Here is a 64,972-nt window from a genome sequence, read left to right as displayed (position 1 = left end):
AGACCATTTGGTTTGACCATTCAATCAGTTCTTCCTTTTCCTCAAATATGTCCTGAATTCTTTATTGGTAAGATATATTTTCCATTTCTGATATTATCACTCTGTTTTCTAGTTCCTCACTTGTCTGAATCTGTCAGTCACTTCCTTCCTTTAGGTCCTCAATCTTTGGATTGAGATTAGAGATTTTTTTTACCATTTAAAGCCTGAACTATGAATATAAATATTAACTGACTTTCAGAGCTGTGTTGTAGAACTATTTCCCTGCAGGAGAAATACACTTCATTACTTGAGATGATGGAATATTTTGGATTATAAATCTTTGATTGATGAAAAAATTTATTATAAAGACCACCTACAAAAAAATGAAATGAATGTCCCATACTGAGCTTTAAATGATAAAAAAAATCTCTAACACCCGTCCCCAGTCTTCAGTTTGATATACTACCAAGAAAATATCAGAAGATCAGAAATAAATTCTCTCCATGTTAAAATCATTACAAGAGACTACTGCTTTAGCTCATGACTAGAAATAACACAAAGGAGATAGAAGAACAATTTTCCAATCCAATCTAAATTTACAAACCCAGAACATGACTACAAAGAAGGAACTAGCAACTCAGAAAATAGAAGGAAAACCAGAGGAAACAGATCCAGAGATTGAGGACCTAAAGGAAGGAAGTGACTGACAGAATTATTATTATTATTATTAATAATAATAATAATAATAATAATAATAATAATAATAATAATAATAATAATAATAATAATTTGGAAGGGACCTTGGAGGTCATCTAGTCCAAAAACCCCTGTTCAGGCAGGAAACCCTATACCATTTCAGACAAATGATTGTCCAGTCTCTTCTTTAAAACTTCCAGTGTTGGAGCATTCACAGCTTCTGGAGGCAGGTTGTTCCACTAATTAATTGTTCTAACTGTCAGAAAATTTGTCTTTAGTTTTAGGTTGCTTCTCTCCTTGATTAGTTTCCATCCATTGCTTCTTGTCCTGCCTTCAGGTGCTTTGCAGAATAGCTTGACTCCCTCTTCTTTGTGGTAGCCCCTGAGATATTGACACCTCTGCTCCGTGAGCTGCATTGGTTGCCAGTTGTCTTCCGGGTGAGATTCAAGGTGCTAGTAATGGTGTTCAAAGCCCTCCATGGCATGGGGCCGGAGTACCTCAGGGAACATCTGCTGCCGGCATCAAGCTCCCTGCGCCCTGTGCGTTCCCACAGAGAGGGCCTCCTCAGGGTGCCACCGGTCAGAGAATGTTGACTGGTGGCCCCCAGGGGGAGATCCTTCTCTGTGGGCGCCCCGGAGCTATGGAACCAGTTACCGGTTGAGCTCCGGACGGCGCCTGATCTGCGCTCCTTTCGCCGCGATCTGAAAACATACTTGTTCGAGCAAGCCGGCCTGGCCTGAGGGGGGATTGGTGGTGTTTTTTATCATTTTTATTGGGGTTTTTACTATGTATCAATTGTATTTTAATCGGGCATGTATTTAATTATCTTTTAGTTTTTGTAAATTTCTGTGTTTTATTCTTGCCCTGTACACCGCCCTGAGTCCTCCGGGAGAAGGGCGGTATAGAAATATTAATAAATTAAATTAAATTAAAATCATGTCACCCCTTGTCCTTCTCTTCATTAGACTCTAAAGGTAAAGGTAAAGGTTCCCCTGCACGTGCATGCTAGTCATTTCCAGCTCTAGGGGCCGGTGCTCATCTCTGTTTCAAAGCAGAAGAGCCAGCGCTTGTCCGAGGACATTATTCTAATAATAACATTATTATTATAATATATTCGGGGAGAAGGAATCATCAACTCTGTGATAAGAACACCTCAATCAGTCTTTTATAAAAGTATTGAAACTGGAGAGAACAGACACAGTGTAGACTTATATCAGCAGTGAAATATGTACAGTTTTAGAGAAAATTGAGAGTGGTGAAGTATTTGCTTTGCTGACTGACAATGGTAGTAATATGAAAGCTGCTTGGAAAGTCATAATGCACAAGTATCTGCATATTACTGCAATAGGATGCACATCTCATGGACTAAACTTACTTCTTAGTGACTTCATGAAACTGGACACCCTTCAAAGGATTTTAGAAGAGCTAAAGAAGTTATCGAATATGTAAAAGCTACTCATGTTGTCACCAGAGTCTTCAAGAAGAAGCAAGAAGAAAAAAGTGCACAGAATAAAATAGTGACACTGAAGCTCTGTAGTAAAACATGTTGGGGTGGAGTGGTGATCTCCTTTGAAAGTTTACTGAAAAACAAAGAAGCTCTTCAAGCAACAGTAATAATTGAGGATCTCAAAATTCCCAACAATATAAGGAACACTGTGCTTGATGAGGATGTGTTTTGAGTTCAGCTGCAGAACTCCCTACTGATTTTAACACCATTTTTTTCAGCAATCCATGCATCTGAATGAGACCCTGCACTTTTGTCAGAAATTTCTAACCACATGGCTATGATAAAAATATCTGTTTTTGAAAACCTAAGTGCATCTCTACTTACAACTTCTGAAAAAAGTAAAGTGAAAGATTTTATTTAAAAAAAAAACAGGAAGAATTTTGTTGCTATCCAAGACATGCTGCTGCAAATCTATTGGGTCCAAGATTCGAAGGCAGTGGTGTGAGTGATGAGAATACAGCTGCTGCATTTGACTGGATTATGAAACAAGCTGTGCACTTAGTACATGTTGTTGGAAAGGTACTTTCAAATGTTAGACCATCTTCAGGGATTTGGGCAAGGAATGCATTCTGGGATTCTGCAAAACATATCCTTCTTGCAACATGGTGGCAGGGTCTCTGCACCATACAACTTCTGACACCTCTTGCACCTCGCTTACTGCAGACTTATGCATCTTCTGCTACTAGAGACAGAATCTGGTCTATGACTGGTAATGTTCATACCAAATCAAGAAACAAACTGAACTCTGAAAGGGTAGAAAAGCTTGTTTCTGTCCGTGCAAACCTAAAGCTTTTAGAAGTCCATGAGAAAAATGACAAAGAGGAAGAAGAAACGGAAAATGACTGCAGTAGTTCAGAAAATGAGATAGAATAAACTGCATGTATATGTTGTGTCTTCTGTTTCTTTTCTTTTTTTTAAGCACCACTCAAAAGGTAAACCTTCTACAAAGCTTAAATATTGAGATTGACATTAACTTTATTTACTATTGGTGCTAAGGAGCACATCTGATTATTATTTTTTTATTTTGATAATTTCTTGCTTTTTTGTTGCTTTTGAGGGAAAGGGGGGTCGTTACTTGTTTTATTGCAAGCATAATACTTTAACATACACTCCATTTCACACAATTTGTAAAACTACTCTACACTAAAAAAAGTTTTCCAACTTTTCCAAAATGTGTATTTTTTTACAGGATTTTTTTCTTCTCATGGCTTCTAAATTTCCAGAAATTTTACATCTCTAGTATGTGTGTATCACCTTATGACCACAACTGAGCCCAAACTTTCTGTTGATAAGTGAGACATTAGTTAAATGAGCTTTGTCCCATTTTATGAACTTTTTTACTACTGTTATTAAGTGAATCACTGCAATTGTTGCATTAGTAACATGGTTGTTAAGTGAATCTGGCTTCCGCATTGACCTTGATGTCAGGTCACAAAAGGGGTTCACATGACCCTGGAACACTGCCACCATCATAAATATGAGTCAGTTTCTAAGCATCTGAATTTTGATCACGTGAACACAGAGATGCCACAATGGTTGTAAATATGAAAAACCATCATAAGTCACTTTTTCCAGTGTCATTTTAACTTTGAACAGTCATTACATAAACTGTTGTAAGTTTAGGACTCTGTGTGTGGCTCAGTGGTTTAAGATGCTGAGCTTATCACCTGGAGAGCTGACAGCCCATGTTTGAGGCCGAAGCTCCGTGCAACAGGCTGAGGTCTCAGTACTTGCCCCAGGTCCTGCCCTCTTAGCAGTTCAAAAGCATGCAAATGTAAGTAGATTAATAGGTACTGTTTTGGTGGTATACCTTTGGCGTATACCCATGCTGGCCACATGACCACCAAAATTGTCTTCAGACAATGCTGCCTCTTTCGGCCAAGAATCAGAAATGATCATTATACCTTTGAGTCAGAAATAACTGACAAGGAATTATTTACCTTTATATAAATCTAAATCATCACACATGACAGTAAATGCTACCTGTGAATAAAAGTGTTGTGAAAGAGCTTTTTAGGCATAAGTCATGAGGAAAACAGCATCAGAACATGTATTCATCTTAGCTATAATATCTGTCAGAATTTACATATTTTTAGAAAATAAAAATGAAAATCATTTTTGCAGATGAATTTTATTCATTTAATGAACACTTTGTGCTAAAATATCATTTTCAATGTTCTCTTGTCAGTGCTTTACGAAGGGCTGATGATTGGTAATTCTCATTAATCAAATGCTTTGGCTAAAAATTTATACCTTGAGGTTACATTATTGACTTCACGTACATTTTGAAAAATGTATATCACATATTATAATATTTAAAGATGGCCTATATCAATAATAAGTACTAAAATGTAGCTTTTAGAAAGTAAGCTTTTATCTTCAAGATGCATTGTGAAAAGTTGCAGACAATCCATAGTTCATGAATTTTCCAGAACACAATGAAGTTTCATGTAGGGTTATTAAAGAGAATGATTCGTGATTACTGACATCTCCATGCTGGTTAAAAAGGAATGCCATTGTAATTGTCTGAATGAATATTTTATTTTCATGCTGGTAATAAAAGATGGAAAAAAACAAGGAGAGAAGGGGAAAGTATACATACATATATTAATGCAATATGGATAGTTGCTTTTTCCATTTATGCAAGTAATTTGTTTACATAGAAATTCAACTTTATTTCCATCTCCACAATATATTTTATCCCATTCCTTCCACCTCAGCTGTTAATATTGTTGCGCCTCAAATCTTCTTCACTTGTTATTCAAGGAACTTCAAAAACTGCATAAATTGCATAAGCTAAGGACTAATATATATTGCTTTGGTCCTAAAAAATAAAAACCCTTTCATCAGCTAATACTTTAACAAATAAATCTTTCCATTGAATATTCTTTGATTGTCTCATCAGGAAAAATTGTGCATCATTCCAATTCTAAGCTTAAGATCATGAAACTTTGCTGTTCAGATACAGGGGTATCATTAGATAGATAAAGTAGTACTTTTTAATACTGTTATTATAGATTGAATAGCAGGCTCTGGAATACAATTCATAGTCCAGTAGATATGACTTTGGTTGCAGATTGAAATCTCCTACCCACTCATTTCCTGATGATTTTAGAAAAGAGTTAGGTGTTTTAAGACAAAAAGTGGCACTTGGCTGCAATTTGGAAGAAGGACTTCCATCTTCCCAGCAGTCTCTGAGAAAAAATTCCTTGAAGCAGAAGATGATTTGATTAAGATTTTACCTGAAAGGGGTAGAATGTCTAGAATGTATTCAGACTTAGATATCCATTTTCTAGATGTTGCTGAGTTTTTTCAAAGTCACTGTACAAGTTAGTAAGACCATTGATTAAATTTAGCTTTATGCATACATCAGGCAGCTTCACGAGATATAAATTTAAAAAGTATCTTGTGATCTCTGATGAGAATATAAAATCTCACTAGTATCGTTGAGGAGATTTTAAACAGAGAGAATTTCAGAATTGCTGTTATGTTCAGAGATCAATATTTCCTTTGGAATTTTATTTTTTTTCCCCATCAAAATTGCCAGCCATTTGGGGGAGCTCCCATAATGCATACTACATCTATGGGCTAGGACCAGAAAGATTTACATTCCTTTTTTCCATGCAACATGTTAGATAACTTGATACAATAGCTGGATATTGAATCAGGATACAAATCTAAGCAGATTCACACACACACACACACACACACACACACACACACACACACACACACCAAAAACCCAGAATATCTTTTTTCTAAACAATTCATTCAGATAATGATATTGTCATAATATCATATCTCATATCTTATTGTGATTTAGCATAATAAGGTAGTTCTTCAAAATTCGGTGTTTTTGAGAAGACATGTCAATTCCTCATGAGTTACAGATTTTGTGTTCAGTGGTGGTTAAAGAGGAAATTTGGAGCATTTTAGGAAGATGCTGCCAAAGCTCAACTACTGGGCAACCTTCTGGCTAATTTATTTTTTATTTGATTGTTGTCCTTACCTCTTTAAGGTTATTTTATTTTAAAGTTCAATTTTTATAGAAAACTATTTTAGCATCAGAATTGCTAACTATACCCACATCTTTAATTTCCAAATTATCACCTTTGGATAAGTCACCATTAACAATTTCTGGATCACATAGATTTCAATAGTGCTTAAGTAGTGTGTGGCTTTTGACAACCTTTATACAGATTGGAGTGTGCTCATTGTGTTTCTCAAGGACCTGTAAACCAAACAGGGCATGAGATCCTTGTGTTTCTATTTTTCTAGACCTAGACAGTTCTAAGTTTTACTGTTATGGATGTTAAGTTTCCCTTATAGGCAGCTCTATAATTCATCTCTATTGTATTTGTTTCCTAGGTCACTTTGCTACTCTGTGATTCATCTCTATTGTTTCTGTGATGCATTTCTGGTTCCTGTTGGATGCTCCCTCTCTATGTAACAATATGGCTTCTGCACAGTGAAGACTTGTATTGTATTTACTGACTCATTTGAAACATTTGCTGTCTTTTCCTTTCCCTCTTTATAACTAATAATTTCATTCCTGCAATCACTTCCATTCAACCTTTTTCCTGGTGTTCAGCCCTTCTGCCCTGCCATTTCAGTAATATTCCTTCCATTCCTCATTTAATCAAAGTTATGGTCCTCAAGTTATGAGTCTGCTCCTAACGTTACAATCATTCTATTTGTGTGCCATGAAAAAAAGTGCTAGAAAATTTGACTGCGTGTGTTCCTATAGGGTCATCTACATTTACTGTTTCTCTTGAAGCAAAGAGGCCTCCTTTAACAGTTTGTTGAGAGTATGAATACACAGCATTGTCCCCAACCTGCCTGTCAGCAGAAATAGCTGCAGTACTGCATTCTAACCAATGCGCCACCTCAGCTATTTATTCCTTCCAGAGATTTATCAAATTGGTTATTTTTGGATGGACATTTACTAGTCTTACAGACCACTGGTAGACAGGTTTACTGTTCTTGCTGTCACATGAAGCTTTCAGAAGACTTGTCGCTCATTGTCAAAAGCAATCCAAGTGGCAGGTTATCAGTACAAAGAAGTGGAACTAATCTTTTATCATATCTCTACTCCCCAAATAGTTGAAACCTTTGTGAACATTCAAACCGAAGTGCATGAACAGAACACTAAGCAAAAATATTTTTGGTTTTAAAGGATCACAATAGCTATTAGAAAAGACTTCCTCTTTGTCTATGGCAGGCATGTCAAACCCATGATGTCATGTGACATCGCATGATGTATTGCGACTTTTCCCCCATTGCCGGGAATGGGGAGGCATGGTTTCAGAGTGATGCATCCGGTCTGCGGGCTGGCAGTTTGACATGCCTGGTCTATGGTGACTGAAAGATTTCTTTAAAATTACTAATTAGCAAGGAAAAAAATTCAATTGGCCTGGAATGCCTCTTGGCCCTTGGACACTCAGCTTACTCTCTTCTCCCACATTACTCTCAATGTTACATTTCTGCCACTAACTTGCTTGGAAACTTTGCAAGTTGAATAAGAGATTTCAATTATAACAATAGCAGTAGCACTTAGACTTACATACTCGCTTAAGTATTACCTTTACAGCCCTCCCTAAGCAGTTCACAGAGTCAGCGTTGTGGGAAGTCAGCCCCCAGAGAAGGAAATATTAAAAGGGCAGAAAAATATATTTCCTCAAAGGATCTTAAAGAGGCAGAAAAGCCTCCCCCAAGCAGAAACCAGCTCTGTGGAGATGCATATGTAAATAATCCAGGAAGGTTGGAGGTCCCCAGCTAGAAGCTTAGGAAGACAAAGACACCTAAAATCTACATACCCCACCCAAACTCTAAGACAGGACATAATAGGATTAACTCACAGATGTCAAAGGGCACATCCAGACTCAAGTCAGACTACATGACACAGGAAATACAAAGCCTCAAAGAGGAACAGGAAACAACTCCAAACAAAAGCCCCAGAGGGTATAAAAACCCACTCCTTACATGTGCTCTCTTGTCTTTTCTTCCAGAGCCATCTTTCTGTCTGGCTCTCCTCTTCAATAAACTGCAACTTTTTTTCTAAAGCAGTTGCCATATTGTTTATTCCCGGCTTGGACTGAACCAGGATGAAGACTTTTCCTTCAACAATTTGGCACCCAGGATGGGACTCCAAGCTAACCTCTCCAACAGACTGAAACTGGTAAGCCCCATCTTGCTGGCAGCAGACCCTTTGTGTCTCTGGATGGGTTTCCCAGGCCCTGCCCATGTGGAGCCAGGGTAGTAAAGGGAGTTTGAGCTCAAGGGCTGTTTTGGAAAGAAGTTGAAGGTGAGTACCTCTAAATTTTAACTTTAAAGCCCAGGGGAGTGAGATAAATGTGTGTATGTCTCTGTGAGAGTGAGAAGACCTTTTTTCCCCAATCACAGTTGGATTTTGCTCCCTCTGGTCTTTCCTAACCACAGAAAGGATCTGTTCAAGTGGCAGACCTTGGAAAGCATGGGAGTTTGGCCGGAGTGCAGGACCTTTTGTTAGGGAAAAGGGAGGGGCTATGTGAAAATGGAATGGACTGAGTGAATGAGAGAATTGGATTTGGGCAACCAGCTGATAAGGCCCTGTAATCAAAGCCCCAAGTTAGGAAGGTAAGCCCTGGGCTAGGAGCGTCCCTTACCTCTGGAAAGCAAGCAGAGGTCCTCCCGGACATTTGAAGTCCACATACACGTGGCGCGTAAATGAGAATTTGTTTAGAAATCAGAGAAATGTGGAAGAATGTAAACAGCGGATGAAGGATTTTTTTGAGATTAATATGAATAAGGGTACCTCTATGGATATGGTTTGGGATGCTAGCAAGGCCTATATGAGAGGAGTGTTGATATATATGAATAATAGACATAGACGTGCAGTGGAAACTAGAAGGAAAGAACTGGAGAATGAAATAAAGGAAAAAGAAAAGGCTTTGATTTTGAATTCAGAGGATGTGAAGATCAAGGAGGCTATTAGACTGTTAAGAGGACAATTTGATAAATTAATGGCAGATCAAGTGGCAACCAATCTGCGGTTTGCTAGGCACAATACTTTTTGCAACGCTAATAAACCAGGCAGATGGTTAGCCTATAGACTGAGGAAAAAACAAAGGGCCTCTAATATAGACAAGATTGAGTATAAAGGAAGGGTTGTGTTTCAACAGAATCTTATTAAGGATGCTTTTGTGGATTTTTATTCGAAATTATATACTAAAGAGGAAATTAATGTAAAAGATATTGATAAATATTTGGAGAATGCTAGCATCCCGGTTCTTACGCAAGCACAAAAAGAGGGGATTAATCAACTGATTACAGAAGAAGAAATTCTTATAGCAATTAAGGAACTGAAGGTCGATAAGGCGCCAGGCACGGATGGCTTGACTGCGGCCTTTTATAAAAATTTACAATTTGAGATGATAAAAGCCGTTAAAGGAACTGTTTCAGACAATTCAGAGGGGGGGAAAGGTGCCACCGTCTTGGAAGACAGCTTTTATCTCTTTGATTCCGAAGGAAGACCAGGATGCTACTCAAGTTAAAAATTACAGACCGATATCGCTTTTAAATACAGATTATAAGATATTTGCTAAGGTTTTGGCTAATAGACTGATGAGGGTTCTGCAACAGGTGATTCATGGGGATCAAACGGGGTTTATTAGTGGTAGGCAAATGAAAAATAATGTGAGACATATAGTTGATGTGTTAGAGTTTTTGGAAAGGCACAACCAGATCTCTGCAGTGCTAATCTTTTTAGATGCTGAAAAGGCTTTTGATCAATTGAATTGGCAATTTTTGTTGAAAGTGTTAGATAAAATGGATTTTGGGGAAAAGTTTTTGCAGCCGATTAGGGCATTATATCAAAAACAAACTGCCCGAATTATAGTTAACAATAGCCTGACAGCAGCATGTAATATTGAGAAGGGCACAAGGCAAGGGTGTCCATTATCGCCCTTGTTATTTGTGTTAACATTAGAGATACTATTGGTTAAGATTCGGAATTCGGAAAAAATTAAGGGGATACAAGTTGGAGATCAGGACTATAGACTGAGAGCATTTGCAGATGATCTGGTTGTTACAGTGACCCAGCCAGAGAACTCTGTTGTGGACCTGATGGAGATAATAACACAATATGGGAATGTTTCTGGATTTAAAGTAAATATACAGAAAACTAAAATTTTGGCTAGAAATATGACAGTTTCACAGAAGGCTCTCTTAGAAGGATTAACTGGATTTGAGATTGTTAAAAGGGTTAAATATCTGGGGGTGATTTTGTCGCCCTCTAATACAAAGCTATATAAAAATAATTATGAAAAACTATGGGGGAAGATTCAAAAAGAACTGGAGAGTTGGCAAAAATTGCAACTGTCTTTGTTGGGACGGATTGCAGCAGTGAAAATGAATGTCCTGCCCAAATTTTTATTTTTGTTTCAAATGATACCGATTCTTAAGAAAGATTCCAACTTGGAGGAATGGCAGCGTGGTATCAATAAATTTGTGTGGGCAGGGAAAAAGCCACGAGTTAAACTTAAGATCATGCAGGATACTCGTGAGAGAGGTGGCCTTAAACTGCCTAATTTTAAATTATATTATGAAGCTGCTGCATTAGTAGGAATAAGCGATTGGATTAATTTGACGCAATTGAGGTTATTAAATCTTGAGGGCCATGATTTGTTGTTTGGCTGGCATGCATATTTGTTGTATGATAAGAAGGTAGATACTGTGTTTAGGATGCATATTTTAAGACAGGCATTGCTGAGAGTTTGGAAGAAGTATAGACATAAGCTAAGCAGCAAGATACCATTGTGGGCAATTCCAAAACACGCAATAGAAAATATACATGCTGGTTTCAAACATGATGTGACTACGTACAAGGAAATTTTAAGCCTGGAAAGGAACGTTTGGTGTTTGAAATCATATAGCCTCTTGCGAGAAGAGAAGGTTGTTCAAACTTGGTTTCAATATATTCAATTACAGGCCAGGTGGAAAGAAGACCAGAAAAATGGATTTACAATGACTGATGAAAATTTGACAAAGCAGATTAGAAATCAGGGACCAGCACATATTAAACGGATATATCTTGCATTGATAGAGATTGACTCGGAAACAGAGCTTGTTAAGGATTGTATGATTAAATGGGCCCAAAACATCCAGGAAGTTATTACAATGGACACGTGGGAAAAGATTTGGGTGAGAAACGTAAAATTTACTCAAGCTCAAAATCTAAGAGAGAACTTTTACAAAATGTTTTATAGATGGCATTTAGATCCTAAAAAGCTTGCAAGTATGTATCCGAATTATCAGCCTAAATGTTGGAGGTGTGGTGATGAGGATGCAACATATTTTCACATATGGTGGACATGTAAGAAGGTTAAGGCTTTTTGGATAAAAATCTGGTGGAATATGCAGAAGATTTTTAAACAGAGGATAAAGTTTTGTCCGCAACTTTTTTTGCTGGGAATAATTGCAGACGCTACAGTTGTGGACAATAAGCTGATGTTGAACTTAATTACGGCGGCAAGACTTTTGATAGGCCAATATTGGAAGAAAGAGGAGTTGCCGACCATAGAAGAGTGGACTTTAAAGGTTTCCGACCTGGCAGAGATGGCGAAGATTTCGGCCTATTTGAAAGATCATTCGCAAGAACGTTATATTATGGAATGGAGAAAATGGATTGAGTTTATCCAGAACAAGTATAGGGTTAAGAAGTTTTATGTAGCATTCGAATAAGTCTTCTTTCGTTTCTCTTTCTTTTTTTATTTTAGTTTTTTATATATATTTAATATTGTTAAGGTGTGTTTTATCCTATATAAGCTAGAGAGTGATGGATTTTAGAACTTATAGTTGTTAGTATATGGTTGTTTATGATTGCCTTTATATATATATATATATATACCTTGTATTTAGCTCTGGGAAGTCGGGGGGGAGGGGGGGGAGGGAGGGGGGGAGGGAGGGAGGTTGGGGGGAGGTAGGGGGGGTATAGGGAGGGGGAAGGGGGGTTTTTTAAAGGAAAACTGTATTTTAAAACTTTTCAATAAAAAAAAAAAGTCCACATACAGTGGTGGTGAAAGGTTAAGGTAAAGCTTGGACTTTCTGCAGGGGAGCAGAAGAGTCCTCGACAGACCCCCTTTTTGGTCTGAAAGCATGGTGGTAGATCCCTAAAGGAGTGTCCAGTACTCTGTGAGGGATCCAGTGTTCTCCATGGGTCCCTTTTTGACCCAAATCCATGGTGCTAGGTTGAAGTCTCACTAGGAGGCCTCAGTGCACTGGACCTGATAGAACCAAAGTGAACCCCTGCATCAGGAATAAGGGAATCATGGGGTGTTCTAGTTCAATGGTCGAGATAGGCTCCCCAGTAAAGGCTTGCTTAAGGCCTAGGACAGGAATCAACTACTCGTTCAGGCAGGTATGAAAAAGAGATAGGTAGAGAAACTATAAAAAATGGACTTTGCTCAGGGTTCTGCTGGGAAACCAATTTGACTAAATAAAGGTACTTAAAAAGAAATTAAAATATAGAAATAGTGATTCTCTCTCTCTCTCTCTCTCTCTCTCTCTCTCTCTCCAACCACATGGTATGTTTAAGATTTGTGCCTTCCCTAATTTGAGTTAACTGTGATTTATGGTGGGAATGACCAGGATGTGTAAAACTAAGACCTCTGTTTCCCTTTTCTGTTCTCTTTTCTTTGTCTTTGTGTGTATATGTGTGTCAAGGTCTTTTTTTGTGACGTAAACATGACTAATTGTCTCTAATCCAAAGAGAAAATAATTTTGAAATTCTGCTTAAAATAAGCCATCAAAAGGAAAATACTCTCCCTCTGTTTGTTTGGCCAACAGAGTGAAGAAAAATGTTTTTTTTTCCCTTTTCCCTCTCGGTACTCTTAAGAACAGCACAAAGTTAGCAGGAGGGAATGTTTTAAGTTCATCTGTTAGAAAAGTTTCACTCTTGCATTTACTGTATGTGTTGTAAATGGGTTTTATCTGTCTATCCTCTTCCTGAAACATGACCAGCATTTTTCAAGTTGCAAGTCCTGAAATCCTAACATGTTGCAAATGTTCAGTTCAGAAGTGAGGCCTTTCATTTATGTTGTCTTACCAGAATCCAGCCTTTCTTTTGTTCTCATCTGTGTTGTCCCCATCTTATCTGTTTCTTTAACCACTGCAGTATTAATGCCTTTTCAAATTCTGTCTGCAAGCTAAAACCCTCCCCCCATTCTACTTCTCCTTCTTATCCTCTGTTCTCCATGCCTTTGTTTGCCTCTCCTGGGAGAATCCACCCAGAAAGGGGGGAGGAAATCTTGCTCTTATCTCTTTCAGCCCTACACAGATGACCCCCCCCCCAACCTTTGGAAGCAGAGCACACTGACCCAGATGTTGTCTCCATCCATTTGAGCCATGCAATTGGGGTTTGAATCCAGCCATCTACTAAAAAGCCACCATGCAATCTGAGTGAAACAGATCTTCCCAAGTCCTACCATTCCCTCAGATGCCTGTGAAAGTGCAGAGGAAGGAAGGAGTTCCTGGAGCCATTGGTCCACATGTGAAACCTCAGAAGAAAACTAGGAAGATTATGAGGGGAGGTTTTCTTTCTTGCCCCATTTGTGTTGTAATTAAGCAGTTGAATGTATTTATGGAGTGATGACATTTGGGAATAGTTGTCACAGCAAGTCCTGAACACCTTGGATTTCTGTCTGATGGGAGGAAAATTTATCCAGAATGTTTGTATCACCTGTTTTGTATTAGTAGCTGCACACACACACACACCATTCATAATCACACTGAGTCTATCTCTTTCACCTACCTTCAGTAAAGCTCCAGCCTGATTCTTGCCCTATGTCATTAAAATTTTGTAGAAACAACTTCCAGCAAATTCCAAGGGCCAGGGAACCAGGCCCTCTCAGGTGATTTGCAATTCATATGCCCTGACTAGGGAAGCAGCAGGAAAGAGATCTCCAAACCTAAGCCCTGAATATCTTGCACTGGTGGACTCAGATTGGGTGTCCTGGGGCTCACTATGTGCAATTTAAGAAAATTTAATAGCCTGGCTTGCATATTGGCTAGCCTGAATTGGACATTACAAACCTGGATGCACTGAACTAAGAGCTCAAAAATGGGCAGCCAATGGTTATGTACTGAGGCAAACCATGGCTGTGAAGAATTTTGGGAGCAATGTGTGAACCTGACTGGAAGCTCAAAATGATATCCCAAATTTGAAAATGATTGGCACAGAATATTGGACACTATGAATTTCTCCACCTCCTTTTCTCCTTGGATCGCAAGTGTATTCCTTTGCTTCTCTATTGTACTGCCTGTGAAGTAACAAGTTAACTTTCTGGGCTAATTGCCAGCTATTGAGCTATTGTGTATTCAGAGCTTAGAGATGTAGAATTGCAACATGCTTGATAGATAAGGAGATTCAACAAAAGAAGGAGACTTCCAGTTTGCCATCGCAGCCAACACGGATGCTGGAAGGTGAGTTCCTTCTTCTGTGAAGTAGCCGAAGGACCACTCGGGACGACAGGCTACTTAACAAAAGGTTTATTTAGAGCAAGACAAAAACAGAATAACTCGCCCGGCTTTTATAGCCGGCAGCTGTCAGTGAGGGCCAATCAGGAACGTCCATTTTGGCGCCGCGTCTATCCGGACCAATCCGCGTCGTCTGTTCTTGACAGTTCAGGCTTCCACATGGCTCGGTGTTTTGACAGCCGCGAGCTGTCAGTGGTTGCGCCTGCGCCGTGCGGGGAACTTTGAAAGCTGTCAAAGTTCCCGCGTGTTCTCCTGTCAGATTTGGTTTCCCTCACGTATACGGTTTAACAAGTAAATACATATATACTTTAACTGTTTACAGATATAATACACCCCTTACCCCTCCCCTGGAGCGTTCCCTCCCTCTCGGTCGTTGGAACCTGCCCACTGGTAGTCCTTTAGGTAGGCGGGGGCCCTTCGGTTCCTGTTGGAACGACGTGGAAGTGGGGCGATGTCTGGGTCTGCCGGTGGTGCGTCTCTTTGCTCCTCTTCCTCTTGGTTTGGCAGCGGTAGTATTTCTGGAGGGGGTTGCAGGGTGTGTGGTGGTTGTCTGGGTCTGAGTTGGTCGATATGGCGGCGTAGGTTGCCGTGAGTTTTTGTGGATATTAGATAAGAAATGGGTCCTGTTTGTTTTAGCACTGTTCCTTGGACCCATTTGTTTTTATCTGAGTATGATCGTGCCCATATCATTTGCCCTGATTTGAGTGTGCGGTTGGGGGGGGTTTGCTTGTTTTCTTCCGGGTATGTGTCAGGATGCAGTCTGTCGAGCCGCGTTATCAGCCTCCTCCCCCATCTTAGTTCTGCTGGTGATTTGCCCGTTGTTGTGCATGGAGTTGCGTGTTGTGACATTAGGAATTGGCTGAGTCGTCGTTGCCAGTTCCCTTTGACGAATTTTTTCAAAGCTTCTTTTGTGGAGCGTACCATAATTTCAGCCATCCCGTTTGTCGATGGGTGGAAGGGCGCAGACGTGACCAGCCTAATACAATTCTTCATAGCGAATATCTGAAATTCACGAGAGGTGAATTGAGGGCCATTGTCTGAAACTATGGTGTCTGGGAGGCCGTGTGTGGCAAATATTTTCCTTAGGGCTTGTATAGTGGCTCCTGACGTTGTTTTCCTAAGGGGAGTGACTTCTAACCATTTAGAATAACTGTCCACTACAATTAGGAAACTCTGTCCCTGGATAGGTCCTGCAAAGTCTAAATGTATGCGTGACCATGGGTTTTTTGTCGTTTCCCATTTGTGAATTGGTGCCTGGGGTGGTTCGTTCTGGGTTGCTTGACAGGTATAGCACCCTCCCACATATTTTTCTATTTCCTTATCTATGCCAGGCCACCAAACATAACTTCTGGCCATAGCTTTCATCTTGACAATGCCAGGGTGTCCTTCGTGTAAGATGTCTAACGTTTGATTTGTGTTCTTATTTGGTATTATGACTCGATTTCCCCATAGCAGGCATCCCCTATGTGAAGATATTTCATTTTTCCTGTTGAAGTATGGCTGGAATTGGGGGTGTGGGTTTTTTGCTGGCCACCCTGTTGTGGTCCACCTGAGAATTCTGCTGAGTATTTTGTCCCTAGCTGAGTTGTTTGCTATAATCTTAGCAGAGAGAGGACAGTCTGGAAGTTGCGAAATTGCTAGGATCATTCCAGCTGGGGCTGGGTCTGGGTCCTTGCTTGGAATTGGCAGTCTGCTGAGGCAGTCTGCGTGTCCTAATTCCTTCCCTGGTTTATGGATTAACTGATAAGAATAGGCAGATAAGAATGTGGACCACCGTAGTATTCTCGGTGAGAGAATCTGAGGTGTTATTTTATTCCAAGTGAATATCCCTAATAGGGGTTTGTGATCTGTGTATATAGTGAAGGGTCTCCCATAAAGGTAGTCATGAAATTTTTTAACCCCTGCGACTATTGCTAGGGCTTCTCTGTCTATTTGTGCGTAATTCCTTTCAATTTTTTCTTTAAGGGCAAAGGGCACTCTCCTAGCTCTTATCTTTATGGGTGGGATTGCTGGGTTTAATTGTAAAGAGATGGGGGGACCAGTGTATTTTCCTAGTGTGCCATCGAAGACGTCTGCATACTTGTTGCAAACGGCTTCGAGACTGGGTGATTGTACAGTATTTACCCCCGTTATGGTGATCCCTAACGGCCCGAACCAGTTCAGCCCTATCAGGTTGGTGCGATTCCCGGGCGTTACCAGCACTTCTAGGGGACCCTTGAATGATTTGTACTCTACTGTAACCTTAGCCCTCCCTTCCAGAGGAATAGGGGTTTTCTGGAAGTCTGCTAGGTGGACCTGGGTTTGCCTCAGAGGAATTTTTTCCTTGCCTTGTTGACAGATCTCCTGATATGTTTCAAATGAAATTAAGGAGACTGCTGACCCTGAATCCACCTCCATGAGGCAGGGCACCCCCTGAATTTTTACCCTGATCCTAACCTTTGAGCTTAGGCTGTTTACCCTGTCAATTGTTTCTACCAGGGCCCCTGGCGTTTTTCCCCTGTTGGCCTGGGTAGCTGGCCTACCTGGGGAATTTGCCTCCAAATCATTGACGTTGTCACGGCCCTTGCTGCGGCACACCGGTTTGATGTGGCCAGTCTTCCCACAATTGTGGCACTTAGCATTTCTGAACTGGCAGCTTCCTCGGGCATGATTGCCCCCGCAGCTGGCGCAGGCGGCCCGTTGCTCGTAGCGCGGCGGTGGCGGAGGGGGGTTCCTGGACCTTCGGCGATCTGAAGTGTCGCTTCTCCTCGGTTGTCTGCGTTCCATTCTGCGCTGCAGGGCTTCTCTGTCGGTGAAATCCACCGACTCGTCGCTGTCGCTGAGGGTTGCACTCTCTTGGAAAACGGTCGCTGGGCTCTCTGGGGTCGTGGTAGTCTGCTTCTTCTTGTGATTATACTCGTAGGCCATGATTTCTCTGGTCAACTCTGCCAGGCTCATGTCGGTCTTGGATGTCAGCTTCTTCTGTAGGCGTTCGTCCCTCAACCCAATCACCACCTGGTCTCTGATGCGGTCTTCTAGGTCGGGGAAGTGGCAGTTCCGCGCGGCGTGTCGGACCCCAGCGATGAAATCGTTTGCGGGTTCGTCTGGACGTTGTTTCTTCTGGGCGAATTGTACCCGCCAGTACAGTTCGGATCGGGCTGGAATATTTATTTTTTATTTATTTATTTTTAATTCCATTTATATCCCGCCCTTCTCCGAAGACTCAGGGCGGCTTACAAGCTTAGCAGTAGCCTTCATTCTGTGTATATGCCTGCTTGTTAGGGCTTTCACACACACTCCAAGCGGCATTATTACAAAGTCAGCTTAATTGCCCCCAACAATCTGGGTCCTCATTTTACCTACCTGGGAAGGATGGAAGGCTGAGTCAACCTTGAGCCTGGTGGGATGCGAACCTGCACTAATTGCAGGCAGCTGGTGTTACTTAAGGAGGCATTAGCCCACTGCTCCACCAAGGCTCAATAATGCTTCGTCAGCTGGTCTACCAGGTCCGCGTAGGATACCTCGGTGATGGGTACCGGGCTGAACAGCCCAACGGCCGCGTCGTAGACTGGGGGTCCGCTGATGTATAGCAGCGCGGCGGCCTTTGCTCTGTCATCGGTGATTTTGCTGACGAGGAGGAATCCCTCGACTTGGCCCAGGTGTGATTGCCACCTTTCGGGGTGTCGGGTGTCGAATTCCCTCACGCGGCCGAAGTTTGCCATGTCGTCCGGTCCTGGGTCTCGCTCCGTTGGAAGTTAAAACTTCCAGTGACAGCTCTGGCCGGGAACTCTCTTCTGCGGCCGTGACTTCAGCTCTGGAGCGATCCCACCCTCGTCGCCAGTGAAGTAGCCGAAGGACCACTCGGGACGACAGGCTACTTAACAAAAGGTTTATTTAGAGCAAGACAAAAACAGAATAACTCGCCCGGCTTTTATAGCCGGCAGCTGTCAGTGAGGGCCAATCAGGAACGTCCATTTTGGCACCGCGTCTATCCGGACCAATCCGCGTCGTCTGTTCTTGACAGTTCAGGCTTCCGCATGGCTCGGTGTTTTGACAGCCGCGAGCTGTCAGTGGTTGCGCCTGTGCCGTGCGGGGAACTTTGACAGCTGTCAAAGTTCCCGCGTGTTCTCCTGTCAGATTTGGTTTCCCTCACGTATACGGTTTAACAAGTAAATACATATATACAGTACTTTAACTGTTTACAGATATAATACACCTGCATTCGATTTTACACTACTGGGAGACCCTGGAAAGAGTCGAAAGTTGCTCTGTAGGTGCAATTTTTTCTCCTGCAAAAGCTGCCCAAAGTATCTTCCCCCTGTGAGGAGAGAGGGAACAGACCTTTTATCCCACCCTCTAAGAATAGTGGCAACTGGCTATCCAGGGGAGTTAAAACACTGAAAGAATAACCTTAATCTAACTAGATTTATATGCTTCTAAAATTTGGGGACCAAAGGATTTCTTATCCTTATTGAAGACCTTGGTTTTTCTTTACAAAAAAGAAATAAAAATGGGAAAAATTTTGGACTTAAAAAATCTTAAATGGAATTGCTGACATCTTGTTTCTAAGTTTGAAATTACAACTTGTTATTGTCTAAAGGAGACTTGGCTGGAAGCCCAGACTACAGATAAGGCTTTTTCAACCTTGACAATATCAGCTGTGAGAAGCTCAGCTGTGTTCTATACTCAGTTATGAAATTATTTTCATTCTCTGACTTTGAAGCTCTTAATTTAACACACTACTAAGAGAATATGGATGAAGACCAGGAACAGATTCTCCTTATGTTAAAAGCAATACCTGAAACCATTCTTGTGATGAAATAAGATGCTACAGAAAAGAACAAGATGTCAGCCTAGATATAGGAACTCAAATTTTGACTACAACTAAAGAATCAACTACACAAAACATAACAGAAGAAGTGGAACAATTAGATACTATGACAGAGGATTCAACTGACCAAAAAATACAGTCAATGGAAAGTTCAGAAAAGGGACTGACAACACTGAAAATGGAAAAGACTTTCTATATAAACCAGAAGAAACTTGAGGAGCAAGAAGAAAAACAGACCAAAGGGAAGATAAACATACCAGGACAATTATGGGGAATAATCTGGAATAATAGAGAGACGATTTATTAGCCCTTCCAAAAAAATGGCTACTGGATGGTCTCTTTTATTTCAAATAATATATATAATAATAGAGGAAGATCTATTTGATGACCTAAAAGCACTGACATGGAAGGTGAGATGGCAAAGGAAGAAAGCTAGAATAAGGCTGAAGAAAATTGGGGTTTTGATTTATCAGCGAGGATTTTATATTACTAATTAAAATAGAATATACTTAAATACACAACATGTGTACTTTGAATATCAGATTTTGTTATGAATTGAGATAAAGAAAACTTTGGTTATTTAAAACTTGGAAGTATAAATACTAAAAGTTGAATTTGAATATTGATGGGAAACTAAAAATTGGAGAAAACAAATAAATAGGATATTGATTGTTTATAAAGATTTAATGTAAAAGTAATTAAGATATATAATAAGCTAAAAATTTATTGATAAATGCAATAAATATGTTTTTATTTAATTGAGACAATAAGAACTGTATTAGCTTAAATATGAGATAGTAGATATCAAGAGAAAAAGAGAGGAAATATTTGATGTTGAAATAGGAGAAATTTTGGTCATTAAATTTAAGACATTTGGAAACTAGTTGAAAATAAGAAATGTTATATTGCATTATTAATTAGATGATGTTACATGGTGGGAAATAGAATATACTCAAATAGATAAGATGTGTATTTTGAATATTAGACTTTGTTAAGAATTGTGATAAAGGAAGCTTTGGTTACCAAAAATTTGGAAATTATAAATATCAAATGTTAAATTTAAATATTGATGGGAAACTAAAAATTGGGAAACTAAAAATTGCGAAAAACTAACTACAGGACATTGTTTATAAAGATTGAATGTTAAAGTAACTAGGATATGTATAAGCTAAAAATTTATTGATAAATGTAACAATGCTATCTTTACTTAATGGATATAATAAGAACTTTATTATTTTAAATATGAGACAATAGATATTAAGGGAAAAGGAGAGGAAATATTGATGTGGTAGTTTGAGATTTGTACTAAAGATTTTTGTATGTTATTGAATTATTCATTAACCCAGCTGCCACATTGCTTTTTAAATATTTAAGTGTAAAATTAGAAAATCAATAAAATATTTCAAAAAAAAATCTTTAGATGCGCAGGAACCTTGCAATGTTAAGAAAAAAAGTGTATTAGTTATAAAAGGCAGAGTCTTTTTGACTAAGGCATGCTCATTCTCCTCTGTCTCACAATGTGCATGTGTGTGACACCCAGGTTATTACTTTGATCACAGGAATAAAACTGTCTTCAGTGGCTTCGTGTTCAGAGTATCATTGGGATTTATTAGGATTCTGAGCTGAAAAACCTTACAAAACCATAAAAGTTGTAAACTAACTTTTGTAGCACTGGATTTCCTTCTCTGATTGTGACAGGATCTGGCGTCTTTAAAGACTCATTCTGATTAAATCACCATCTTGGGTCCTTACAATATTCAGAGCCCTGTGCTGTGGCTTATGGATTATGATTAGTAACAGCATGAAGCAAGTCTTCTGTGCAGTAGCATCATGCTATGCAGTGCTTTTTTTGTAAAAGAAAAAGGTGCCGGAACTCACACATGTCATACAACCCGCCTTGCCTACCCTACAAGGTTCCATCCAAAAAAGGTGCCGGAACTCCGTTCTGACCGTTCTATGAGAAAAAAAGCCCTGATGCTATGGAATAAGGTTATTACTATATAATTTGGTTTTAATACATTTTTTCGTTGCTTTTTGTTGAACAATTTTATGAATATTTTAAAGGACTTTAGAACATTTTTAAGAAGAAAAGTTATAGAAATGTTATCATTGTTACTGCTAATTATAATAAACTAGTCTCCAGCTACCATTATTATTTCATAAACATTCATTGGGAATAAATCAATTTATCATTCATTAACAATAAAGCAATTTCTGCTCTAGAAAGAAACTAAAACCAAAAAAAATTAAAAAGCAGCTTACCTTAACAGAGAGGAGGGGGGTTCCAACCATTAGCAGTACATTTAGAAATGTACTTTCTAAGGACTCTTTTAAAAGAAAAAATCCGTTTATAACAGGTTATCTCAATTGCATCATTGTACATGTATTGTGATCGCTTAGGTTTAATGTGGCCTTTTTTCACTTCTGGAGGGGGACACTCCATTTCTATGGAGGAATATGAATAGAGATACATGTTCAATAAGTCATTCGTTGCCTATAAGACTAATTTATTGCAAAATGAGGAGAGATCCTCATGCTATAAACCTTGAAGTGGAGGTATAGAATTTATTTTGTTTTATGGGTGTTTTTTTCCCCAATTTGCTTGTAACACATGCTGTGGCACTTTCTCTGACTCGTATGTTTCAGTTCAGTTCAGTCCTCATCAGATGGCTGATCTTAAGCTTAAGACTAACTTAAGCTCAAGACTACCTTCACTGAAATTTGTTAAGAGGATCCTTCCTCAAAAATATTTGCCAGGCAATCACACTTCCTTGATGTGGGCAATCTGAAGCTGTATAGAAAAGCACGATAGGAAATAGAATTTCTTCTGACCACTATCCTATGGCCAACTGAACTTCTGTGGCTCAGTTCTGCCTCTTATGTATACTTCCAAAAATAGCTTGTTTTGCTCCCTTGTGGGACTATCACCAAAATTGTCCCTAAAGGAAACAAATGTTTTTTTTCCTAAACTTTGAGACAGAAGATGTCTGTCCTGATTAATTACATTTCCCTTGTCCAAGGAATGATGCATGAAACATTTGGCCCCACGTTTATTGCAGAGTTAGACTATGTATGGCAGATTACAGACAGAAATAAATGCTTGTGACAAATGATCTTCAGAAAAATAATGCCCATCTCTTAGACATTTTAAGTCTGATCAATTAAAATTAAAAGACAATATAGAATGCAGTTTGGTTCCACAAGTTTCAGGAAATTATGGACCCAAATTTTACTTTTCCATGACTGGTAACAACATTGAAATTATAGAATCAGTGGCACTTTTTAAATTATTCCTTTAAAACTAATTATAGCTACTTTAGGCAATCAGCATTAATATAAATAAGCCATAAATTCAGAAGAAACCTGAAACAGCATTTTTTGCATGTTAAAGAAAAGAAAGATGGCTCAGAAAAAGACAATACTTGTTATTCAAGTCATATATAAGTATCTCTGGTGAAAATGAAATCAAATACAAACACACAAAGTCTCCTTCCCTAAATTATCTGATTGGAGCTGCAAGCCTATGCACCCAATGTGTTTAAGTTTCAGAGTAACCATGACCTTAGCAACATATACATACGTGTACATTGAAGTTTTGTACTCCATCCATTCTTAGTACATAAAGCATCTGGTCTGTCAACATATCTGTATCCTTCATTACATGAGAATTGTATTCTCTCACCTTCCTTGTAAATGGAATTTGGAGATAATATGGTTCCATGTTCAATGTGGTTTGCCTGGCAAGTTATTTCTACTATAAAATGCAAACAACAGGTTTTTTTCATGAATATTCTCTGTAATCAATGGAATAATAATAAAAAGAGAAATGCTAGATATCAAACATAAATTATTAGAAAAGACATTCTGTAATTCTAATTTCATTTTTCATCCTAATAGGATTTAGGTAGGATTAGATTGAATAAATGACTCTTTTATCACACTCACTGGGAATGGACCATAATCAATCTTAAAGCCATCTACTGTTCAGTTATTTTCACAATCAAATGAAATGCCTTCAGCCTCACCCAGTGTATTCATGTTAATATTAAACAGAAGTGGGGAGGGTGTTGAGCACAGAGGCAACCTGTAAAGCAGGGGTGTCAAACTGCCAGCCCGTGGGCCGGATGCATCATACTGAAACTGCGCCCATCCTACTGTCAGCAATGCCAAAATAAAGTTGCAATACGTCGTGACATGTCATGTGATGTTGTGAGTTTGACACCCCTGCTGTAAAGTAAGAGCTGTGAGCTACACCTTCAATCAACACTGATTAGAACCATCCATGAGGAAGAAAAATAACCAAGGTAACACAATGAAACCTTTAAGGGCATTGGGTTCACTTAAGCACATTCGGATTAAAATTATTTTAAAGTTAAAAGGGCTTTTCAGAACAGCAAACATTTGATGAGGGAGACTTCATTCTGGATTAAAGAAAAGAAATAACAGTTTTAAGACTTTAAAGTCACCACTAAAAGGCTTGACAAGATCATGATATAAGTATTAAATGAATTAGAAACCCAGTCAAATTTGAAATATTATTTTTACAGATAACTTCTGAAATAAATAAATAGTACATACTTTAATGGGAATGCAGATTGTTTAAAGTTTTAGTGAAAAGAGAATTGATGGACTTTGCAAAATAACGGCAAGGAAAATGCAATCATGCAAAATGAGAGAGACCATGTGACTATAAAATTACTGAGTGTCAAAGACTTAAGGACATAAAGAAATAGTCAAAAGGGGGAAAAACAAGAAAAGCTTCCCTTTTAGTTTTGTAGCTGATTCATTTTCTTTCTAGATAACAAATGAATGAAATTGCTGTTACTAGAAAATCAGCAAAATTTGTAGAAGGAAGGAGAGGATAGTTAAAGGAAAGAATTTAAATTTATTTCATGTTCAAATATGGTTGCTATGGAAATATTATTTAGCAAATATATTTCAAGGTTGCAGAGATTAACAGTGAACTAAGAATATTAATGAACCAGAAGCTTGGCTGAAGTGTTCTTTTTTTAATAGAAGCATGCAGAAGAATAGTCCAATTCCAGTCCAGGGTTCCAAAAGCCAGGTCAGGTTGTCAGCCAGTCCAATTGTCAGAGATTCAAGACTTCTTACATGAACAAAATTTGCAAGAACCTCACAATAGAACCAAGGCTTAGACATTGTTTTCAGCAAAGGAAATATGGTCACAGCTGCTTTTTAAATCAGGATGTAGCCACCTGTCAATAATTAAGAGATTTTCTCCCTTGCTGGGGAAGAAACTTCATGGAATCATATTTGTTTGGTGGAGAGACTTGGAGGCCTGGCATCAACATCTGACTTCTTCAGCTGTCCAGGGAATCCCTGTGTTTCTTCAGCCTCATCTGAATCTTGTCTTTGTGTCTCCTGAGACTGATATTCCACAGGTTCAACAGGAGCAACTTCTTCAAATTTATATCTGAAGCTGGGGTCATGACAGAGCTACTTATTGAGTTTAAAGTCTTATATGGCATAGGACCATCCTACCAGATCAGATACATTATGCATGCACCTAGCTAGCCCCTTCCCTTAAATGTTGCCATCTTAGGAGATCTAGAAAGCTTATCTTTTCTATGATAGTCCCTGACCAATGGAACATCTTTTCACTTCTCAAAAAGCATTTGAGATCTAGCTTCCTCCGCCCCTCCCTCCAGAAATGGACTAAGGTGACCTACATTTGATTATAATGCTAGGTTTTTAATATTTTTCATTGTTGATAGATGGGACTTTATATTTTGGTTGTGAGCCACCCAATACCTGGTACACAATGGGCAGCTATATAAATGAAATTAATAAGTAAACAAACAAACGTTTGTACATCAATCAGGAAGTGAGATTCTTCTTATTTCTGGAACAAGGCAGTTGTAATAAATTATCTTCTGCCTTTTTCTTTCACTCTCTAAAAAGCTATTCATTTCATACTGCAACATTTAACATTTCCAGCTGTTTAACAACTTTTACACCTTTAGTTCAAAATTTAGGAAACATTAGGTTAACCTACCTATCATTTGTATCTATGTTTACAATAGGCCTATTCATTTGCTAAGGGAAAGTACTACTGTCTGTGTTATTTTTCCAGTGTGTACCTCTCTGCCTGTGAATTTGCCTATAACTGGTTATTCATATATGTTTGTTTGATAAGCAGATGTTCCACACTTTGTTGAAACCCATTTTTTGTTCATATTCTGTAAGTATTTAGAACCTTTTCAAGTTGAATGGGAATGCAATTGTATAATCTTGTTTATTCTCTTCTGATAGAACATCCTTTTTTCAAGTCTGTCCTATACAGTATCCTGTTGCAACTAAATAAGTATTTTGGACATGTGCAAAATCTGCTAAAATGTGCTGGGTGAGATTTGGAAAGAAAGAAAGAAAGAAAGAAAGAAAGAAAGAAAGAAAGAAAGAAAGAAAGAAAGAAAGAAAGAAAGAAAGAAAGAAAGAAAGAAAGAAAGAAAGAAATTCATGTAAAATAATGTGAAAAATTACACTTGTACAGAGTTAAATTGGCCAAAATCATAGGAATGTATGCAATTTCTACTTACAGACACATTTGGATGCAGGTGACCATCCATTTTTTGTGCATTCAACCACCTGTCCTCTATTATCTGGTTCAAAGGTAAATCCATTGTTACACTGAATTTGAATTAGATCCCCATCACGGTATATACTTCTTTTAGGTCGGAAAGAACCATTCAATATTCTTGGAGAGTTGCATATAATTTCTAGAGAAAATAAATCATATCTTATATTGAAAAAAGAAAACCTTGCGCTTATATCACATGATGTGCATTGCTTTGTATTAGCACAGAAAAAACAATATTATTATTTTGAAAATATATATATATAGCACTATCAGACAATTTTAATCAGCAGCCACTGATGGGTACTAACTAATTTAAAACTTCCCACTGATACTGAAAATATACTGTGAAATAAGCCATCCAAACTAAAACTGCTTTTAGTAACTTGATATTCATTTTGAAGATCGTAAATAAATTTTAACAAGTTGCTATAATTATTCTTCCCCTGCAGTTTAGTGTTGAATTAAAATGTAAAACTACCATGTGATACTTCCATACTTGCTATTCAGTCCCACTGTCAATCCCAGTGCAATTCCTCAAGAATTGCAAATTAGGAGTTACACATTTTAATGGTTCTGCTTTTACCTGATGCAATAGATGGGCTCAGTTACCATGGTGATGGATGCATTGTTGTAAGATCTAGAGCAGGGGACTTCAAACTTGGCCCTTTTATGATTTGTGGACTTCAACTCCCAGAATTCTTCAGCCAGCATGCCTGGATGAGGAATTCTGGGAGTTGAAGTCCACAAGTCATAAAAGGGCCAAGTTTGAAGTCCCCTGATCTAAAGGATCACACTTGGAATAGATTGTCCTGGAGAAAATTGATCTATGTGGTTGTTGAGAATTGAAACCACCTTCACAACATGTAATCAATCACTTTGCTCTTCCTGGTATTGCCCTGGGTGAACCCTGGAAATGTCAGCTGATCTAAAATTCAATATATTGCATGTTTGCTATGCAATCTTAGTTCTGTAATATTGCAGCACTGGTGTAGAAGTTACATTCAATACCAGTGTTTCTCTGGATGCAATCCAAGGAGATGCTCACTACCTTTAAAGCAGGATATGGTTCAAGAATGGGCTGTCTATGACACTGAATTTTTCAAATAACCTCTGCTTGAATGGCAAGACAACGTTTGCAAAGGATCATTATCGGTTTGGTCAGGGAATGATATAAAGTCTTCTCCTTGCAGCTCCCCTCCTTTGGGGTCAGCTGCCTTAAGATGAGGCTTGTAGCCTCTCTCCTCACCTACAGGTGACTGAAGAGCTACAGGGACATGTGTGTATAAGTGTGCATTTTTTATTCTTTGATTTCTATTTTTAAATCTGTAAGTTGCCTAGAATCCACAAGGAAAAACATGATAGAGAAATGCTATGAATGCACAAACAAGCATCTCCATGAAGTTCTTCCTATGCCTTTGTATTCCTATAGAAACTACTGATTCTGAGATGTTAAACTGCTAGAATTGAGAAATGACTCTCATTAGGCATCCTCTTATCAATTAGGCAAATGTCATGAATGCATAAACAAACAAACAAATATCTCCATAATGTTCTTCTGATGCCTATGATGAAACTACTGTTTCTGAGAAATATTAAACTTCTAGAAATACAAAATGTCCCTCATTAGGCATCCACTAATCTACTAGTACCAAGATCAGAAGTAAATCAATATTCTCTAACATTAACTAAATTAGATTTTGGTATGGCAACAGTTTATAAATTCTTTAAAAATAGAAATATATAGTAGCTCAGCTATGGATGTTAGCTGTACTATACCATTCGATGATATAAACAGTATTGCCATGCAGATATTTTATCCTGCATTGATGAATGAGCAATCTTTCTGGAAAAACTCTCAAGGATGCCGTGTGCTGTTTTTGTACTAACTTAGCCATGGTTTGTAAAATTAAATCCTTTGAGTCACCTTTGCATTTAGGAATCATGGGGGTTGTGCCATCACAATGGATTATAGAGGCTGATTGGGAAGAATCTGCTGCAAGGACATATCCTGTTCTACAGATCAACTCTATAGAATGTCCACGTTGCACAAATATATTTTCAGAGGCATCCATTCCATCTTTAACTTCTATCTTCTGCCTTTCCAGTTCAGCCGTGGGAATCATACAGGGATCTCAGAGGAAAAAGAAAATTAATCTGTTAGAGAAGGATCCAAATGCAAATCCAAATCTTGTTGCAAAGGTCTAATAATAGAATTTAGGTTTCACCTACAACCAGTTCACCTCAGATTTAGAACTGAAATCGTATATAAAGGAGAGTTGCTGCCAGACAAGACCAATTTATGCAAGAGAGAAAGAATGCAATGAATGGATCCTAATGCTTAGAACTGCTCATAAAAATTGGATGAAGATTTTCTTTTCTACTTACCGAGACAAATGGGCACTTTTGTCCAGATCCCATTGTTACAAAAAGATATTTTCTGGCCTTCCATGGCATAAAACCTTTGGCATTTGAATTCTACTGAAGAGCCAGATCTGTACTGCTGCTCAGACAAAGTAATAATGTCCCCATTCTCAATCCTGGGTGGACCATTACAGTTTTTTTCTCCTTCTATTAAACATGAAAGCATGAAGATTGAAGACTTTGTCCATATTTCAAACTAAGAAAACACCCATCAGTATTTCTGACCGTTTACAAAAGACACTAATAAATATGTTTTAATGAGCAACAAATTCAAGTTGTATGTGTTTATACTATTTTTAAAATGCACCCAGAAATAGTGCTAAATAAATGACTGGCTCAAAGGCTCGATTAGTATCAATATAAACAAATCATGTAACGTGAATATTATTCCCCTGTGTCTTCTCCTAAAGGATATTCTCACTGTGAATTATCTACCAATTGCTTTTGTACTTATCCTGATGTAAACCTGAGATACATCTCTAACATTTCAAACTTCTGACTTATGAAGACTCATTTCCTTTGTATAAAAAGGTAAAGGTAAAGTTTCCCCCGCACATGCGTGCTAGTCGTTTCCAGCTCTAGGGGCCAGTGCTCATCTCCATTTCAAAGCCGAAGAGCCAGCGCTTGTCCGAGGATGTCTCTGTAGTCATGTGGCCGGCATGACTAGACACCAAAGGTGCATGGAACACTGTTACCTTCCCACCGTAGTGGTCCCTATTTTTCTACTTGCATTTTTATGTGCTTTCGAACTGCTAGGTTGGCAGAAGCTGGGACAAGTAACAGGCGCTCACTCTGCTATGCGGCACCTGCCAAACTGCCGACCTTCTGATTGACAAGCTCAGCATCCTAACCCACTGAGTCACCACGCCCCTTTCTATAAAATATTACATAAGATCCCTATGTGATCAATGCTCTTATGCAGACATTATGTGCTATAGTGGCAGACCAGAGCACTAATAAAGGCTGTCATAAAAAATCATGTCATCTGTAGGGAAGTGTAGAGAAAAAACTATTTAGTTAATACCCTCTTGTGGATTTGGGGGAAAGTATAATTAGGTGTAGTATTGACATATCCTTCTATATAAGCCCAGAAAAAATTAAGTATGAAATCTTCAGTAGGATTTAGTGCCAAGAAAAGCCCTTTTTCTCTACTTTATATGTTTTTAGAATAATACCATCTAAATGTTTAAATGGTGGGGAAATATAATCAATAAATATATACCAGTTTTACAACTGTTCATTTCAAATTTGGTGATTTTTTGTTTATAAGTAAAATAAACCATTAAACAAAATAGTTCAATGAAATCAAAGACTAAACTTTTACACCAGTTTTAAAGTACATTATTAGAAATGATAATCACTTGGTTATTATCATAGCAGGTTCTTTATTAATTCAAATCAAGTACCTCCAGGGCTTTTTTTCTCATAGAACGCTCAGAACGGAGTTCCGGCACCTTTTTTGGATGGAACCTTGTAGGTTAGGCAAGGCAGATTGTATGACATGTGTGAGTTCCGGCACCTTTTTCTTTTACAAAAAAAGCACTGAGTACCTCAAAATGGGTGTGAATTTCCAATACTAATGCAAAGTATTTTTCTATTCACAAATCAGTTGCTGAAAAATGTTGTATTTGACAAGGGGATTGTACTTATCAGTCTGTGATATTCTGAAACAATCTGCCATTTCAAATGAAAAATGGAACTCTTTGCTGTTGCTAAAAGTAACTGTTCTTTTAATGAATGCAGCAGAAACTGATTTCCTTAGTAACCCCTTGATTTCATTTCTTCTTAACTTACCATTTTGAGAAGTACAGCCTGGGAAGAGAAGAAAAGCAATGACCAGGAGCAGCCAGTTGTTCATAGCTTTTCAGGCAATATCTGAACCACAAAACCTCAGTTCAGCAGTTTGGCTTTTGCAGCTGATTTCTTCCTGCTATTACCATGCCTTCCTCATTTTATGCTTGTTTGTTTGTTGTCAAGGAATCTTGAGGAGGAATAAGAATATGACCTTGACAAATAATCTTGACATGAGAATCTTGGAAACTTTGTGTTGATACAACAAGAAACAAATCAATCAATAGTTCACCTTTTCAGGCAGTCCTTTCAACTCTTCAGAAGGAAGTATCACCACTTGAATTTCAGGGTTGATAAGTATACAGAATTAACAATAAAATTGTTATGTAAACCATTTCCTCATTCTTCTAGGTCTTAACACTGTATTGTTATTGTAAATGATCCTGAGTGACTCAGGTAAAATTGGCAGTGTAGAAACTCAATATCTAATTAAATTACTTTTGATATCTGACATATCTTTTTTGCATTTATTATGTTCAAAGGTTAGCAGCTATACAATACTTTCCTTAAATTACTCTGGAGTTTAATAATAAGAACCATTAACTAATCATATCAGGGAGACTATTTGTACACTAGGTTTTTTTCTCACAGATATTGCAGTTCTAGGATTGGGATGCACTTCTATGAATATCCAGAAGGTTGGGGAGGCAGAGCCAGCTGTCAAATGGAATGGCTGTGCTGAGACGCCACTCTGAATGAGCGTGCCGATTTCACAGCCACTTCTTTGTTCCTGGTGGGTTTTTTTTGAAAGCCCCAAGATCTCTCAGAGGGAGATTACAAATGGAGGCGCCTAGCTGAATGGTTCGAGATGGCGGTCTGAACCGCAAAAAGCAGGAAAGCCTTGGAGAAAGCCAGGTGAAGGAGACAGCCCATTGTGGCAGCCATGAAGAAATGACAGCTGTCAGCTGGACAGAAACACCAGTGAATCAGGGGGACAGTGATTCAACTAACCTGGCGGAGTGAGTACTCAGGAAACCTTCATAAGTGTTCCAGATCGTGAAATCATTCCAGAGAATTTCAAAGAAGAGAAGAAAAGAGGGGAAGCCCCAGAGCAAAAGGGGAAAAATCATCTCCCCTGTCAGATAGCAGTGACAAGGAGACAGGGGAAAAAAGAGATTTTACCTTAAAGCAGCAGACTCACAGGTGGTAAGGATTGGTGAACAAGGATGGTTTCTCTTTCTGGCTCCTGCAGCAAAGCCAAGAAGAAGCAGCTAAAAAAATCTTGAAGAGCGACAGTGAGGACTGAGCAGAGACAGCAGACATTTTGAATAAGAACTGAAGACCAATTAGCATTAAATGAGGGAAGAGTGACACTCATAAGTTAAGAAGTAAAGTAATTGCTTTAAAAAATTTCTAAAACGAAAGGGATAAACTGTAATTGAATTGAGAGCTCAGACCAATAAGAATTAATTGAACATAACCCATTGTATGATTGTATCATATCTATTGCAAGTAGAAAACTACCTCAGAGCCAATCAGATTGCGGAAGAAGGACTGACGGCCGCAATGCTACTCTGCATATGCGGCCCTGCTACCTTTGATTTAGCCGAGAACCTTTTTGCACTGACCCCAATCGAAGCGGTCTCTTATGCAGATCTCAAAAAGAGGCTAACTGGGCACTTCCAGCCCAAGATGTCTGAGATGGCTTGGCAGTTCAAGTTTGACCAAAGAGTGCAGCTTCCCGGGGAGTCAGCATCAGACTTCATAGCAGGCCTAAGGCAGGCCGCACGCCTATGCAAGTTTTCAAATTTAGAGGAGTGACTATGAGACAGGCTCGTCAGCGGCCTACGGGACAGAACACTTCAGCAGAAACTATTTGCTAGGCCAGATTTAACCTTTTCCGAAGCACAAGATGAGGTGATGGCTGATGAAACAGCCAGGGGCGCCGTTCAAACTGTACAGCCTGCCAAATTGACAAAGTTAGAAGAAACAGTCCACCGGAAAGACACCAAGCGCACCGAAGAACTCTCCAAGGAAGAAGAACCTGAAATCAACTGACTCCAAAAGCAACCCAATGCACCACACCGGAACAGCCAGCCACAAGAGGACAAATTACAAGCCAGCTCTCTTACCGAGATGTAAGGGGTGCGGCAGCAACCATTTCCGTGCCAACTGCAGATTTCGTTCAGCCATGTGTAGAGCTTGCAGAAGAACAGGCCACATCGCAGTGGTTTGCAGAGCCCACCAGAGAGACCGGCCACCCAAACACCAGTTGGAAGAACCGACTAGGAGAGGTACTGGGGCCCAGGGTCCAGTTAGTGTGGGATTCTTCAGAAGCTATAGAAGCGTATGCCGCACCGGGGCTTGACACCACCTCAAGCCCAAACTTAAGCTCATGGTAGAGCTACAAGGAGTTCCATGTAAGATGGAATTGGACTCTGGCTCTGCAGTCTCAATCATTTCTCAAGACACATTTAACTTTGTGTGTAGGTGCAGTAACAATTGGGCCAAACTAAGACCCTCAGATATAATTCTAATGGATTTTCAGAACGTGCATGTTAAAGTTAAGGGTGAAGCCACCTTGTTGGTTAAGTTTAAAGGGTTTTTGGGGCACCTGGATGTAATAGTAGTAGGGGGCCAGAGAACGAGTCTCATTGGACTCAATTGGTTTGATGCCTTAGGTATTCAGATTACTGGCATAAACCAGACACAAACTGCAGACCTCGTGTCAGTATGCGAGGAATACACGGATGTTTTTGATTCAACCCTTGGAACATACACAGGCCCACCTATCTCATTTAAGCTTGATCCCAATGTAGTTCCAATCAGGGTTAAGCCTCGTAGGGTCCCCTTTGCCTTAAAACATAAAATTGATTCCGAAATTGATAAGAACAGGGCATGTTACAGCCTGTTGATGGTGGGGAGTGGAAAACTCCTATAGTCACCCCACTTAAAGCTAACAGGGAAGTTCACATTTGCGCTGACTATAAATGCACACTGAATAAATCATTTAAGTATTATTAAGCACCTTAGTTACCCTAGTACCGTTCTGTTCGCCCTCAGAGGTGCCCCCACATCCTGAGTGCAACCTGCCTCATTTTCCACTCTGTCTCTTGATGAAGGGCCCGATTGTTGGGACCCTGAGAGATGGCTGGGCAGGAACAGGGGTGTCAGGTTTAAATTTAATAAGAGGCCCCTGGTTACTTTTTTAGCAAAAAATTTTTGTGGGGTTAGGGAGGGGGGAGGGTTGTGGTTGATTGGAAATGGGGGGTAATCCACCAACCGTTGTTCAGGCCAGGCCTGGGACAGATCACGTAGGGGGGAGCCGGGGTTAGTTGCCTCCGGAGCTCCGGAGCAGGTCGTGGGATTACCTATTCCCACGACGTTAGGGAATGGCAGCAGGTGTATGAACAGAGGGCCGTATCGATATCCGGGAGGGCATCCCCACTATCTACAAGCGGTGAGGCACTCCGACCCTCTGTCTTCACCCCAAGGCCCCAGGAGCGAGGATGTGCAGCCACCTGAGCTCTGGCTGGGGTACCTGAACGCCAGGTCCATCGTTAATAAGGCTCCTCTCGTCCGGGATCTGGTCGAAGGTGAGCATGCAGACCTGGCTTGCATCATGGAGACCTGGTTGGGCCCAGAGGGTGGTATCCCCCTGGTTGATCTTTGCCCACCAGGCTTCCGGGTGCTACACCAGCCTCGGACTCAGGGTAGGGGTGGGGGAGTGGCTGTGGTTATGAGGGAGACCTTATGTCCGCAGGAGGCCACCGTTCTTCAGATAGTCGGGTGTGAATCTCTCTTACTGAGGTGTGGTCCTAGGGCGCAGTTGGGCTTGCTGCTGGTGTACCTTTTGCCTAATCACGCAGCAGCAGCCCTGCCTGAGCTTCTCGATATCCTCTCGGGGCTGGTGATTGAGTTCCCCAAACTCATCGTTTTGGGTGACTTCAATCTACCATCCCTGGGAGGATCATCTGAGTTAGCTCGGGAGTTCATGGCTTCCATGATGGCCATGGACCTGACGCAGGTAATTCATGGACCGACTCATGTGGGAGGTCACACCCTGGATTTGGTTTTTCTATCTGGATGGTGGTTAGATGATCTTGGTGGGGGCTCCCCAATTGTTATGCCCCTGTCATGGACCAATCATCATCTCCTGCGGCTGGTCTTCCGTTTTGCCACTCCCCACCGTGGGTGTATTGAGCCAACTAGATGGTTCCGCCCCAGGCGCTTAATGGACCCTGAGAGGTTCCAGGCAGCACTGGGGTCCCCACCTGCCTCCTCTGCTCACAGCTCGGCAGATGTCTTAGTGGAAGCCTGGGAAAGGACGGCCATGGAGGCACTTGACCGAGTTGTACCCTTGTGGCCCCTGACCCGGCGCAGATCCCAGTGGGCTCCATGGTTCTCCGTGGAGCTCCGGGAGATAAAGCATCGGAGATGGGGCCTAGAGAGCGGTTGGAGGTCCAGCCAATCTGAATCCGACCGATTGCGACTAAGAACCCATATTAGGTCTTATCTCGCAGCGATGAGGGTAGCGAGGTCTAATTACTTTGCTACCCTCATTGCGTCCGCAGATAATCGCCCGGCCGCCCTGTTTAGGGTGACCCACTCCCTCCTTAATCAGGAGGTGAGTGAGGAACCCTTGCAGGGGCATGCCGAGGAGTTTAGTCAACATCTGTCGGACAAAATCGCTCGGATTCGGACCGGTTTGGACTCCGACTGGGCAGTGTCGGACGATCAGGACACGGGTGGTTGTGTCAATGTTATCTGGGAGGAGTTAAATCCTGTAACTCCGGAGGAAGTGGACAGGATTATGGGGAGGCTGAGCTCTACCACATGTTTATTGGACCCGTGCCCTTCCTGGCTGGTTTATGCAGCCCGGGAGGGGACACGAGGCTGGTTCCAGGCAGTTATATCTGCCTCTTTGAGTGAGGGTAGTTTCCCCACCGCCTTGAAAGAGGCGGTGGTGAGACCTCTCCTCAAGAAGCCTGCCTTGGACCCAGCTGTGTTAAATAACTTTCGTCCGGTCTCCAACCTTCGCTTACTTGCGAAGGTTGTTGAGAGTGTGGTGGCGCATCAGCTCCCTCTAGTCCTGGATGAAGCAGATTATCTAGACCCGTACCAATCGGGCTTCAGGCCCGGGTACAGCATGGAGACGGCATTGGTCGCGCTGGTGAATGATCTCTGGAGGGCTCGGGACAGGGGATATTCCTCTCTCCTAGTCCTATTAGACCTCTCAGCGGCTTTCGATACCATCGACCATGGTATCCTGCTGCGGCGCCTCAGGGGATTGGGAGTGGGAGGCACGGTCCTTCAGTGGTTCTCCTCCTATCTCCTGGGACGCTCGCAGTCGGTGTTGGCAGGGGGCAGAGGTCGACCGCGAGGCCTCTCATTTGTGGAGTCCCTCAGGGGTTGGTCCTCTTGCCTCTCCTGTTCAACATCTACATGAAACCGCTGGGTGAGATCAGGATATTACCCCCTGTAGATAGGGCTCGCAACTTGGGAGTCCTCCTAGATTCACAGCTTTCCTTAGAAGACCATATAATAGCTGTGACTAGGGGGGCCTTCGCCCAAGTCCGCCTGGTGCACCAGTTGTGGCCCTATCTAGACGGGGATGCCTTACGTATGGTCACTCACGCGCTCGTGACCTCTCGTCTGGACTACTGCAACGCTCTCTACATGGGGCTACCCTTGAAGAGCACTCGGAGGCTCCAACTGGTACAGAATGCAGCTGCGAGAGTTGTGTTGGGAGTTTCCCGACACTCCCATGTCACACCTCTGCTCCGTGAGCTGCATTGGCTTCCAGTTGTCTTCCGGGTGAGGTTCAAGGTGTTAGTAATGACCTACAAAGCCCTACATGGCATGGGTCCGGAATACCTTGGGGAGCACCTGTGGCCGGCGTCAACTTCCCTCCGCCCAGTACGCTCCCACAGAGAGGGCCTCCTCAGGGTGCCACCGGTCAAAGAATGCCGACTGGTGGCCCCCAGGGGGATGGCGTTCTCTGTGGGTGCGCCGGATTTATGGAACCATCTTCTGGTCGAGCTCCGGATGGCGCCTGATCTCCGCTCCTTCTGGCGCGATCTTAAAACCTACCTTTTTGAACAAGCTGGCCTGGCCTGATGGGATGGGGTTGGGTTTTATAAATTGGTTTTAACTTTTAATCTGTACTAATTTATTACGGGCATTGCTGTTTAATTACTTTTTAATTTTTGTATCTTGTTTTTATTATGTACTGCCCTGTTCACCGCCCTGAGTCCTTCGGGAGAAGGGCGGTATACAAATTAAATAAATAAATAAATAAATAAATAAATAAATAAATAAATAAACAAACAAACAAACAAACAAACAAACAAACAAACAAATAAATAAATAAATATTATATCCCATGAAGCAAAGTTCCATGTTTCAAGAAGCACTTGGAACAAAATGTTACAGATGTTTTAAAAACAACTTGTACTAGTACCTCATTGTAATAAAGTATTTAGAAGTTTTATAATGAAAATCCCAGGAATGATTATCTATATTAGAGTTCTTTCTTGTATTAAGAGATGTATTAAATGGAAATCAGTATCTAAAAGACATATGCTACATTACAATTATAATCTTTTATAAAATACAAACTATTACATACCTTATATAAAACTAAAATGTATTAAAATTGCAGTCTGTTTTAACCAGACTGTCTTGTTTGGATTTCTCACACAAATATAAACATGTACATATGTAGTAGAGTGAAAAGTATAAATGCTCAGAAAGTATAAATGAAACTTTCAAGTAAGTATCCCTTGTGCCCTCGTGTATTCCAAATATTTAATGAAGATGCATAAGAGGAAAATTTCAAGAGCATAATGACATTGTGTGGCAACACTGCAAAATGAAGTATGTTACAAAAATAAATGATATACTTCAGATAGTTTTATGTTATTATGGTTAGCTTGTGGCAAAGGGTATAAATCTCCTTAAAGCTTTATAATTCATCAGGTACCCTCAAATTCAAACTGTTGCTCCTCCAGAAATATTATTTATTTAATTATTTTCTGCATTGGATTCTTGACAATAAAATGCATGGCCTCCATTGTGTTTTTCAGCCAAAGTTCTCTTTAACTCTGTTTTTTATGTTCCACCAAGCCAAACTTCGATGGATGCCCCAAAATACAAAAATATGACATAGTTCTTCATCCAACTGTCTCATTATCAGGGACCCTAATATACAACATAGCCAAAGAACTTAGAAAAAGCTTGGACAGCTGAGGGAGAAGCAAATACAGTGCCATCAGAAAAATGGCATAATAAGAGAAGATGAGACTATGGTTTCATTTGATGTTACAGCACCCTTTTATTGATAGACTCAGAAAGCCATAGAAATAATCCATGATGGCAGTACTTCATAACACACTTGCCCTAACTAAATACACTAAGAATGAAATATCCAGAATCATGTACCCTGTCAATCTCTGCCTCAGTACCTCCTTTCAATTTGATGGAGAAATATACCACACATCAGAGGTACATCCATGGGATCTTCATTCTCTAGATTCATAGCAGAGACTGTAATGCATTGTCTAGAAACTATAGCTCCCACACATACAACCCAAAATAAGGATCTGGTATGTAGATGATACTTTCCTCATAATGTTCAAGGGACAACTAGTGAAGACATATGAAATAATCAACATCTTCAAAGGAATAAAATTCACAATGGAAGAAACACACTTTACTTCCTTCATTAGCAGAAGAAATTGCAGCAAATTAGAAACACAAGGCTATTGAAAATTATCCACAATAACCAAGTGGTCCACTTACGAAGATAATAACCCAACTTTCCATAAAAGGAGCTGTATATGTACATCATTCAGATGAGCACAAATATTCTGCAGCAATGCATAAAGACCATCTATACATCTTCTAATAAAATTGATATCTGCACAAATTTATAAAAATGTGCCTGACCACTCAATCCACTACAGAAAACCAAGATGGCTATGAAAAGGATGCCATACATCAGAAACAATCAAGAAAACCTAGAATAATGCTTTTAAGGTACAATATAGAAAAGATTGCAAAGAGGAAGAAACAAAACACTTCATCAAATTGGATTGACAGTGAAACCAATCACTCAGAGAAGTAGTGTACTCTTCTTCACTGTAGTTATTTAAGTGAGTCTGTGTGTAGGGGGGGGTTAAAACAACTGCTCAAGATGCAGTCGGCCCAGGTTCGAATCTCAGAAGGGTATGGCTGAATGATGAGAACAAATAAGTTTGAAATGATCATATCGGTCTTAACATTTAACTTATACGTATATGTATATGTATGAATGTATTAACTGGTATTTTTTCACTGAGCCTCTTCCACCTTTATGATTTTAAGACTGAAGTGTTCCAATACACTCCAGGAGGACTACAACTAAAAAATCCATGACACTTGAAGATAAAACGCCCAGTATTATATTTCCTGAGAATAATTGCACCTGAATAAATAAGGATTTCATATATAAAATAATGGGTGGAATTAGATGACTTTTTTTATCAGGGTTGAGGATGGCACTATCATACTATGTTCTGTAATAAGTACAAGTATTTATTTAGGTGTTAGCTTTACTCCCTAACAAGAACAAGTGCACAATCTCTACTTCAATAGATCTAGAATCCCACTGAATCCCTAAAGGTGGATAGAATAGACTTATGCTATTGTTGAGATGTTTCTTAAATCAGTGTCAACCCTCTTGATGGCTAGACAAGAGCTATAGATTACATCACATCAGACTCTCATCTTGCCCCAATCTTAAAGTGTCTGTATATGTATACATATATACATGTGTGCATGTTTATCCTGTCTTTTAAATATGACTCAAAGCAACAAACATATCTAATAACGTATCTAATCTAATCCTGCCTACCATGTTGCCCAAAGGGAAACCTAAAATTCAAAGTCTTTTAGTTTCTTAGTTTCTGAGCCAGTATCTTTACCACTACAGCAATACAGCAAACTGATCTCTCTCTCTCTCTTTCTCTTTCTCTCTCTCTCTCTCTCTCTCTCTCTCTCTCTCTCTCTGTGTGTGTGTGTGTGTGTGTGTGTGAGAGAGAGAGAGAGAGAGAGTGTTTGTGAATAACATGGACTATTTTTCTTCTATTATCTCTCTTTTGGCTTCCTTTTACTCTTGTGGACTAGTCACATATCAAGATCTACATACAGTCAAGAGAGAAGGACTCTAGGGATATGTTACAGACTCCCACACTATAATGCAATATAACTGCATTATTTTGGGAGACAGAGCCTTTGTTTTACTTAATACACGGGGCTATAGATAAAACAAATAATTAGAAAGGGGAAAAAAACAACTATAAAAGTTTTACCCTCCATTACACATATAAACAATACGGGCACCAAAAGTAAAATCCTCTCCACTTTCAAGTTCAAAACTGGCATAATCAGAATCTCTTGGGTGGCCACAAGATATTCCTGCAAATTTAAAAAATAATAATACAATGCAATACAGTAAAACTATTAGCATTTGGGAAGCCCTCAGATTGCTCAGCACTTACATCTCCCCTTGCCTATTTCACCTTTCCTATCTCACTGTCATTATGAACTAAACCTGGTCTTATGACATTCAGAAATCTTGCACTCCTGCTTCACCTTATTCGTGTGTACATTCTGATAATCTGAATGATGTGTAACCATATGAAATGCCTAGTGGGTTGGATGAATCCTACTTTAAACACATTATGCAAAGACCTAGCTTTCTGATGAAATCCGTAACACTAAGAAAAGTGGAATGAAAGAATATGACAGGAAAGGACAGAACGGAACAGAACAGAATAGAATAGATTATTGGCCATATCTGTCTGTCTGTCTCAGGTGCAAAAGCTCTCAGTGTATGTGCAAGGCAACAAAGTAATAATAATCATAATAATGATACCGATAACAGGGAAAGAAGAAGAAGAAGAAGAAGAAGAAGAAGAAGAAGAAGAAGAAGAAGAAGAAGAAGAAGAAGAAGAAGAAGAAGATGATGATAATAATAATAATAATAATAATAATAATAATAATAATAATAATAATAATAATAATAATACGGCCATACAACATGAGTAAATATACTTACCTATAAGACAGTACTGTGAGAATTAGATGTTCAGCAGAGGGATGACTTGAGGGAAAAACTGTCCCTATGTCTTAGATGTTTTGGGATTCAATGCCCTATATTGGCATCCTGAGAGGAGGGGTTGAAACAACTTAAATCCAGATGTGAGGGGTCTATAGATACTTTCTCAGCCCTCCTTCTGACCTATGCAATATACAGGTCTTCTATGGAAGGCATGCTGGTTGCAATTGTGTTTTTTTTTTCTGCTGTCTTAACTATCCATTGAAATAGATAGTTTCCTGTTTAGCTGCTGTACCAAACCAAACAGTTATGGAAGTACAAATGACAGACTCAATAGCTCCTTTCTATTACTGTACCAACAGCTCCTGAGACAATCTGAACTTCTTGAGTTGATGTAGGAAGAACATTCTTTGTTGTGCTTTTTTAGTAATGTTAGGAGTCCATTTCAAACCCTGGCAGCAAGTTGATACACACAGTTGTAGCAATGGTGAGTTCACTTCTAGAAAACCTGAAAGACAAGTTGGGGGCAGATTGTCCAGGAGAAAAATCTATCTACATGATTACTAAGAGCCAACATCAACTTGATGGCTTATAATCAAAAAATACTAATCAGAAATGGGGAAAAACATTTCTTAAACATTTCAATATCCTTCTTCACTCAATTTTGCAAAACATTATTTTATTACTTACCTGTGCAGTTCTTTTTTTTATTGAAAAGTTTTACAATACATTTTATCTTTAACAATCCCCCCTTCCCTCCACCCACCCCTACCTAACCCTCCCTATCCCTCCCCCCCATTCCCCCCTCCCCCCCCGACTTCCCAGAGCTAAGTACAAGGTATAAAAACAAAGAACAATCATAAACATCCATATGCTAACAACAATAAACTATTAAGTCTATCGCCCTCTAGCTCATATGGGATGACTACAAGCAAAACTAATATTACATATAAAAGGAAAGAAGAAAAAGAGGAAAAAAACTTATTCAAATGCTAAGTGAAACTTTTTAGTCCCATATTTGTTCTGGATATAATCAATCCACTTTTTCCACTCCATAATATAACGTTCTTGCGAATGATCTTTCAAGTAAGCCGAAATCTTTGCCATTTCCACCAGGTCAGAAACTTTTAGAGTCCATTCTTCTATAGTCGGCAGTTCCTCCTTCTTCCAATATTGACCTATTAAAAGTCTTGCTGCTGTGATTAAATTCAACATCAGCTTAATGTCCACTACCGTAGCATCTGTAATTATACCCAATAGAAACAATTGCGGACAAAACTTTATCCTTTGCTTAAAGATCTTCTGCATATTCCACCAAATTTTTATCCAAAAAGCCTTAACCTTTTTGCAGGTCCACCATATATGAAAATAGGTTGCATCTTCACCACCACATCTCCAACATTTAGGCTGATAGTTCGGATACATACTTGCAAGCTTTTTAGGATCTAAATGCCATCTATAAAACATTTTATAAAAGTTCTCTCTTAGGTTTTGGGCTTGCGTAAATTTTACATTCCTCACCCAGATCTTTTCCCACGTGTCCATTGTAATAACTTCTTGAATATTCTGAGCCCATTTTATCATACAGTCTTTAACAAGTTCTGTTTCTGAGTCAATATCTATCAATGCAAGATAAATCCGTTTAATATGTACTGGACCCTGATTTCTAATTTGCTTTATCAAATTTTCATCAGTCATTGAGAAACCAATTTTCTGATCTTCTTTCCACCTGGCACGTAATTGACCATATTGAAACCAAGTTTGAACGATCTTCTCATCTCGCAAGAGATTGTACGGCTTCAAACACCAGACATTCCTCTCCAAGCTTAAGATCTCCTTGTACATAGTCACATCATGTTTGAAGCCAACATTTATATTTTCTATTGCGTGTTTCGGGATTGCCCACAACGGCATCTTGTAGTCTAACTTACGGTATGTCCAGTTCTTAAAAGGTATCAATCATTGCCAGACTCCATTATTACAATGAAGTTTAATAGGCCAAGTTTTAACATACCCAGGACAGCATTTATATGATATTATGTATCCATGTACATATGTCTCTGCATCCAATTCTTCCGTAGCTTGTTCACGTGCTCTTCTAGGAGGTGGTCCACATGCATTTTTAGCTAGACACCAATGAAAAAGAAACAGCATTCAGCAAAACCTAGCTGCCAAATCTTATTCCATAGTTTGTAACAAAAAAAATAAGTTAAAATTATTTCTTTTTTAAAAGAAAAGCTTTACAACCACTCAGAATAATTCCATTAGTTTTCTTAGATGAAGATAATTATATTGATAAATTGATAAATTCAACCACTGGATAGACCAGCTTTCCCTAAGAATGCCAGAGGTCACCCTGTTTTGGATTTATATGAATTGCAGTACCAGTGCATCTGTAAAATGTAATGGTGGGCAAAACTTTAAAAAGGGTAAAATGACTTATAAAGTGTTTGATCATGTCAATCCTAAACTAGAGATGCATAGCTGGAAAAAATGTAATTACAAGGAAAGAAAGAAAGAAAGAAAGAAAGAAAGAAAGAAAGAAAGAAAGAAAGAAAGAAAGAAAGAAAGAAAGAAAGAAAGAAAGAAAGAAAGAAAGAGACTTGCAGATTGCCGTACCCCCACGGCTAATTTTCATCCTGCCTGGAGACCCTAATGGGTCCAAGCCGCCCCAGAGAGGAGAGAAGAAAGAAGGTGCCCCAGCAACTCTGGAATGATGGTGGTCATTCTGTTCTAATCTTCGAACCCAACAGGAGAAAGGCTGTATTTCACCGATCAGCCCAAGCTACTTGCAACCAAAGTCCAAAACAACTAACCAGCAAAGCAGTAAACAGAGTGCTTGAAACAGGGTGAGGAATCTGATTTTCCCTTTTCTATTCTACACTTAATTTCTTGGAAAAGATCCCCAAGAAGCAAAATACCTCTGAAAGTGAAGGAGGGGGACTTCCGCCCCACCCTTATACTAACGGAAGTGATAAATTAAAATTTCCATGGAGGATCAAAATATATGGTAGTGAAACAAATTTATAAACTTGAAAGCTAAAATTTAACTTTGGACAAGTTTAAAACTGTTGAATGGTTAAGACTTTAATTTTAAAGACCGTTCTACATATTGAAAACTAAGTAGATGCTGACACCCAGTGATGGATGAAGATTATGACAGTTATAATTTCCATAGAGAACTTGCCAAAACTTGGGAAAAGCTGTGACCTTCAAAGCTTTAATAACAAAAAACAACTGTGACAAAAAAAGACAACAATCTGGGGTGCAAACAAAGAAAGAATTATAAACTTTAGGGAAAAAAAATCTTTTTAGAACTCTTTGGATTACAAATATCTATTTAACTGGGACTCTAAAGCTATTTGCAGATAAGAAGGAAAACTTTTGGCCATCATGGATCAGAGACATGTAGATAGAACACATCAAGAAAACATAAATACCTCTCAGGAGGAGAGATATATATAGTATATATCTGGACTGACAATAGGGTTTTTTTAAAAAATGTTTTTAATATTTTATCACTGGGGCTTGTTAGTTTAATCTTTTTTAACATTTGTATTATTGTGTTTTATTGTTGTTAGCCGCCCTGAGTCCTTCGGGAGATAGGGCGGCATATAAGTCCCAATAATAAATAAATAAAATAAATAATATTGCAATTAATTCAAAGAACACTGAGTGCAAATCACAAAGAAATCAAAAATAAATTTGAAAATATAAATCAATCTATTTCTAAGTTAACTCTACAACAAAAAAAAACTTCCAGGAAACAACAACAGAGAAGGAACAGAGAAAACAAATAAGTGGACATAAAACTGAAAATAGAGACTCAAAGACAGAAGTTAACAAAGCAAGAAAACATGATTTAATCCTAGTGGGGGAAAATTTACAAGAAATGGAAAAAACAACTCATCCTTTAAGACTACAAAATAAATCTGAGGACAAAAAAACAGATTGTATAAAATGGAATGTAGAGATGTTGAAAACATCAGAGAGAAAGGGAGTGATAAGAGAAGCAAAGAAGGAGAAAAAGAAAAAGATTTTCAAGAAACATGGAAAGGCAAAAGCCTCATATAAAGACACTTTATTCGATTTACTTCTTATACCTACAGTCATGAATATATCGATAAACTTTTTGATTCAGCAAAACACATTGATCAAAAAAGATACTGGTCAAAGGAAAAAGATTAAAGTGAAAATCAAGAAAATAGATGATGGGATCTACCAGAGAGAATATATAAAAAAGAAACATTTGTTTGAATATGAAAATTTCTGTTTAATCTAAAGATGGAAGAAGAACAAGTCAAAGAAACAATGATAACATGGGCAAAAAACTTTGGTCATAGAGCTTGAAGAATGGGAAAAACTATGGGACAGAAATATTAAATTAACCAAAGCTGTATCATATAAAGAAAACTTGTATAAAATGTTTTATAGATGGCACATGACACCAGTGAGATTAGCAAAAATGTTTAAAAATACTTCAAATGTTTGCTGGAAATGTAATCAAAGACCAGGTACCTATTATCACATCTGGTGGACATGTCCTAAAGCTAAAAGGTTTTGGCTTAAGATACATTTATGGCTGGAGAAGATGATTAAAAAACAAATAGAATTTAAACCAGAATTGTTTTGCTGGGAATGATAGGTCCTAACTATGATAAGGAGAGCGGATATTTAATATTACCTGTACTAACAGCAGCGAGAATTGTATTTGCCCAATATTGGAAAAATGAAAACTTCCTGACTGAATAAGTATTAATTAAGAAAATACTTGATTGTGCAGAAATGGATAGACTAACTTTAGACATTAAAGAGAAAAAGCATTCAGTTTACTATAGAACTTGGAATAAATTTTATCAATGGCTAGAAAAATGAATTAGAGAGAAAGGAATGTGATATGCAGTCTTGACTTTATTTTAGCAAGAATATTATTATGGATTAAAAAATTAACATTGTTTATGATAATTAACTATACTTACTATTGTTATCAATCATTAGTTTTATTACTTTCACGTATATATATATCTACCCAGACAATATGCTGTTTCCCAAATATTGAATGTTATTAGGGGAAACCCCAACCCTGACCCCAACCTCCTTTGTACCCCAACCCTAACCCCTACCCTTCCACTCCTTGCCTAACCCTATAAAACCTAATAAAATCTTCTAAAAAAAGAAAGAAATATAAAATATTCTGAATACATATATCATTCTAAGAGGGATGATTTCCTTAAATAATAGTATGTGTCCCTCCCCCTTTTTTATTTTATTTCCTGATATAACTAATATAATACTGTTGAAATGTCTTAATGAAGGAAATGTTTTAGATAATTAAATGTATTTGAATTTAGGGAAATTATAATGTATAAAAAAGAAAAAAATGTTTTGAATAAGAGTTAAAGGGTTAGATGACTAGACACATTAAATGGAATATTTAAAGATTAAATGTATTTTTAATTATGGTTAAAAAGAATAAGAAATTTTGGGAATGAATATATATTAGCTTAGGAGGAATACATATTTTAAGTAGCATTTTACTTTTTATGTTTCTTTACTCCTGCTCTCTTTTCCTTTTGTTTACTGTTTTTACTTATTCTTTGAGAAATGTAAAAGTGTTGAGATGGTTTATATGGGAAAAATGGATTTAAATCTTTAAATGTAATTAACTGTTGAGAAAATCTTAACCAGCAAGAATACTTTGAACTTTATGGGAGAAACAAATCTAAATAAAGACTGTAACAGGATATAAGATGAGGCAACCAAAATGATTAGATAGAAAGGAAATATTATATTGATGTGATCATTATTTCTAGGAATATTGGGAAAAAATCATATATGTAACTGTTGTTTATTAAAATAATAAGAACTGTATTAATTCAAGGTTTGCAAAGAAGACATTTTGGGGGAAAGGTGAAATCAACTAATGTACTATGTGGATTATGGATTGTTAATGATTTTTCTTTACAAATGTAAATCTATCAAACACACTGTTTACCAACTATTAAGTGATTTATGTTTTAAAATAAAATAAAATATATGAAAGAAAGAAAGAAAGAAAGAAAGAAAGAAAGAAAGAAAGAAAGAAAGAAAGAAAGAAAGAAAGAAAGAAAGTAAGTCATGTAAAATAAGGTGGAAAAAGTACACTTGTGCATAGTTAAATATATTGGCTCTAATCATAGTAATGTATGCAACCTCTACTTACGGACACATTTTGGTGGAGGTGACCATCCATTTTTTGTGCATTCAACCACCTGCCCTCCATTATCTGGTTTAAAAGTAAATCCACTGTTACACCGAATTCGAATTAGATCCCCATCATGGTATATAATGCTTTGAGGTCGGTAAAACCATTCAATACTCTTGGAGAGTTGCATGTAATTTCTGGACAAAATAAATTATATATTGAAAAAAGAAAAGCTTGCACTTGTATCACATGATTGGCTCTGCTTTCTTTTAGCAGAGAAAACAAAATGTTAAACTGCTAGAATTGTGAAATGACCCTTAGTAGGCATCCTCTTATCAATTAGTTCCAAGATCAGACATAAAGTAATATTTTCTAGCACTAACTAAAAAGTTACTATATTCTTGTTAGTAACGGAGTTGGAATTCCTATTTTTACTACTGCATGGATTTTGGTATGTTAACAATTTATGAATTCTTTTAAAAATATAAATGCAGTAATTCAGCTGTGTGATTTGGTTTTGGCAAAAGCAATCACTGTTCCATTCAATGATATAAATGATATTGCCATGCATTTATATTGTCCTGCATTGATGAATGAGCAATCTTTTTGGAAAAATCTCAAGGATGCAGTGTGCTGTTTTTGCACTAACTTAGCCACAGTTTGTAAAACTAACTAAACTTTTTGAGTCATCTTCACAATTAGGAATTACAGGTGGTGTCCCATCACAATGGATTATAGAAGCTGATTGGGAAGAATCTCCTTCAAGGGCATATCCTATTTTACAGGTCAGCTCAATAAAATGACCATGTTGTACAAATATATTTTCAGATGCGTCCATTCCATCTTTAACTTCTATCTTCTGCCTTTCCAGTTCAGCTGTGGGAATCACACAGGGATCTCAGATGAAAAAGAAAACAAGTCTGTTAGAGAAGGCAGTCAGGATCCAAATGTATCATATTATCTTGTCGCAAAGATCTAACAATAGAATTTAGCTTTCACCAACTAGCAAGTTCACCTCAGATGTAGAACTGAAACCATATATAAAGGAGAGAGGCTGCAGGGAAGACCAATTAAACCATTTTTATGTGAGAAAGAAAGAAAGCAGATTGAAACTGCTCATGAAAATTAAACAAAGATTTTCTTTTCTGCTTACCGAGGCAAATGGGTACTTTTGTCCAGGTCCCATTGTCACAGAAAGATCTATTCTGGCCTTCCATGGCATAATACCTTTGGCATATGAATTCTACTGAAGAGCCAGACCTGTACTGCTTCTCAGATAAAGTAGTAATGTCTCCGTTCTCAATCTTGGGTGGACCACTGCAGTTTTTCCCTCTTTCTATTAAACATTAAAACATGACAAGTAAAGACTTTGGCCAAATTCCAAACTAAAGCTTTGAGATTATCAATATTTCTTGACTGATTGCAAAAGATGCCAATAAATCTGTTTTAATGAATACTCAAGTTGTATGTGTTTATTGTATTTTTGAAATATACACAGAAAAAAACAGCAATATACATATATTGAACAGATAATCTAAGTCACGGGTGTCAAACTCGCAACGTCACATGATGTGTCACGATGTATCACAACTTTTTTTCCATTGCCAGCAATGGGGTGGGTATGGTTTCAGCATTACGCATCCAGCCCATGGACCAGCAGTTTGACATCCCTGATCTAAGTAATGGCTAATATAAAAGCATGTTAAAAATGAACAGATTAACAATGCTTCCTCTAAATTGATATAAATCACCTAAATATATTGCACATATATTAATAATATTTTAAATTACACAAAAACATAATCTGTTCTTATTATGAATCTACAACAAAAATTATATGGCACCATTTTTTTGTCAAAATAACCTTTTCTAAAATTAATAATTATACATTTCTTTAATTCAGTTTTTGATATTTAAATAGTAGTAGTTTTCTGAATTTATGGTCCATGTATATGATAAAGTGTTGCAGTTCCTCAAAAATGGTTAGATTTCTTGAATTAGTTAATTCAAAATAGCAAAATACCATTTACAACTTTAAGATTAAAGCATTTATGCATATTTCTATTTGTTATAATGTTCTTCCAAAAAGAAGCCAGAACTGCACATAACTAAAATATATCAATTCATGTATCCTTAGTCTTTCTGTATTAAATTTTTTATTAGTTTATCAAAATATAAAATACAAAAGAAAATGAAAATAATGGGAAACTAGGGCAGGGGAAATAGGAAAAAGAGAAAGTGTGAGATGAAAGGGAAACTGGAAAAAAATGCATTGATTTCCAAGTCTTTTTTGCACTGTAGAGTATAATAATGTTACAACCTCAACTTTTTTCTTTTATATAGTAATATATACCACAATTTCTATAACAAAACTATCTGATCAGCAAAACTAAAGTCAAATTTTCATTTTTTTCTAAAGCACAAATCCAGAAGTGATTCCCAAATAAAAATAATAGTATATTATTTTCTTTAAATAAAGCAATCAATTTAACTATCTACTTTTTTTCTTGCTGTGGAAAATAATATAAATTTCTACTAGCAGTTATTAATCTTTACAAATGATCATCATTGATATTAGCAATTTTAATCACTGTACTCTATCAGATTCTTTAATCTTAAAGGGAAAATCTTTTCTTTTACATCCATTTAAAAACTCTTAACTTTTCTTTAAAAATATTTGTAAAATCAATACATTCTAATACTTCTTTTTAACTACCTCTTAACATAGATATTTTCAAATTCACTTTCAATAATATTTTACAAGCTTAAGGGATTAATCATATATAAAGAAATAAAATACATTTTCAAAGCCACTTTACAAACATACAGCTACATTAAAGCACTCTTTCATATAACGGACTGATAAAAATCCATCCTAATTCCAATTAACCCATTAAATTTATGTCAATCCTTCCAGTTTATCCTCATAGAATAAAATCTTTTTGTTTCTCTGGGATACCTATCAAGTAATTATAAACTTCTCTTTTTCTCAAGGGTTTCTCAATCTCATTAATATTAATGAAGAAAAAGTCTGAAACTTGTCCTCTTTAAAGTTTTAAATTTGCTTGGATCTTTTCTTTCAGTTGCACTGAGAGGTTTATATTTAAATCATCATCATGACAAACATTGGTGGCAGATTTGTTACTTCTGACAAGGTTTTGATTTCTTTGTCCTGGGTGAACCTTCTTCCAATTCTGCTTCTGTGAATACTTTATTTTATATTATAAATTGATGTTTATCTGCTAGCCTCTGTTCTCTTATTTCTCATTCTTGATATTGTTCCTTCCAAAACTGGTGCATTTGTTTCAAATATCCTCTTCTTGTTGGACTTGATCTGTAATAACAGATCATTATTTCTTTGTTTTCAATCACTCTATATTTTCAACAGGTAAACACCTTTTCTTCTAGTAGTTCTGCAGCTGCTGGCCCTAGCTGCTCAGCCAACAGACCTTAATCCTGTAGCCCATTTTTCACCAAATATCCAGGAACTCCAACATCTAGCATGGACCTTGTTAACCTAGGCAACATCCGAGCCAGTAAGGCTTTCTGAAATTTATGACTCACCATATTTTTTATGGGAGAGACACTCTTTGTCTGACTCCTCTGATGAGACTGTTCAGTAGGGTTGAACCTCTGGCATAGCTTTCTCAGAGCGTACAAGCCGCACTACCATGTCAAGGTATGCCTCACTGGGGATGATGATGATGATGATGATGATGATGATGATGATGATGATGATGATGATTATTATTATTATTATTATTATTATTATTATTATTATTAATTGCACAGTCAGCCAGATGTTCATACTGGATTTGGCATTTTTGTCTACCTATCAAGTCCTTACCAAAGATCTGGGATAGGCATATCTGGATGTTTAATGATGATGAAGATTTAAGATTTAATTGATTCACAGTCTGGGACTGGTAAAAACTTAAAAGTTCAAGTCCTAACCAAGGACTTAACAGCTGTTAAGGTAATGTCTGAGTTAATAGGCACTTACAAGTTAGGTAGGTTTTTTACAATATCAGAATATTCAGGTCTAGTAAGTTCAAAATTTCCGTGTATCTTCTGTACCAGAGAAAAAATTCCTTGCGTGTCTAATCATACTTGGCCAAGTATTCTAAATTCTAAAAATCAATGGGGATGACAAGTTCATGTAACAAATGTGATACTAACTTAACAACTGCAGTGATTCACTTAGCAACTATGGCAAGAAAGGACATAAAATGGGGCAAATTCACTTTAAAACTGTCTCACTTAACCAGAGTAATTTTGGGCTCAACTGTGGTCATAAGTCAAGGACTACCTGCATATAAACGTTATCCAGCCAATTTCAAGCAAAAGAGATTTTTCAACATGCAAAATATGGGTCTCCCCTAATGATAGGATATCAACGTATTTTTATACAACCTTAATCATTTTTGAAACAAATTCCTATGCCTACCAATATTATATATAGTATATCTTCAACCACATGAAAGGATAATTCTTAGCTGAAACTCAAGATTTTGGATTGAACCTTAGAGACAATTCACATTGTTGGGAAAATACCAGAATGTTCTTCTCCAAACATATAGGCTTAATGTGCTGCCACCACGTGGCTGGGTGGAGAAATCACAATGTGGGCAGTCAGACCCTCCTACTATATGATGTATTTCCTTTCCCCTCCCCTTTCTGGGATGGACTTCCTCCTCCTTCTTCCCTAGTGAGCCATGCTTCTTTAGCAGAAAACATGGGGTCCCAATATGCAGACCCTGGGACCATTATCATCTTCTAACCTTGGAGACACCTCAGGAATATCTTGGAAATGCTGTACAACGTCATCTGAATTGCAATAAAGGTATTTCTATATAAAAGGTGTTTCTACGAGTTTAAACTATCTGGAGAGACCTGTTAAAGTTAATTATATCTGCTTACACAGACCATAGAAGTCTTACAAGAGATTAATTAAAGCACAACACGTCGTTCCAGAATAGTTAGAAGATGATTTTAAGTTCCTCTTGTCTGCATGTTGCTCAACAAACAAAAAGTTAGAAAATGTTTCTGCAATCAAGTTTAAAGTAATTTGAATTCCTTCTCTCTGCATCCTTGCTCAGTCAAAAGACAAGTACTAATTTTACTGCCTGCAATCCATAGTGTATGCATGTTATCTGCAAAGCTTAAGTGAAAAATCAGTGATCAATTTAACTAGCTGCATTGTGTGTGTGTTGTCTACAAGTAAGAAGTCAAGGATAACAATTACTCTTACTGCCTGCATGTGTTTATCTCAATGAAGTTTAAAGTCCAGTTAGAAATGTGTTTTAATTTCTAAAATCTGCAATTTAAAGTCTGTAACATTTCTACAAGCAAGTTTAAACAGTCAGGAAATGCAATCTGAATTCCTTCTCTCTGCATCCCTCATGTGCATGTTGTATCTGAGCAAGGCAGAGGTAACAAAGGATTTGGAGATAACATCCTGTGAGCTTTGTTTGAAAAGGCTAGTAAACATCTCATTGCCTCTTTGCCAGTTCTTGCCTGCAATTAGGATGACTATTCGCACCTTCAAGTTTGTGAAATCAAAAGAAAGCTTAAAGAAAGTTCCTGCCTGCCTTTTTCAAATAGTTTTTCTCTAAAAGTTTCAGAGATTTACCTTTGAAAAAGAACTCTGCTTCTCTGGCTAAGCTTAAGGACAGACAATAAAGTAATTTGTTGTCCTGGTAACCAGCCCTTGGTGGTTCACCCCACCTCAGGAATGCGAGCTGTGCGACAGCTTGTAAGCTTGGATGTTGTACAGAGACAGGCATTCATTGATAGCCATTGTCTTCAGAGTTGAATTTTTCTCAAACAAAATTTTGCCAGTTGCAAATGAAACCTATGCAAGCATTTCTGCAGAGATCATCCTGTGCTATTAGCCATTGGTTTTAAAGTTGAGCTCCAACAAAAGTTTGCCAGCTAGCATTTTTTTTTCTCCTTCCTCTCTCTTTTGCAAATAAAGATTGCGGAGAAACAACAATAAAAGAGCAATTAAGCAATTAGTTGCCTAGTAACAGGCAGGAGTCCTCGTGGCCAATCTAAAACACTTAAATTGTCTGCAAATTCAAAACGCAGCTGAAAGCTTGTATACAGAGAGAGACTTTGATTCACACTTATAGCAAGCTATGCAAGCATTTTTATATGATAGGAAAATGATCTAAAATCCTAAAATAGGTGTTTTAACCTCCAAAAAGGAGATCATTCAGCAAGCAAATCAATCCTACCCAGCCCACTAGCTTAAACAAAGAAACGAGGGAGCAATTAACCTCCATCAGTGACACAAAGTTACAGCCTATGGTTTAGCTCTTAACATGGAGAGAGAGTTCCTCCAAGGGTTTCAAACCGGCTCACAACTTGTGGTCATAGGGAAGAAGAGTTGCTTCACTTAATGTCTCAACTTAAGCTAGGGAAGGTACCAAGCTTGCATCCAAACAGCGACCCTAGTGGTCAAGAGGTGAAGTTCATTGAAGTAATCACCTACACAAGCAGCATTCCAGTGGCTGCTCAGCAATTAAAAGGCTTGTCCTCAGGCACGTGTAGAGTGCCCCAGCCCCACTAGCTTAAACAAAGGAACGAGGGAGCAATTATCCTCTATCAGTGACAAGTTACAGCCTACGGTTTAGCTCTCAACACGGAGAGGCAGTTCCTCCAAGGGTTTCAAACCGGCTCACAACTTGTGCTCATAGGGAAGAAGAGTTGCTTCACTTAATGTCTCAACTTAAGCTAGGGAAGATACCAGGCTTGCATCCAAACAGCGACCCTAGTGGTCAAGAGGTGAAGTTCATTGAAGTACTCACCTACACAAGCAGCATTCCAGTGGCTGCTCAGCAATTAAAAGGCTTGTCCTCAGGCATGTGTAGAGTGCCCCTAGTGGTCAAAGGGTGAACTTTCTTGAAGTCCCTAACCACGCAGAAGGTGCCCCTAGTGGCCAACAGGTGAACTTCCTTGAAGTCTCTGACCGCACAGAAGGCGCCCCCTAGTGGTCGAAGAGCAAAGTTCACCGAATTTAATCAGAAAATATCTAGAAAATTTCTGTACCTGTCTTAGCCATGGCGGAGTGTCTCATCGATTTCGAAGAGCCGGTTCAGCCAGACACCTCTGAATTGCATCAAGAAGATGGAAGACCCAAGCGTACAATAAAACCAACCCAGAAACTCATAGAAATGTATGAGGCAATTAAAGATGAATTTTCCACTAATCTGTCAGAGCTATGGGACAGAACCACACACGCCATAACAATTTTGCTCAGTGTTGATGGTAATCCTCCTGTACTAAGAGACTCTATAGATCGCTTATCTGCAGCTTATGAACGTTACCAACGGCTGTCTACAAAATACATAAGTTTTTTGAATGACTCTAATGTAGCTAATTCCTCAACAGAATTAATTAAAATGGAGGATCTGAACCAGCTAAGAGATCTCCTGGTGCAAGCGGCAAAGAACAAGGCAAAAAACCGTATTGCTGACCTGTAAGAGACTAGATCTCATAGGTCCACATCAAGTAGACACACAGTAGACCACATTGCTGACCTGCAAGACACCAGATCTCATAGGTCCACATCAAGTAGACACACAGTACACCCCGCTAGATCCTCTCGTTCCAGGTCTTCAACGATATATCGCAAGATACTAGAGACCCGTGCGCTTGTAGAAGAAAAGGGTGTGCTTCTTTCCTTAGCCAGAAAGGAAGCTGAAATGAAAATCCTCCAAGCAAAGGAGGAAGCCCAGGAAAAAGTCCGTCAAGCACAGGAAAAAGCCCGTCAAGCACAGGAGAAAGCCCGTTAAGCAGAGATGGAAGCACAGGAGAAAACCCGTCAAGCAAAGAAGAAAGCCCGTCAAGCAGCGATGGAAGCACAGGAGAAAGCCCGTCAAGCAGAGATGGAAGCACAGGAGAAAGCCCATCAAGCAAAGGAGAAAGCCCGTCAAGCAGAGATGGCAGCCAAAATAAAGATTCTGCGAATTGAAGGAGAAGAAGCCGTTGCCCTAGCAAAGCTGAAAGTCTATGAACAAGTAGCGAAGAAAAACACCGATGCGGAGTGCTCCATCCCAATAGAAGTGAAGGCTCCGATGGAGCACACCAGTCAATATGTGTTAAAGCAAAATGTTTGCAATGATGCAAAGCCATCTTCCACACTGCCTACAAATATCACAGTCACCCCAGAACTGCAAGGGCCGGCACTCCTTCAACACCGCAGCCCAAGTGCATCTTCTGCACTTCCTACAAAAATCATAGACATCCCAGAACTGCAAAGGCCTGCACTCCTTCAACACCGCAGCACAAGTGCATTTTCAGCACTTCCCACTCACCAGTCAAAGACCACAGGTGCGTCAGCTGTGCTTCCCACAAACACCGCAGAGGTTCCGCACCTGACAGGGCCTACACTTCTCCTCCAAAACAACACAGGTGCATCAGCTCTGCTCCCACCAAACAGCACAGAAGCCCCGCACCTGCCAGGGCCTACACTTCTCCTCCAAAACAACACAGGTGCATCAGCTGTGCTCCCACCAAACAGCACAGAAGCCCCACACCTGCCAGGGCCTACACCTCTTCTTCAAAACAACACAGGTGCGTCAACCGTGCTTCCCATAAAGAGCACAGAAGTCCTGTGCCTGCCAGGGCCAACACCTCTTCAACAAAGCAACACAGGTGCGCCAGCTGTGCTCCCGCCAAACAGCACAGAAGCCCCGCACCTGCTAAGGCCTACACCTCTTCTTCAAAGCAGCACAGGTGCATCAACTGTGCTTCCTACAGACAGCACAGAAGCCCCAAGCCTGCCAAGGCCAGCACCTCTTCAACGCCCAGAAACAGGTGTGCCAACACCTCAAATTGCATTACCCCTTGCCAGTGACAACATAATTTCCAGCAATGATCAATGGTTGAATCAACAACCAGCACAAATTTCAGAGCTTACACCACAGTTAAATGATCCTGCAACATCATTTTATCCCGGTGTACCTGATCCTTATTCACCAGAGAACCCTCACACCCAAGAGGTTCCACAAGTTTCTTCAGCATCAAAGAGTGAGAGACCAGACCTTCCTGAGTACGCCAAACACGCGACTCGTCGAGAGCTTACTGCCAATAGCCTCTCAAAGTTTAATGACTATCCAGAAGACTTCAGATCCTGGAAAACAATCTTCAAAGCTGTTGTTGGTGATCTCAACCTTACCGCCAGAAAGGAACTCGACATACTCTTTTCCTTTCCCCTATTCTCATATTTTTGCAGGTTTATAAGTCATCATGCCTGGACGAACAATGAACCCAGCTTCGACTTTGCTGAATCCAGTGTGCCTGCTCCATTACCATCACCAAGGTATGACAACACAGCAGCTCAACACAGAGACTCATGTGGATCTGTGTCTACAAGAAAGATGGACATCTCACTTCCTGTATCATCTCCTCCTCTATGGAGTGATTCAGGTGGTAGCATTTCACCTCCTGTACCATTCTCTCCTCTTTGGAGTGATTCAGGCGGTGGCAACTCACATCCTGTACCACCTCCTCCTAAATGGAGCAATTCAGGTGGTGGGGACGAATACGTTACAGGTGCTGTGCTTCATATGGCCATTTTGCTAAAAATTGAAAAGCCTTCATCAAGTGCACAGAATGTGGCAGCGACAAACATGATACAGCTACGCATCCTGATCCACTTCCAGGCAATCCACAGCAACCACCTGTATCCAACCCTGCTTCAAGTTATGGCGGGGAGCAGCATGGCGGGGAGCATCAAAGTCATGCTCCAGTCACCAATGTTTCATCTTCACCCAATCTCCAAGCTAGAGACTTCTATGTGGACGATGGACTCAAATCCTTACCCACAGACGAAGAAGCCATAGACCTACTCCAAAGAACACAAAGTATGCTTTCTGAAGCTAATCTTGGACTCCACAAATTTGCCTCAAACAGTGCTGCAGTTATGAAAGCCTTCCAGCCCAGTGATTATGCCAAAGGATTTAAGGACCTTAACTTGGGAGTGGAAGACTGGGACACACCATTACCAAGAGACAAGCTCCCAAAATGGGAGTCCTGGAAACAATCTCTACATGCCTTAGATGGAATCAACATACCACGCTGCTACACTCCAGCCTCCCTTACAGCAAGTCAGAACAGGGAAATTCACATTTTCTCAGACGCATTCACTGAGGCCATAGCAGCTGTTGCCTATCTCAAGGTTAAAGACTCTATAAATCGGACCCACATTGGGTTCTTGTTTGGCAAAGCCAAGTTGGCACCTAAGCCTGAGCACACAATCCCTAGACTTGAACTTTGTGGGGCCGTATTGGCTGTTGAAATTGTAGACTTCATATTGCGTGAGCTGGACATTCACATACATGACATTAAATTTTATACAGACAGCAAGGTTGTCTTAGGCTACATACACAACCAGACAAAACGCTTTTATGTTTATGTCAGCAATCGTGTAGAACGGATCAGAAAATCCTCTAAGCCTGAACAATGGCATTACATTCCATCAGAACTTAATCCTGCAGATCAACTCAAGACCACTAGTACCAGTGAGATTTTGTGTTTTAAATTACAGCTACTAAACTTCTAAGCCATTTCAGTGAAGATTAAGTCATTTTTGAAAGAATGTGATTTAGAAGCAAATGTTTATATGTATTATGTTATATTAATTTCTCTAATTAGTTCTAATCTCAAAGGAATCCATCATATTTACAGCATGCTTACCAAAGATACATAATGGCAAATCCATGTAACCATCAACACACTCTCTGATTGATGGAGCCACAAGGACATATCCTTCACTGCACTGAAATTGCAGGCTATCATTAATTTGAATAAATCGAGTTTTTCTTTGGCCTCCAAATGCAAACAAGTTTTTTGTTGATAGTTGTTGTCTTGTGATATGGCATGGTGCTAAAAAGCAGAAAATAAGGTAGATTTTCTCAAGGGAAGTAATTTGTCCATTGGTTTCCCTCTATTTCATAGTATCACAGTGGTTAGAATGCAGTATTGCAGGCTAATTCAGCTCACTGCCAGGAATTTAATCCTCACTAGCTCAAGGTTGACTCAGCCTTCCATCCTTCTGAGGTTGGTAAAATGAGAACCCAGATTGTTGGGGGCAATATGCTGACTCTGTAAATTGCTTAGAGAGGGCTGTAAAGCACTGTGAAGTGGTATATAAGGCTAAGTGCTATTGCTATTGCTAATACCTTTAAAACATTTTCTGAGCTATCCAATAAATATTATAAAGTCGTTCGCTGAATTAATCCCATCCTAATATCTGTAATGAGCAGAAAAAAATAAACTTGGGGGACTGGAGGAACAGCCACTAACAGGACAACAAATCAGATAAAGGACATGTGAATCCTGGCCAGAAATGTTGATACCATAGCAACAAAAGTCACTTTTCTATTTTACTGACCATTGAATTTGAATCCAGATGTAACCAGATCCCACAGTTAATCAGCATTCCAGTTAAGTGAACATAAGCTTCCAATTGAACATCTTTAGTTATGTTCACTGATATGCTTGCTCATTCAAAAATTTGAATCAGTTTAATTTTTCAAGATTTCAAAATGAAAGAAGCTGATACTGTAGAGGGAATATTGGATTCAAATTCAAGCTAATTCTCAAAAAAATGGCAGCTGCAATTTTATATTTTCTTCCAGTTAAAGAAAGCATGATGACTTACCCAAGCATTTTGGTGGACGAGGTGTCCATTCTTGACCCTTACACTGAATCCATTCAGGTCCTTCCAAGACATAACCAGGGTTGCACCTGTATTGCACTTGGTCATTTTCCAGGTATTTGGTTTTCTCAGTACTCACAATTTCCCCAAAGTCAATTTCATCTGGTTCTTCACATACTGAAATTACATTTACATAAAATTATCTTACTTGCTTAGACAAATTTACTTTTCCTATTTAATTTCATGAATGTGTCATGAACTGTGAGATAACAAGCTTCCTGCTCTAAACCAAGTTACATAATTATTTCCCACTTTTGTCTTAACTGGAAACTAATACCTGCTGGACACTTAAACCTCACTAGAGGTAGTTCTGGATTTAGTGATCATCTGAACTCCCAGGAACTTACCTGGAGAGGAGCTTATGACCCAGATTCAGTCACCCTTCTACATGGTCATGAGCGCACTTTGGTGCTGTGCAGTTTGGCTGGGTTTATGGCCATTGTGGCATCCCATGACCTTGTTTTCTGACAGTTTTGCTGAAAACCAGCATTGACTTCTAATTTCCAGCAAAAGTGCATCAACAGTGAACTATTTAACATCTATGGATTTGTTTATCTTACAGTGGTCATTGGAAGGCTGATTGTTGGAATCATGGTATTTACTTAATGGCCACCACAAAAAGGGCTGTGAAAATCTAATCAGTCACATGACTGATCCATTTTATGACCATAACAAGTTATAATCATGACGAGCCGAATCCAAGTGGATTATAACTCCAAGACTACCTGCAGTATGCAACCTTCCCTTGCTGATGCCTAACCTGAAGAATGCTAAGGATGCAAGCTACTTTACTAAACATAACGCAATTGATTAAAATGGGCAAACAAGAAGCTCAGCACTAGCAACTCCCAGGCAATCATAAAAACAGTGATAAATAAATGACTGGGTCAAAGGCTCTATTAGTATGAATATAAGCAAATGTATTCTTAGCTCCTGTTTCTTGTGAATATTATCCTCCGTGTCTTCTCCTAAAGGATATTCTCACCATGAATTTAGATATGTACTCATTACTGTTATATTTATCCTGATGTAAACATAACTGAGATACATCTTTAAAATTTCAAACCTTTGACATATGCATAAAAAGTTAAAACACCTCTTTTGCATAAAAGGTTACAGAAGTCGCAGACATTATGTGTTGTAATGCGAGACCAAAGCATTAAGGAATCATAAAATCACTTCCTCTATAGGGAAGTATAGAGAAAAATAACCTGTTCTAGTTAACACTGTCTTGTGGATTTCAGGAAAGCATAAAAAGCTATACCACTGACAGCACTTTTTTCTACATATGCACAGGGGGGGAAAAACAGATTCTGAAAACCTCATTAGGATTTATTGCCAGGAAAATTCCTGTTTGTCTGTAATGTCTCATTTTTAGAACATTCGCATCTGAGTGGAAATATGATGTAGAAATATATTCAGTAATTATGTTCCATTTTTACATCTCTTCATTTCAACTTTTGGGTATCTTTTTTGTTTATAAGTAAAATAAAACTTTAAACACAAATACTTCAGTGAAAGGGCCTGGATAACTCAGTGGAGACTAAAATAGATGAATAATAGTTGCAGGAATTGGGTATGGCTAGTCTAAACAAAATAAGGAAATAATAGCATTATTCCAATATTTGAAGGGCTGCCACTAAGAAGAAGGGATCAATCTATTTTCCAAAGAAGGAAAATAGTTTGGAAACAAACTAATCAAGGAGTTCAAGCAATCTAGAACTAAGGAGAAACTTCTTAACAGTGAGAACAATTAACCAGTGGGATGGCTTACTTTCAGACACCATCACTTTTAAGAAGAGACTAGACATCCACTTGTCTGAAATGGTATATAGGGGATTGGACTAGAAAATCTCCAAGGTCTCTTCCAACTCAATTATTCTGTATTCAGTACTCTATTCTGTATTCTGTTTTGAGGTAAACTTTTACATCAGTATTAAAATAGCATTAAAAGACATGGTAATCATTTGGTTATTATTGTATCAAGGTCTTTATTAACTGAAAGAAAATCCCTCAAAAAGCATTTAGTTATTCACAAATCAGTTGCTGAAAAATCTTGTGATTGAGAGGGAAATTGTAATTATAAGTCTGTGATATTCTTAAACTATCGGCCATTACAAATTTCCAGAAAGCCACAGAAATGGAAAATGAAACTCTTTAGTTTCACTAAAACTAACTGTTCCTTTAATGAATATAGCAGAAACTGTTTCCATTAGTAACCCTTTGATTTGTCTTCCTCTTAACTTACCATTTTGAGAAGAGCAGCCTGGCCAGAGAAGAAAAGCAGCAGCCAGGAACAGCCAGCTCTTCATAGCTCTTCAGGCAGTGTCTGAACCACCAAACCTCACTTCAGCAGTTTGGCTTTCTCAGCTGATTTCTTCCAACTATTACCGGCCTTTTCTCATTTTATGTTTATTTTTGGTCACAAAAACCTGGGAGGAGGAAATATTTACTGGAATAATATAGCAACAAACAAATCAAGCAACAGTTCAGCTTTTCAGGCAGTGCTTCAAACTCTTCAGAAGAAAAAAATATCACTTGCATTCCAAGGTAGATAAGTAGCAGAAGTTAACAGCAAAATTATTACACAAACTGCTTTCTCATTTTCCCAGTTCTTAACACTGTCTTTTTTATTGTAAAGCACCCAGAATGACTCAGAGGAAGTGGGCAGTGTAGAAATTTGATAACTTATTTATTTATTTATTTATTTATTTATTTATTTATTTATTTATTTATTTATTTATTTTATATACCGCCCTTCTCCCGGAGGACTCAGGGCGGTGTACAGAGCAAAGTAAGTATACAATAAAGCAATAATAAAACAAATAAACCCCAAATCTATCAGGCCAGGCCGGCTTGCTGGAATAGATAGGTTTTTAAGTCAAGCCGTAAGGTGCGAAGGTCGGGGGCCATCCGGATTTCGGCTGGCAAGCAGTTCCAAAGGGTTGGCACACCCACCGAGAATGCTCTACCCCTGGGGGTCACCAGCCGGCATTCTCTGACCGGTGGCACCCTGAGGAGGCCCTCTCTGTGGGAGCGCACAGGACGGGGGGGGTGTTGACGCTGGCAGTAGGTGTTCCCGTAGGTAATCCGGACCCATGCCATGTAGGGCTTTGTATGTCATCACTAGCACCTTGAATTTCACTCGGAAGGCAACTGGAAGCCAGTGTAGCTCACGGAGGAGAGGTGTAATATGGGAGTATCGGGAAACCCCCAAAAGTGTTCGTGCAGCTGCACTCTGTACCAGCTGAAGCTTCCGAGTGCTTCTCAAGGACAGCCCCATGTAAAGAGCATTGCAGTAGTCAAGACGAGAGGTCACAAGTGCATGGGTGACTGTACGCAAGGCATCCAGGTCCAGATAGGTCGTAGCTGGCGCACCAGGCGAACCCAAGTGAAAGCCCCCCTAGTCACAGCTCCTATGTGATCTTCTAAGGAGAGCTGTGAATCTAGGAGGACACCCAGGTTGCGGGGCCTATCTACGGGGGGCAATAACTCGCCCCCAATATTAAGGGATGGAATATTCTGAATATCCTGGCATGCCGGTATGTACAGCCATTCAGTCTTGTCCGGGTTGAGTTGAAGCCTGTTCCTCCCCATCCATTCCCGGACCGCTTCCAGGCAATGGGACATCACGTCGAGGGCATCACTGATGTGGTTTGGGGTTGAGATGAAAAGCTTTTGATATCTGACATACCTATTTTGCATTTATTATGTAAATATTTATAAGAACCACAAGTTTGCAGCTATCTAATAATTTCTTTAAATAGCTTTGAAGTTTAACAATCTTTAGTCAAATGTAGTTAACCATTAGCCAATCCTACCAGGGAGACTGTTTGTACATTGGGATTTTTGTCCCCCTGAGATACTGCAGATCTGGGATTGGGTTGCACTTCTACGAATAGCCAGATGGACAAAATAATATCAACCCCCAGGGGCTAGAACAGAGAAAATAATATTGCCTTTTATCAGAAGGATGCAAAATATACCCTTCTCCAGGAAAATTTCCATGCACAAGGGAAAATGTGACATTCCATTTTATTTTCCTTTTCCCCATTTTTTTTGTCTTTTAGAGAAAATATGATGTCACCAGTTACCAGTTTATAATACAATTTTCTTAAATTCAAAAGTCTCATTATTTTTACAGGTTTGTATAAGAGGTATTCTTTGCTGCCAATACTATCTAACTTCTCTGAAAAAAACCCAATACATATATTATCTGTCTTGTACATTCTGAATTGGATCAAAAAGATATCAACATCATGTATTGTTAGTGGAAACACGTTTTATCTCTCCCAGGACCTGCAAGATTTGACAACTGTAGCTAGTACTGAAGGGATTTTATTGTGCTTATGATTTTAGTATGTTTAAGTTTGACATTAGCAGCTATTTTATATATAGTAACCATTTTATATTGATACTTGTAGTGTTATCATGTAATCATTGTTTTGTTATTTTGTAATCATTATTTTATAGTCAATTGCCTGAGCAGATGCTTTATGTATATTGGAAAAAGTCTCATGTTAAACATACAGGAGATTGCTTACATGAAAACAGGACGGTAAGTGGAGGGGGGAAAGGATTTAGGGATGGAGCTTGGGTTGTTGTGTATGAGTCATCATATTGGAATTATGTTTTTAGTGCTATTTTATGCCTGGTACCAAGACCTGATCTCTTTGTTCTGAAAAGGTATAAAAGGTAGAAGACCTCTTTCCTGGTTGTTGCCTTTATTTCTCTACCAGCCACGAAGAGAGATGGGGTCACCCAACTCTATTTTGATCAAAATAAAAGTTGTTTGCTTGCTGAAACCTTGGCTCAGGAGTTTCTTTTGGTTCTTTTAAATTCCTGAGTAACACTGGAACAATTGTGAGGCTAAGTGATTGATTGCAGGATGGATAAAGTAAAGCTTATTCCAGTCTTGCAAGAATAACTTCCAGTACTCAGTGTCAGGAGGACTTCAAGCCCTAGATTTGGTAAACATTGCAAAATTTATTGGCAGGAACTGGCAAAAAAGGCTTTTTAAATGATATTTATATGTGTGTGTGTATGTATGTATGTAGATATATAAATATATGTGTTTGTACTTATATTTGTGTGTTTGTGTGCATGTATATTTGTATGTATATATGGATGTACTCATGAGTCTGACATGATTGACAGGGAAACTTTTATCTTTATATACATTTAAATCATCACACATGACAGTGAATGTTCCCTGTGAATAAAAGTGTTGTGAAATAGCTTTTTAGGCATAAGCCATGATGAAATAATTGCACTCAATCAGGATCATTTTAGCTAATATCTGGGATAATTTCCATATTTTTAGGAAATAAAAAATGAAAATTATTTTACAGATGAATTTTATTCATTTAATGAACTTAACACTTCTTCATGCTAAAATGTCAGTTTCAATTTTCACTGATTTAATAAAGGCTGATGATTAGTTATTCTCATTAATCAAATATTTTGGCTAAAATTTATACATTAAGGTTGCATTATTGACTTCTGATACATTTTGAAAAATATATATCACATATAATAGCTAAAGATGGCCTATATATTTGTTGAAAATTGCATTACCATTTTACCAATAATAATAAGTACTAAAATGAGCTTTCAGAAAGTAGACTTTTATCTTCAAGATCCATAGTCAACAATTGCAGATAATCCAGAGTTCGTGGATTGAACAAACACAGTGAAGTTTCATGTAGAGTTATTACTGACCTCCACATGTTGGTTAAAATGGGCTGCCATCGTTCATTGTCTGAGGTCTACAAAATAAAATGTGAGCTTGCAAGTTATATTTTAAAGAACTATTTCTTATATCTCTTCCTCTGTAGCAGAATGCATCCTAGGTAATTTTACATTATTAAATTAATTCCACGCATGGGCAATATGGCTGAAATATCAGACATGGTTATCTCTGTACATTAAATCAAGTGGCCAAAATGGAGATTTTTTTTCTACAGTAAATTGTAAAGCATTCTGTCACTAAGCAATTCTTTCCTCCTTTTCTTCCTCTGCAAAATCACTGTTGATAACAATAAAAGTTTAAGCATTTTACAAATGTTGATAAATCAGGATTTTTTTATTTTAGGATCTAAATTCTGGCAGGCAGAGGAAACCAAAAGCTTAACATTTAAGATGAGTAGGAAAACTGGACTGAATCCAAATTTACATTTCCTCAGAGTAGACCCTCTCAGAAATCCATTGGATAAATTGGACAAGTCGTGACTAAACACAATTTCTTTGATTGCAACGCAAGAATTTTAAATGGTCTGGAATATGGGTGTGGCTGAAATTCAACTGTATTTCCATCTTCACAACATATTTTATCCCATTCCTTCCACCTCAGCTGTTAATATTGCTGTGTCTCAAATTTTCTTCCCTTGTTGTTCAAGAAACTGCAAAAATTGCATAAATTGCAGAAGCTGAGGACTACCCTATATTGCTTTGATCCTTAAAAAATGCTTTTCTCAGCTAATTTTAGAAATGAATCTTTCCAGTAAAAAAAATACTTTGATTGTCTCATCAGGAACATCCTTCGCCCTATGTCTTTTTTCCTTCTTCCTTATTTCTCTTTCCATTTCTAAACTTAAGAATACCAGTTTGCACCTCTGAAATATAATTCACAATCCATTAGATA

The 64,972-nt window shown here is 38.7% G+C and overlaps 1 protein-coding gene across 1 annotated transcript; it reads right to left on the bottom strand.

Moving 5' to 3' along the window:
• Positions 1-4,359: 4,359 nt before the first annotated feature.
• On the bottom strand, positions 4,360-30,455 carry LOC310638125 (complement factor H-like). The gene is made up of 7 exons (XM_083358902.1): positions 30,319-30,455; positions 28,489-28,671; positions 28,028-28,234; positions 26,063-26,242; positions 23,086-23,259; positions 21,768-21,950; positions 4,360-4,732 (listed from the first exon to the last, which is right to left on the bottom strand). Exons 1-6 carry the CDS (start codon positions 30,380-30,382, stop codon positions 21,769-21,771), a joined length of 990 nt encoding a protein of 329 aa, XP_083215028.1. The 5' UTR covers positions 30,383-30,455; the 3' UTR covers positions 4,360-4,732; position 21,768.
• Positions 30,456-64,972: the final 34,517 nt, after the last annotated feature.

This window comes from Vipera ursinii, assembly GCF_947247035.1.
Source record: "Vipera ursinii genome assembly, chromosome: 3".
In the NCBI taxonomy this organism is placed as follows: domain Eukaryota; kingdom Metazoa; phylum Chordata; class Lepidosauria; order Squamata; family Viperidae; genus Vipera; species Vipera ursinii.
This window is presented reverse-complemented; position numbering and strand designations above follow the sequence as displayed.

Bases quoted from the DNA above. Each gene is read 5' to 3' on its own strand.
- LOC310638125 (XM_083358902.1), bottom strand. From the start codon at position 30,382: ATGAACAACTGGCTGCTCCTGGTCATTGCTTTTCTTCTCTTCCCAGGC. The intron at 28,672-30,318 runs GTAAGTTAAGAA...CATGTTTAATAG, and splicing joins AGGCTGTACTTCTCAAAATG to AAGGAGAAAAAAACTGTAAT. The intron at 28,235-28,488 runs GTAAGTAGAAAA...TTTTCCTCTGAG, and splicing joins AAAAGTGCCCATTTGTCTCG to ATCCCTGTATGATTCCCACG.